The 67,288-nt window shown below is 43.1% G+C and overlaps 2 protein-coding genes across 9 annotated transcripts in view; both read right to left on the reverse strand.

The window, feature by feature from the left end:
- Positions 1-15,745, reverse strand: part of LOC311038504 (rho GTPase-activating protein 12-like) — an 83,922-nt gene extending 68,177 nt beyond the window's left edge. For all 8 annotated transcript variants that reach the window (XM_084048075.1, XM_084048072.1, XM_084048074.1 and 5 more), the window contains exons 1-2: positions 15,570-15,745; positions 7,607-8,389 (exon numbers count right to left, since the gene is read on the reverse strand). In XM_084048075.1, the coding sequence (XP_083904201.1) occupies positions 7,607-8,290 (684 nt within the window). In that variant the 5' untranslated portion in view covers positions 8,291-8,389; positions 15,570-15,745. The remainder of the gene's footprint in view (positions 1-7,606; positions 8,390-15,569) is intronic.
- A 6,708-nt stretch (positions 15,746-22,453) lies between these two features.
- Positions 22,454-53,564, reverse strand: LOC311038872 (kinesin-1 heavy chain-like). The gene is made up of 26 exons (XM_084048491.1): positions 53,410-53,564; positions 49,113-49,200; positions 48,152-48,225; positions 47,959-48,063; positions 47,803-47,851; positions 47,553-47,608; positions 46,667-46,754; positions 45,296-45,420; positions 44,902-45,006; positions 44,063-44,208; positions 43,232-43,380; positions 39,821-40,032; positions 39,014-39,082; positions 38,215-38,421; positions 32,907-33,050; positions 32,283-32,471; positions 30,911-31,028; positions 29,854-29,909; positions 29,237-29,346; positions 28,900-29,001; positions 27,348-27,408; positions 26,577-26,648; positions 25,212-25,316; positions 24,557-24,773; positions 24,029-24,161; positions 22,454-23,252 (listed from the first exon to the last, which is right to left on the reverse strand). The coding sequence occupies exons 1-25, from the start codon at positions 53,545-53,547 to the stop codon at positions 24,034-24,036; spliced, it is 2,913 nt and encodes a 970-aa protein (XP_083904617.1). The 5' UTR covers positions 53,548-53,564; the 3' UTR covers positions 22,454-23,252; positions 24,029-24,033.
- Between the last annotated feature and the right edge of the window lie 13,724 nt (positions 53,565-67,288).

The following is a 67,288-nucleotide window of genomic DNA, read 5'->3' on the forward strand; positions in this document are numbered from 1 at the left end:
CAGTTACAGTGTGTGTGGTCATACAGGTGGTGAAAGGCCAAAGTGAAGCCATTACAGGGTGGATATGAGATAGGAGTTCTGCACTTTACATTCCCTTTGATGATTTCTTCTTTATTCCATCATTAAATTATTACAGATAGATAGAGGAAGGTTGAAAGTTTGCAGGACCACAAATGCTAAAGAATAAGAATATTTAGAATAGATATAGCATGTTGTTTAGACATACCCTTGGTTTGATGTTTACTTGGTGTACTACAGTACTACATTGCTTCTCTTTGCACTCTTATTTACGTGACTAATTTATCCTATCGTTTGTCGACTGTATTCATGCTATTTACTCGGTATTTGCAGTTGTGTAAGTCACTCTGGATAAGAGTGTCTGCTAAATGCCTGAATTGTAAATGGCAAAGATATCTCGGCTTGTTTGGTTAATTTGTCTTCATCAATGTGCCAGACACTGACGAATGCCTAACTAGCTGAGACGACCTTCAATCTTCCTCCACTTAAGATGCAACCATTTAATAATGGAATCAAGAAATTCACATGCATCGTGTGAATTTCTGAGTCTCTTATCCATTGAATACTGCCTTGCAGTACTGCACCAGTAGCTCTGTACACACTACACAGTGTGGATTCAATAATACACGCTATTGCAGGGGCGACGACGCAGTAGATGGGGAGAGAGAGAAAGAGAGAGCGAGAGATAACAAGAATGTTGGGATGAAATAGATAAGCAGACAGCCCAGACACTCATACAGGCACAGAGTCAGGGAAAAGGAGAGACTTCAGAAGAGCTATTTGCTCAGGTCAGTATTAAATTATGGCTGGCTCCAAATGCTTCATATTTAAGGGGAAAGCAGTCCTTCATTGAATTAGCCGGCCGGCTGACTCATGGGCCTGGTCCGTACTGTAAGTGTGTGTGTGTGTGCTGTGCGCATGTGCGCGCGCGAACTGTAGCAGGAATGACAAGTATGCCGTGGAAAACATGCAGGGGCCTCATTTTCAACGTCTATGGAAGTAAAGACTCTCGGCACGGTTCCAGATTACGGGGCACCGCAGACAGGAGGAGGCTATGCTTTACTTAACAGGAACATTTGCGCCCAGATTCACTGGTATTTACAAGCTCATTATGTAATAACAAAGTGTACTCTGTTCATACTTACATCAAAAAGAGTTCCAACTAAATTTGGTAATTGAGTCTTATAAAAATTCACTTTGAGGCCCGGTTGACATTTAGACTCAACTGTGACGAAATCTATTTAGGAAAGTGTAATTAGTAGCTTGTTGTAGCGCTACACCACTTTATTTGGTGTCTAGGAAGGAAGAAGACATTTTTGTACAGGAAATTGAAGAGCTCTGCAGCGAGGAAAACACTCGGGGACATAAACAAGAGCCATGCTTTCTATGAACAATACATAAATCCTGCTGCATCCAGGACACCACTTACATCACTGCACATTAATGAGCCAATTCACAGCACCAGAAACCGAAGGTGCAAATGTAGTACTAGTGAATAGTCCAAACACTTCTATGGGTAACATCTTTGTGAAGTACACTACTGACAGGGCTTTTCCCTGTGCACAACCCCCACCCCAAAACCAAAACGCACACAAAGAAACGCCATTTCAATAAGCTGCTAAGCCCATGGTGCTCATTCGCAACCTTTGCTCCGTTGCAAAAGTCTGTAAACATACAACTTAGCGGAAGCGAGTGAGAGTGCATACACATGCACAAGTCACTCATGACTGAACAGCATGGTGAACAATGGATGTAATTTAATGTCACTTAGCAGCTGATGCTCAGACGCCTGTAAAGCAACATTTCAGTGACAATGTTTTCAAACATCTTTAATGGTGATGTTGCAACGTTTTCACTTAAACTTTCATGCCATTTATCTGAACGCAGAAGCCATGCCTGGCGTTCACAGCCCACAGACTGCTCCAGATTGTGTGCCTGGTCCGCTGGCCCTGGGTTCTAGTCCGGCTGCATTGCCTGTCATCCCACAGCGACAACAGTATCTCTGTCACAGCCGGGGGTCTCTCATTTTGTCCCCCCCCCCCCCCCCCCACACACACACACACACACACACACACACACACACACACACACACACACACACACACACACACACACACACACACACACACACACACACACACACACACACACACACACACACACACACACACACACACACACACACAGAAGATTAGCCAAGACCTTACAGTGGGGCTAAAATCAGACACAAGGAATGTAGACTTCGGACAAGCTCAGCTGTTCTCTGCCTCTTTCTACATCAAATTAGTCCGGATGCATTTACGATCCAGTTATGTCAGAGCAACTGTAAGCGTCTTCAAAGCAGACCTACAGCGTCGTCGGGACAAGACATGCAACAGAAATACATACAGTTTATTTTAGGTGGTGACTGATATAGCCCCTAATCTCACTGACATACCAGCTACATAAGGTGGTACAGTGACCGCTGCACACGGCACATGTTGAGATACTATTCTTTTATCGAGTGACTAAACAGCTAAATGTGTTTGTGTGGAGGGAAGGGGGGGGGCGGGGGAGCCCGGCAGGGGTGGTTCACACCACGTTCGTGGCTGTATTGTCTGGCAGTATGAAGGCAGTCCGTGAAGGGCTTCTGAAGGTCACGTATGATCATATAATGGGAGTGTTGAGCGAGAGCAGGCCAGGCCGCTGGCACCGCAACGCAAAAACCACACACACAAACAGATCCAGGGGCCACCTCAGTGTGTCGTCTGTGACTCACCATGGAGAGAGAACACAACAATCTGGCTTCTCACACACACACACACACACACACACACACACACACACACACACACACACACACCAAGGTTTTTTAGCATCAAAAGCTGAAAAGGTTACGTGTAAAACTGGTTTGAATTTGAAAAGGAGATATTGTGTGAAGACCAAGGGTACATGATCAGATTTGAATTCATATATCTATCCTCCTATAATTCTACAAAGCTCTGTAACGGTGAGCCCAAAATCTCTTCTGCCCGGTTCTCCTCAGTGGCTGGAGCAATTGCTCTGCATTTGCACACAGCCATTGACCATTACCATGTGCACGGAACAGCGAAGCCCGTTTTTCGCTTTCCCCAAATGTCAGCTGTTTATTAGCGTTTTTGTGTTCGCTGGCTCCCGGGTTGCCCAATCATGTGCGTGAAACAAGCGTGGGTGCTCATATCCCCCCGACGGGTATGGTCTAGTATGTATAATGTGTAAGTCTCTCTGGATAAGAGCGTCTGATAAATGCCAAAATTTACTTGGGGTGGGGTTTAAAATGGGGTGAGAAGCTGTGCCAGAAAACTCAGTGGACCCTCACTCTGTCAGGAGGTGAAGGAAAGTGAACCATCACCTGCTGTTGCCAAGGCTCCAGAGATAAGCAAATTACACAGCCAAAGAATGGAAGGACAAGTCAAGGGAGGCGTTAACCATCAATCAGTGGTGAAATCTAATCAATTACAAGCAACCAGCTGGCACTCCAGCAAAGGACCGTCACAGACAAATCCCTCATACACATCCATCCGTCCGTTTGTCCATCCATCCCGTCACCCACAGACAGAGCCCTTTTAAGAAAGTAGTGGTGAAAGAGTGTGGAATGGACAGTGGAATGAAAAACAAACTAGTACGAAGAGACAGCAAGCAGTGTTACTAGTGCTCCGAATTATGTGAGGAAAGCGCCACTGCATTGATTTGTCAGAGTGATACCATGATGTGTGTGTATGTCTGGCTTTGTCATGTCCCTCTGAATGTGTATGTCTCTTTCACACACACACACACACACACACACACACACACACACACACACACACACACTTTGCCTGCACCCACGCAATGGCAGGAAGGAGTGGAAGTGGGGGAGTAGCTTTAGCGCAGGGTCCAATCACTCGCCTGGCAACAGGCCAGACATGGAAGACGAAAGGCTAATTCATGCTTCATCGCATGTAGGTTTTGCTCTAAAAAAGAAAAACGACTGACTATCGCGTTTTTCAATTGATAGTTATTTTCGGTGAGCAACAATGTTTAAATTAACGGTAGGGTATGGTATATTTAATAGTTACATATTCTGATAGTAATCATTATACAGAGTGTTTGTTCAGTAACAGGGGAGTCCCTGTCTCTCCAGCTCTTTAGTGAACATTAAATGCATTTCAGGCCGGGATACCAATTTCATCCTATCAGGAGAGAGAACTCATACTGGATACAGTATAAACAAATGTAATTGGAAGTGATGGCTCAGAGAAATGAGCAGACAGAATTGGAACTGGAACACAGTAAAATTGAAACTGATTAATGGGTACTCTCTCCTCCTGAGAGAGAGAGAGATAAAAGAATGGCTGAAACTGGCAACCCACCTGAAAATGTGTTTTCTGTCTATTAAAGAGCTAGAAAGATGGGGAGACCCCTTTACTGAACAAACATTCTACAGCAATGATTACCATCAGAATATAGAGCTTTAAACTTCTAACAAAAAATATTTTAACCAAAATATCACTTACACTACCTTTAACCACTTAAGCCTTAATTGATATACTTACATACATTGTACGGATGATAGCGAAATAGCCAATCTACAAGATCACAACGCATCGGACCATGGTGCATTGTGAGGTTGTAGATCTTTGAAATTTGTTTTGAAAGTTTGGTTAACTTTTCATCTATAATGAAATGCCCCAAATAGGGATGCCAGGTTGAAAGTGGTTAGGCTTACCATGAGACCACAAACAAAGAAAAAAAAACAGAAGGAGTGGGGTTCCACCTGCCTCTCTAGACCACCGCTCGTCTCTGACTGCTGTCCATCCGCCACTACTGTAGCTCATCATAAACACTTCCAAAACCCAACCATGCAAATGTCCCAGACCAGAAAACGTGTGTACTTTGGCCCGCGCAAATTGACAGGCGTGAAATTAATTCCAAAAAACCTTGTTGAACGCAGACAGACAGGCAGCAGAGCAGAACCAGCCAATGGGGACTTTTTTTCCCCCTTCTTGTGTTCAAATAAAGGCTCTGGAGACATTTCAATAGCAACCCAGAGAATATGCAGCCAGGTTTTGAACCACTTTCAACCTGGCGTTCCTATTTTGGGCTACCATTATAGGTAAACATTTTCTGAAATAGCTAATATAGCATATCTATAACGCATTATGAGTTCAATAGATGTTCTATTTTCACTATTTGTCATATCATATGACAAAGTGTATAGGGTTTAAGTGGTTAATGTGACATCTAAAAAATATCATATACACTGTGGGCTACCATTCTCACTTCCCTTTATGGCGCACTGCACATTCACACGTATATATGTACACACACACACACACGTTGATCCCCACGGTAGGGCGACTGGGGGCTACAGACTGATCCTCGGCAGATATGACCTAGTTTCTATTCAACACCCCCCCCCCCCCCTCTCTCTTTGTTAAACTCAGTGGTGGAAGAGACCTCCACTGCCAGGGGAACAAAGAACTCATGCTGTACATGGAGCCTTCGAACAGGCTGACCCTGCCTGGATACAACCACCACCCCTCCAAAAAAATACTGCTGTGCTCATCTTCCACAACAGCCTCCGTAACACTGAGAAATCCCTCTTATTCACAGTTTCTAGGTCTCCCCTCTGCACAATTGCAGATAGGAGTGGGTAGACTTTCCCTTACGGTGCGTTTTAACAGCGGGCAACTCTGGGCGATGCCGGGCGACATCGCCCAAAAAGATAAAGAAAATCTATCTTTCATCGCCCCCCCGCCCACTTCGCCCGATCGCCGGCTCTCATAGACTTTCATTATATTTTTGGGCGATGTCGCCCAGTATTGCCCGCTGTTAAAACGCAGGGTTAGAGTTGTCAAACGGATGGATGGACGGGCGGACGGACAGAGGTTAATTTCACTCTACCTAACCCGTCAAGGGATGTCGGCGGATTGGGGTGGATTTTCTCTGTCCTACATGCTGATGCTGTCTGTGAGGGTTCAATATATTATTTCTATGAATGGCTTTGTCCCCAATGGGTACTGTACTCTTCTGTACTAACACCAAGCTAACACCCACTTACAGGCAAGATAGCTAACAGGTCTCGCTTCAGAGCACTGGTAACCTTACACACAGTCCTGACAAGACAAGGACATCAGGAAGTGTGAACAGCCAAATCGGTGTGGATAGCAGTTCTCCGGTTCTAAATCGAACGAAAATAGCCACGCCCTAAAGCATAACCACCTTTTTTACAGGCGGAAGTCGTGGCCGAGACAATGTTTTTGCCCCCTGTCCGTCCGTCCGTCTGTCCGTCCGTCTGTGTACAGCTAATTTCCGGCACCGTTGGACCGATTGGCGTGAAACGGTGCACGCACACTCCCTGGATGTCAGAGCAGAACCTCTGGGCCACATTTTTCACAATGCCCTGTTATAGCGCCACCAGGAGGCCGAATTTTGCTAAACACTTTTTGATATTACTCCTACAGATTTTGTCCAAACATCACGCAAATCGGTACACATTATCTCTATAGTCATGTCATCAAGACAGACCTGTCTGTCTGCTCCGAGGAGAAAATGTTTCTAGCTCTAAATGGGACTATAATTTACTATATGAAAATCATGTTCAATTGAAGAAGACTTCAAACTACTGAAGCTCATTAAGAAAATAATTACTGAAGTAATAAACCAAGTGAGAAATAGCGGCATTTTCCCATTGACTTCCATAGGATCAAACTTATTTTGCAACCAGTAAAATTGTTCAAAACACTTTTTATGTCTTCTCCTACAACTTTGGCGCTGTCCTCCGCACATTTGGTGCACATGATTAGATCATTGGAAGCCCGTTGTCTTTATGAAAAAATATAATCTTCCGCTCTGATCCATTCCTAAACTATAGAAAAGAGCACCAATCCTGTGCTTTTAAGTTAATGAGGACTGCACAAAAGCCCAATTCATGGACGCAAGGATTTAACCACTTAAACCCTATATACTTAACCCCCAGCGCTCCATACTAGGCCACCTCCTTTTTTCCATTACCCCAAATCCCTTTGCTTAAAATAGCTGATCTAAAAGCTCCCATGGTATTGTGTTTGTGAGCTTGTAGATCTGCTATAGAGTACAGAAGTCCTGACGTCACTCGTTCAACCCCTGGTTCGTAAAGTAATTTCTCTATGGAGATTAACATTGGGTCATCTTAGAATCGTCTCATATAAGAATTGGGGTCCAAAAATAAAGAAACTGTCTCGGCGATATTGTCAGGGAGGAGGTTCTGTATCGTTTATGATAGTCAGTCACTTATATTTGATACAGTCTGTTTCTGCCGAAAATGTAACTAATTCGGCAGAAGTAACATTATCATTTTCTCACCGTCAGTTGATGCTTCATATGCATAAGAGTCAAACCGCCGGGGTCATTTGTTTATTTTTGGAACACAGTTCTTATTTGACGCAATATTAAAGACGTCTATGGGAATTCAGAACGGGGGTGGAAAACCGCGAACCACGTAGGATGTGTAAATTACGTTAGACTTCGGTGCTCTATATTCACCGAGTGTTCGCCCCAGAATAGGGTTCATGTGGTTAAGAGAAAGTGAACCAGCTCCATGCCCTACCTGCATGTGTTCCGTGGAGCTGCTGCTAAGGTCGTCCCCAGACTCGGAGTCGTTCCGGAGCTTGTCAGACCCCTCCCCCGTCAGGTCACCTGAAGAGGGGGTCTTGTCGCTGTCTGGACTCCTGTTGTTGTGCTCGCTTGCGGGTTTGGGCGGAGGCGAGTCTGCGCGCGTTCGCGGCAGCGTGGAATTGTTACCGTGATGGTGGTTGTTATTGTTGTGTAGGAGGACCAGTTCGGCCACCACCTTGCAGTGCTGAGGACTCCCTACGTTCTGGTTAGCGTCCCTGGCCAGAACGGGCGGTGTGACACGGTCCGAGGAAGGCGACGGCGTGGAGGAGGGTGGCGGGCGGCCGAAGCTGGACATCTCCTGCTGCGGCCTGTTGAGGTTCTCGTCGGACGCCCGGCAGATCTCCAGAACCGTGGGTTTGGCCCTCGGCGTGGGCTTCTGAGGGGGCAAGAGCGCCCGGCGTACCTCCTTGACGTACTGGGCCGGCACGTAGAATGCCTTGTTGCCCTCCTCCTTCCTCACCTGCCACCAGTCTTCGTTGGTCTTCCTGACCAGCATGTAGCATTCTCCCTGACGGATGGTCACCATCTTGTCCTTGGCCTTGTACTCGTAGTCGTACTCCACCTCGATGTAGACCTGGCCCGGGGCGATGGCAGGCAGACCCTCCCTGTCCACCATGATGGCTCCAACAATCGTTCCAACTCGGACCTCGGAATGTTCAGCAACTGAGCACTGGAGGGATCCTCATCTCCAATTAGAGAACCGGTGGACTATTAACTGCAGGAGATGGAAGAGAGAGACAAGAAATGTTTCAGTAACACAAACACATTTTTTCCCACAACACAGTAATAAGGCAGAAGCCCTTGAGCACAAATTCTGAGACATGAACGTGAACACACACATACCAGACCACTCTAAACACACCGCCATTCCATGTGACTCAACACACAGGTTAACCTCTCAGTCTCTCAATCCCACCTTCTATTACTCAACTAATTGCTGCTTAACCACAACCTGCCACAGCCACAATGCAGACAGCCTAGGTCACGCTATGACCCGACCCACCGCCAGACATAGGAACAGCCCTGGGGCACCGCCTCCCTCTCCTCACCACAAACCACAACAGAGCGTCAACACAGATTGCTGTGGTAACCTATGTGACCGCACAGGATATCCAGGACAGTAATCTGACCCTTAACTGCAAAGCCACCAGTGGCAATGGCAACGCAGGCCCACGGACCGCTCCGACGTGGGACTCCAATAACACTGGACTCTGTCAAACGTACTATCTTTTACAGATCACATCCTAATATTACTTCTGGTTACCCTTACAGTCCTGCATTGCAGAATCACATTATTATTCATTGAAACAGCTACGCTGTAAAGTCAGAGTGTTCAAAACTGGAGCAGGGACTTTAAACTCCCTTCCCAATAAGTGCATTTTTCTCTGACAAATAGCCTGACCTCTGTGAAGGACCCCGAGGCCCCTCTCCCTTGTCCCTGATGGTTGTGTTTTGGGTATGAGTGGCTGGCCTGTCATTGATTTATCTGTCAGAGAGAATCCCCTTGACATTTAATCTACAACCCCCCCCCCCTGCCCCCTCATACAGGGTACACCCCACCACACACCACCACCACTGAAGAGGAGCTGCCGCCAGGCCGCAACTCTCCTCATATCAAATTCTCTTTCTTCTTGCCTTAAATAGCAGTCGGCCGTCGCACTGACATCCTGGCAGCATGGGGCGGTAAGAGCAGGTGCTTTTAGCGAGGCGTGAGAACACACAATCTATAAGGGGCTCCCTCCCCTCCTCGTGCTTAACGAATATGTACACACACATACACATGCTAAGCCTCGGAGCGAGACAGACAGTCACGACACCCAGAATAGATCCGAGTTGGTTGGAGAAGTCTGGCCCAAAGTGAGAGTGAGAGACCAAGAGAGAACATGACAAATGTAAATGAGGCGCGTGTAAATGGTCTAAAGTGGTTTCTATTTTATCTGTTCCAAGACCATGACACACACTGACAGAGAGACACACACTGTGCATTATGTAATGCCTGGGCTTTGTGTGTGTGTGTGTGTGTGGGGGGGGGGGGGGTGTGTGGTACTGTCTGACAGTACGCTGGGCCTGTCCCAGCAGAACTACTGTGATGTCAAATTGAAACCAAATATCCAGGAATCTCACTCTCTCTGTGCGTGTTAGAGGACACAATGAAAGAACACTGATTTATCAGTCACAATCACGTGAAGTGAGTCCTGAGTCGTGTGTGTGTGTGTGTGTGTGTGTGTGAGAGTAGTCTCGCGTAGCCAGACCCCACAGAAAATGAAAAACAGCGACCTCTGCTTTTCTGATATTCTGTGGAGTCTGGCAGGAGTATAATGTTAGACTAGAGCGCAGGGAAACACCGGTTTCATGTCTGCCTATAGCGCATCACTTCCGGTTGGTGCGACCATGTTTTCATTCCCACTAACAATATTTCTACACGGAACACTAACACCACTTCTCCCAGAGAACATGGATGGTTTTGGTTATAAGCCCACTTGTTTCTATGATGAAAGAGTAATTTAAAATGTGAATATCTTTCCGTGGTTTTGTCCGCTCCGAGGACGCTATTGTTAAATTAGTTTCGGCTAGTTTCGAGGGGGGGAGGGTGGATCATGGTGGATGGACACGTGAATCCCGCCCACTACATTTGATTGGGTAAAGCGCGGCCCACTTCCTGATCTGAAGGCACGCCCACTTTTAGCCAATGCGCACTGGTTAGGACGAACCGCTCCGACAGATTCCACCGCAGGTCGGAATCTGTTCTTGAGAGATTAGTGTGAGAGAGAATCAATCACACATGTCACTCTCCAGTCTCCAATACAGTAAATCCCCCCCTCCCTCCAACACAGTTCACACTCCCACCAGGTGTGAATTCTGCAGACCGGTTGTCTCCAAAAGGTTCTGTCAGGCACCTGCCGACTGTGATGACTAGTGTCGTGGTACACGATAAACAGCCTCAACCTGCTGCTGATGTCACAGCAACCATCATCACAATGAATTTATGATGGCAGAGTAGAGCGAAGTTACACATCTGTGTGACTGTATGACTACTGTGTGTTCGCATAAAGGACAAAGCCTATTAAGAGTGACATCATGGTGCCAGTGCGTTGCACTGTCCCTGTGATAGGAGCGTGAGAGTGTCACCCAGAAAACACTCCGGACTAATCTGCTCATTAGATAGGCCTATCTGTTGAGTCTAGCCTGGACTGGGTGCCATTTTCACACCAGTTGGAATCTGAAAGTGGAGGCACTTGTGTCTAAGATTAAAGTTCCAAGAAAGAATAGCCAGAAACTGTTCAGCCCAACAAGGAAGCATAGTCAGAGACCTTGGTTGTTAAAATGGTACCTCTGGCAAAGAGTAGTGGCTGATTTATGATAGAAATTAACAGTATAACTGTAATTATTTGAAGGTCAATATTAAACTGCTAAACTGGCTCAATTTTTCATAATGAGGAACACGTTGATGCCAAGTCATGTTTATACAGGGAAATAGCTTCAAAATCTACATTTAAAAATGGAACATTATGACATATTCATTTAGATAGTACACAGTACTTTAGACTTTACACCGGAGACAAGGTTAAGAGCGGGTCAAGATGCTGAGGTTTGTTGGAGGCATTTCAACTTTATTTTAGGAACTCTTTATGGGAATTTTACACAAACATCCTTCTAATCTGTCTATATCAGTCATCCGTCCATATCTGTAAAATCCAAGAACGTTTTCAGAACGCAGACAGAGGCAGTTAGGTGGCTGAAGATCAAACGTTACATCATCGAACTTGGCGGAGGCCTTGCGCTTGAGTCACCGGCTATTTGGCATTAACTACCATTAACAATAAATTCAGATCGACTTCTCAGACACAGTACAGTTCAGAGTTACAACTCAAAATCTCCAGCTTTTATTTGTGTGTTTTGTTTCCTCTCTCTAATCTGGCACCGTGTATTTATATATTTCTGTGGAAGGCTGACAGAGGACCACCAGACACAGTGAATTCCATTGTAAACGAATCCCCCTCTCTCTGCATGTAGCCAGAACAAAGTGAATTCTCAGAGGAGCCCTCAGCCAACTTGTTGCTCTGTGAAAACCATAAGTGTGCCACACAGTGGCTGCTCACAACAGGTTGACGACGTTACCCCGGATTGTAAAGGCAACTGGAAAAAGATCTGTCATTGTAGTCAGTTTTGATTTATTTTACACTCCTTATTCTCACTGTACTTCGACAGCTGTCATTTTTAAATGTAATACAACTAAAACAAAGCTTGTGATTGTGGTTTTAAAGAATAACGGTATTTGGGTGGTATTTGGGTCTCAATAAAGTCTCTAGTGTTTTAGTCTGTAGTCAGCCTTTATTAAACCTGGTACCATTCCATGTGACTGACAATAATATTCATACCATGAGATAATACACTACACAGAATAATCATTCTACCACTAATCAGCGTCTAATTGCAAATGAGACAAGTATTAACTAGCATAGAAAGTACTAGATAATCCCATCTTCTAGGACAGTGGTTCTCAACCTTTTCGGGCTGTGACATCCCAAAATAAATCATATCTGAACTGGGGACCCGGCCCCCACCCTGTCAAGCACTTGGAATGTAGGAGTTGAGGCATTCAATTTTGTTTGACTGGGTTCCACAGATAAGTATTGTGAAAATAGCCGATCTACAAGCTCACAACGCCTCACTTCCGAGGTGTTGTGAGCTTGTAGATCGGATATTTTCACAATTTTAGCTTCTTTCTTATATCATTTGACACTTTGGCCAATGTTTGACCAGTTTCTAGTATGGTTTGTTGATTACTTTTGATGCAGTAATGGTCTTTTTCTTTTCGAGGTATTGAAAAGGTCTTAAAAACTCCTTAAATAGGCTCTATTCACAGCAGCCATATTATGAAGACATTCACAGGTGTTACCAATGATACTAATGAAGGCTCTGTTCCATTTAGTGTAGCACAGTGGTTTCCACGACCCCCATAACTCTGAGTGTACAAATGGAACCTAAGGGGCCATTTGGAAGCCCATGAGGGTCCCTGGACCCCAACTGTAGACTGTAGACTGTTTCCAGTGAGCCAACATGCACAATATTAGCACCCTGACTCTGTTTGACCAGAATGGAACAGAGCCTTCATTAGTATCATTGGTAAAACCTGTGAATGTCTTCATAATATGGCTGCTGTGAATAGAGCCTATTTGGCCAGTGTTTGACCAGTTTCTATAGTATGGTTTGTTGATTACTTTTGATGCAGTAATGGTCTTTTTCTTTTCGAGGTATTGAAAAGGTCTTAAAAAGTCCTTAAAAGGTAGGGTAAGGGATATTTTTGGGTTAAAACAAAAAGTATTTTGTTAAAAGGTTAAAATACTATATTCTGATAGTAATCATTGCTATAGAGTGTTTGTTCAGTAACAGAAGTCTCCCTGTCTCTCCAGCTCTTTAATACAGAAAATACATTTTTCGGTAGGTGTCAAAATCTCAGCCAATCAGGAGAAAGTACCCATTTTTAAGCTTAATTTGTATAGTGTTCCAGTTCCAATTTTGTCTGCTCATTTCTTAGTGTCATCACTTCCAATTTCACTTGTTTAATCTATATCCTGATTGATTTCTCTGTCCTGGTTGGATAAAATTGGAAATGAAACTGAAACGAAAATGCATATTTTGTTTAATAAAGAGGTGGAGAGACAAGGAGACTCCTAATACTGAACAAACACTATATAGCAATGAGTACTATCAGAATATAGAGCTATTTAACACTTATTTTAACCAAAGCAAATCACTTACCCTACCTTTAAATTCTCACTTCACTGTCATCTGGGGGGACCCCGAACCCCCCCAAAAAAAACATGTGGGGACGCCCTTTGGGGTCCCGACCCACAGGTTGAGAACCACTGTTCTAGGATCACGACCTGTGCTTTTTGTCTCCAACCACTGAAACACCGTGAGATTGTGAAGTGCCTTTGTCCCCAGTGGTTCATTCAAAACACATGTCGCCATGGCTGCACGCCAAGCATGAGCATCCATCCATTCCAACATGTGTCGTTTCGTTGCTGCATTTCCACTTATCTCTGCGTCTGTCTTATCTGCTGGTTACATTAAATATGGAGGCTGGTCTACTGTAATGATGGGAGGCAGACAGAGGGAATAATACGGTCCTGCCGAAATTATGCAATGCAGAAAAAAGTATGACAGCAAAAATAAGCAGTGTTGCCATATTCTGCGAGAGAAGCAAGCAACCTGGTCTATGAAAACAATCCCAAAAGAAGCGACTAGGCTATGACTATTTTCCCCAAAAGAAAATAATAATCTTGGGGGGGGAAACAGGTACTTTTGGTCATTCATCCAAACAGAAAAGTCCTATCTGATTGTATTAAACAACGTTAAACTCACCAAAATTGCAGCTGTACAGAAAGCTTGAATTGTCCTCTTTCTATCTGCAAAGTTTTTGTTTCATAAAAATCCACCATACATGTTATGAGCTACTTTCTGTCAAGAAATTGTGTGTTGGAGTTTGGAAGCACTCGTTTCCAATAACACGAGCTGCTGCCTCCTGCATTATGTGCAATTTAGAAACAGGTGGTACGAAGGACCGAGGAGTGATTTCCAACGAGCGCTTCCAAACATAAACACAGAAAAATAATCAACGCACAGAATTTCTTGACAGAGAGTAGCTCATAATCATAACAATAACATGTCTACGGTGGATTTTTATGAAACAAAACGTTTCAGATAGAAAGAGGATAATTCAAGCTTTCCATACAGCTGCAATGTCATTTAATACAATCAGATTTTTCAGACTTTTGTTTGGATGAATGGGCTGTCATGGTATTGCAGAATTTGCAACTCCAGATTCCAGATATTAAAAATAGGATCTAAGAGTTGCTTGCGTCTATGAGGGGTCCCTCCCTGGCACATATTTTCAAATGGGGAGGTGATGTAGACAAATACATATTAATTGGGGGTCCTTGACATGAAAATGTTTAAGAAACATTCAGGAAACAAGCCCAAAAAAGCAAGCCTAAAGGAGCATATAATAAGCAGACATGGCAACCCCTGCAAATAAGCAGCGTGCCTCACGAACCGTGGGCTGAGCGGCCGAGGAATGCCCGGGGCAGGGGGGCTGTCTTTCAGGGGAGAGGGGGGGTAACTAAGGTGGGGGCAGGGTCTCGACTCTCGAGGATAAGACCCCCCAAGACAAGTAGAGGACTGCCTAAACATAACAAAAGAGAGTTAAAATCCATATTCAGGAGTCTTGATTCGACAGACATCACCAAATATTCCCAGGACTGACTGACAAAGGCAGGATGATTGTGATTGTATTGATGAATAAACCCTGGCTGTTTAACATACAGAAACGTAGGCTTTTTGCACTGCAGCCCTTGTTCACAGTTAAAACACACACACACACACACACACACACACACACACACACACACACACACACACACACACACACACACACACACACACACACACACACACACACACACAAAAAGATTTTGTTTTTTGAGAGAGATTAGAAACAGACTAAAAACAAACCTAAAACAAAACAGAGATAATTAACACAGTCAGAACACACATTATCGATCCCATCACGTGGGGCACTAAGCACTTCAATATGTACATAACATGAGAACAAATTGCTGAACATTTAAAATCTGCTAGACAACATTGCACCAGGAATAACCTAATGCAGAGCTTCGCTTGCCTTGGTACTGCACTACTGCAGGTTCATTTAGAGAGATTCCAAAAGCAGAATGGCTCCTGTCCAGCAGCAGCAATAATAGCTCAACCACAAAGTAGCTCTCGGGTCTTGCAAAGCGTGCATGGCAACAACAAAGTAACGAAACCAATAGCCTTCCAGTGACCAAAAATGACACAAAATACATCCATTCCACAAACACACACACACCAACCTTTAATAACTGGGGATAGCCGCAATCTCTCGTCACACTCTTGCCGCCCAGTGAGGTAAGACAAGTTTTTCCCCAAGTCTTTTTTAATAGATCGGCTGGCTTTCAGAATAGTCTGCGACCCGATCAGAGAGCTTGTGTTTCAGCCAGCCAGGCAGTCACATAGTCGCAATCCCCCGCCTCGCCTCGTCTCTCCCGGCAGACATACAGACAGACAGACAGACGTGGTCGTGCTGCTGTCGCTGTGCGCGCTGCGCTGCGCTCAGTGTTGCCAGGTTTTGTGGGAGAAATAAGCAACCAGGGGTCTAGGAAAACAAAAGCCCAAAAGAAGAAACTTTTAGGCCACATGATGAGCACTTTAAACCTATTATGCATCGGCTATTTGAAAAAGCCGATCACAGCGCGCCGCATAGAGCTTGTAGATATATCTGCTATTTAAAAAAACATATATTGAAGAAAATGTGAAAAATGTTAATAAAAAAAAATTAAAAAAAACATTTTAACAACAAAAATCTTGTATCGGGGTCCCTGGTATAAAATATTTTCATTTGGGGGTCTACAGTCTGCAGACAAATACATATCAATTTGGGGGATCCTTGACATGAAAATGTTTGAGAACCACTGGTTTTTAAACAACATTTATGAAGCAAGCCCAGAATAAGCCACAACTACACTTTAGAAACAAGCCCAAAAAAACGCAACCCACAACTACCAATATTTACAACTTTAAAGGAAAAACAAGCCCAAAGTCGCTTATAATAAGCAGACATGGCAACAGTGGCTCCCACCCCGCCCGTCTGACTGTCAACGCTGATAGATTGCTGCTGCATCCACGCACAGCCCACTCCCGGCACACGCCCCCTTGTGGTTCCATTCAAAACCTCACTATTATTTTCCTGAGACACTAATGCAGGGGTCTTCAACGTTTTTCAGGCCAAGCACCCCTTAGTGCTTAGGCTAAGCCTTAGCTGAGAGAGAGAGATGAAGCAGGGAGTACATGACATTGTATAACATTATGTTGCAAATGCAAATAAAGTTTTTCATAGATTTCATAGATAGCTTCATAGACTTGTTTGACAGTGCTATCAGGGCTTGGCAATGTATGTTTTCTCATGCCAATATAGCCCTTTGAATTGAATTGAAATTGCTATCATCAGTGTTGTGTCAATTCATGTTTTGTTTGTTCATCTTTTCTATGAATATGTTGTTTTATTCATGTTAATGTGTATTTTCTGAAATGTACCCTTTTAAATCCTCAATATTTAGTCCAACTTGAATGTTGGTTCTGTACTTGGTATGCTCTTTTTCCTTCTACACCAACTTTCGGCTAATGTTCCCCTTTACTCAAAGATTTGGCCCTTAGTTACTCTGTATGTATGTATGTATGTATGTATGTATGTATGTATGTATGTATGTATGTATGTATGTATGTATGTATGTATGTATGTATGTATGTATGTATGTGATAATTCTTTCATTCATTTATTTATTTCATTGTAGTTTTTTTATTTAGGCGTATTTCTTTTTTTTTAACATGCCGTGTTTAATGTTACTGTAAATAAACACAAAGCAAATGTTCTGTTGTCAGTGAATTTAAATAATCATAATATTACACAATAATCCTTCTGGAGCCGTAAACATTTTTTGTCTACCATTATTGCCTAGTTCTACTTGGAACAGATATGATTTATAGAAGAGCTGGATTCACTTAGTAGGCAATAATACAACTATGTCTTCAGTATATTTCAGAAGTATATCTGCACTCTGACATTATCTTAATCACATCAATTCTCAATTTGCGTTGGCATTTGTTCAAAGGCCTGTTGGTTTAATGAAGGAAATCAAAACTGGAAAGGTGCACTCCATAGTGCTCAGATCTCTGCCAGCTTTGCTTTTAAAACAGGCTTGTAAGGTTAAGACTTAGACAGGGGCCATTTTCGAATTGCAGCCTCCTGGGTGTATCTTTAGGGCAGTTTTGAAAGTGAGTAGGGTTTTACACTCCTTTACTCCTTTTGGAAGGGCATTCCACATTTTTGTTGAATAGCATGAGAATGAGTTCATTCCCTTTGTTGAGCCAAATCTGGGTTGAACATGATTCGTGGAGCTGCCTCTGGTGTTATGATCGTGGACTTTTAACGTTTTGGAAGTATTTTGACAAATACAGGCAGGGGGATACCAGCGTTGTGGTGTATCTTGAAGACCAGGCCCATTTTAAGTTGCTGTACTCTGTCCTCAACCCTAAGCCATCCAATCCTAGCAAAATGAGCAGGGGTTAGATGGGTTTTGTGATTGAGGCCAAGAAGTAGCCTTACTAGTTTGTTTTGGGATGTTTGGAGCCTTGTTTTTAGGCCCGGGTGGTGTTGTGATACCATGAGGAGCATGCCCACATGTCCCACCTATAGATACAGGAATTTTGACAAGATTACATTTATCCGCTGAGCAAGCAAGCACAAGCAGGCTCTATTTAGCTCAATGGTAATAATGTCAGCACTTGCACAGGAAACCGGGTTCAAATTCAGCGTAGAAGAGGAAAGTTACATAGTGCAGCTTTAACTGTGTGTTCTTCCTTGATTCAGTGTTTGAACTTATATTTCTTGTTGGAATTGGCAAGGGCGTTCTTTTTGTTACAGAGGTTACACAGTTACATGGTATGTACTAAGGATCATGCGCAGTATTGAAATGATGGCTTGATACTGATATTGCAATACAAATATCCAGTAGGGTTTACCTTATATCTGTTATGGCCTACAGTTAACTGCGATTCTGGGTGCAGATGCAGAATTCTAATAAACAGTGCATTCTTATTACCTCATCTTTAAAGCCCACTGATGCACATATTAGTTCAAACAATGTAAATGTTCCAACTTCCAAAACACTCATTGAATCTGCAGCCTTCATCATCAGAAAAGACAGTTTCAGCTTCACATTCAAACATAACTATTTTAATATAAAATATCTGCTAAACCCGATATATAATTTAGTTATCAGTTGATACCGATATCGCATTTTTAAGGCTGATATCGCCGATACCGATATGATGACCGATCATCGATAATCCGATAATCATGCATCCCTACTATGTACAGCTGTAGTTCACCTTCACTTATTTCACTTCTGTTGAGATCTCTCTCTATCTGGGCACTGATTGGTCCAGCGGTTTGCGCGATTCACTCTGGACTCTCTCTCTCACACACACACACACACACACACACACACACACACACACACACACACACACACACACACACACACACACACACACACACACACACACACACACACACACACACACACACACACACACACACACACACACACACACACAGGAGCTTTTTAAATCAATTATATCAGGTTGTTTCCACACAGGAAAATTGACTTACGCCTATGAAATTGAAGGTTACCAAAACAGCTGAGTAATAGAGAAATATAGATGGCAAGCAAATAACAGCTAGGCTGGAGCAGATGTGGAACAAGGCTGTTCAGGTGCAATGGTACAGAAGGGTGACACGTTCCAGTGTCAACTTTAAATAGACATAAATTAGACAGCACGCCAAGCCAGCCACCATGTGTCAGAATATCATCCCTATTTTGAGCACATTTTTAAACATTAAAACTTTTTTTCTACTAGCAAAAGCCTGTAGATCTGCTATTTTCGCTATTTGCCATACGACAAAGTACAGTATGTAGGGCTTAAGTGGTTAATATTGTGTCTTCATGAGAACTCGTACTGTATCACAATGTGTTCCTTCTTGTCCTACTTCCTCTCCCCAAGAAGGAAATTGCCTAAAGGATAATACCACCCTCAGCACTACCAACACGGCAGGGGGCCATGACACTGAACAATTGTGCCGATGGCAGAACAATGGTGACAAATAAGAACCACAGCAAGGTTTCTCTTTGAGACTTTATTGGTATAGTAGTGCAATAAAAACTTGAGGAACCAAGGCTGCAGCAAGCATTTGAGGAAATACACTGCAATACATTGTTGTCCACTGGGCTATTATTTAGCATAATACTGTATGTATATATATATATATATATATATATGAACAGTGCTGTCACAACCTGGAAACCAACTGGAAAAACTGCATAAATGCTAAGACAATCCATCTCATTTGAGTTTAAATCATTCCAGTGACGTTTCTTTTTTTTCTCTTATCAGACATCACAATCATTATTTGAGAGGTTATTAAGGCATACATTTCAAAGTGCTGTAGGGTAAAGGGATTGCAGGTTATTTACTGTACATGTTTTTGCTAAAATAAGTGTTTAATAGCTCTATATTCTGATATTGCTATATAGTGTTTGTTCATTAACAGGGGTCTCCATGTGTCTGCAGCTCTTTAGTAAACAGAAAATACATTCTGAGCTTGGGATACCAGTATTATCAAATCAGGAGAGAGAACTGGAACTGGAATACTATTAATTTGAAGCTGATAAATTATCTTTGAGGGGTTCTCTCACCTGATTGGATGAAATTGGTATCCTAACATGAAAATGACACACAAAAGAGGTGGACAGACGGGGAAACACATTACTGAACAAACATTCTATAGCAATGATTACTATGCGAATATACAACTAAAACCTTTTAACCAAAAAAAAAAAATCCCAAAACACATCGCATTTAACTACAAATAATGAAAAAAAGAAAACGAGTTCCCAGTTACAGGATGCTTCCCCTTCACTTGTTTTAAAAGTAAGTTCCACAGCATGATTTATGTTAATCTTTGCCATTAGCGGTCAATATTGCACTTGTTTTGTTTTTGGTTTTACAGTACACATGGCCTGACCTACACAGCCAGGGTCACTAATGTCATTGCAGTAGATACAAACACATCCAACAGAACAGCAACGATAAACTTTAAACAAAACAAAACTCGATCTATTAAGTTAAAAGATAAACAATTTTAAGTACAGCTCCCACCCACAGTCCAACAATAATAGCTATAACACCAATGGAGGTAGTGCCTGCTTCTTTTGATCATTGCTTAGAAGAATCTGAGACAAGAGCTCAGTCAAAAAAATCAGCAATCTTTAGGCAGCTGAGGAGTTAATTAAATAAAAATACAATCACTCACAACTAATAAAGTAACTAACAATAATGAAAAAAGAAGGGGGGAAAATGAATGTCCACACAATTAAAGAAAGAAAAAAAAGCCAAGTCCTGGTCGATGGAGGTTTATGAATTAATACCAAAGCTAATGAAATATGTTCACTTTTTGGGGTGCTGGGTTACAAATGATCATAGAGAAAAAGAATAGAACCCGCACACTCTCATATGATCCAATTCGACTTATTCTACGCTGTTTCGAGCCTGGGCTCTTCGTCAGGTCAAAATTTATTTTTGACGTGTCGAGGAGCCCAAGCCCCTCCAATGGTCTCTGCACGGCCCTGGATTTGAGCAACGTTGGCAACGTTTACCTTTAATAATGGGTGTGTTGTAGTAGATGTAGGTGTGCCAATGAGCAAGCACTGAAAATATTACTATAAAATATAATATTAATATTATTATTGATAAACAATGGGCATTTGGCATGATCACTTTGGCATACCTAAATCTAATCTCTCCCATTATTAATGCAATTAATTGCAGCTATGTTGCTTACTGTACATCACAATGTACAAAGTTCAGTCAATCCCTCAAGATGATTTTTAACCTTCAGATAGCAACAAACCCACAAATGTAGCCCAAAGGGTTAGGACCCCTTTAACTATTACTCACTAAACGGAAACCCTGCTTAGAGGGATCACTGCAATCATCCTTCCATAACAAATAGGTAGGTCTCATAGACAGGTCCCCATAACTAAATGAGCCTTGTCATTTCCATTTGTCTATTGTCACGACTCACGAGAGACGTGCAGAGATAGTGTCACTTCCCGGTGGGAAAGGTGTAACAGCTGTTGCAGTCCCGCTGTGTGATTTGCATATCATAGTCAGTACAAATGGGTAGTTTACGAATAAGTCCAACCAAGACCGATGCTCTAATACAGGACAAGAATATCTCTGATATGATGTGACATGAAGCTGCTTACAGTAAGTGTCATATCCCCCCCCCCCAAAAAAAAGTATTTTTACTCACTTTTGTTTTGCAATTCTTAGCCAAAATAATGTGCTGTATGTAATCAACCTATCGAACTGGAAGGAAAAATAGTTTACAGACACAACACCTTTTTAGTTTGTTTTACGCAATTCCTAACCCCCACCGTGGCGACTGGGGTTCGAAACCTCCACGGTGCCTCTGGCTTTAGGCTCTTGCACAGCAGCCATATTGGACAGACATTGGGCCCCTTCCTTGCTTCCTTCACAGGTGTTACCAATGATACTAATGAAGGCTCTGTTCCATTCTGGTCAGGGTGCTGATATCGTACCTGTTGGCTCACTAGAAACACTCCACTTTGGTTCCCAAATGGCCCCTTATGGTGGGTGTGTAACTCTGAGAGTGTACAAATGGAACCAAATGGACCCGTAAGGGTCCATTTGGTTCCATTTGTACACTCTCAGAGCTATGGGGGTCCTTGAAAATAAGACAACCACTATGCCACACTAAATGGAACAGAGCCTTAATTAGTATCATTGGTAACACCTGTGAAGGAAGTAAGGCAGGGGCTCAATTCATTCCCAATATGGCTGCTGTGCATAGAGCCTATGTCAAGGACCCCCATAACTCTGAGAGTGTACAAATGGAACCAAATGGACCCGTAAGGGTACATTTGTACACTCTCAGAGTTATACACCCACCATAAGGGGCCATTTGGGAACCAAAATGTAGTGTTTCTAGTGAGAGCCAACATGCAGATATCATATCAGCACCCTGACCAGAATGGAACAGAGCCTTCATTAGTATAATTGGTAACACCTGTGAAGGAAGTAAGAAGAGGCCCAATTTCTTTCCAATATGGCTGCTGTGCATAGAGCCTATTGGCCGCGTTTGTGGGTGGGAAGCTGGCAGGGGATCTCTGTTGCTGCGCTAGCGACTCCTACAAGTTGTTTGAAGTGCCTGTTCAGCATGGGAACGAAACCGGCGAGGACATGCGTTACGCCCTTCTGGCGAAACTCCTCACTGTCAGGTAAAAAGAAGCGGCTGGCAACTTCATGTGTATCAGAGGAGATACATGGTTGCCTACCCCCTGCCACAGAACTGCAGGGGTTTGCGCCGGTGACAGGGACTATATACATAGGGGAAAATTGGAAAGTGGCATAATGACTAAATTGGGAGGAAAAGGAGGGAAAACATATCATTGCAGACTCTTAACTGTACAACAGAGCAGTAATAATGTTTATGCTTTTCACCAGTAAAAACATGTCAAGTGAGCTGGGAATTGAAGAGTACACTTTGTGAATTAATTGGACAAGGGTGTTTCCATCGAGATTTCCACTCCTTTTAGTGAGTTTATCCTATGAGTTTTTATTATTATGAAATAATTACATAGACATTCAACTTGCCTCAACTTGCCACTGACATTTGTACGTGGAAAACAAACAGAGCAATGCATTGATTTGTGTTAATATTAGTTTCTTTCTTTTGTCTGCAAGATACAGGAAAACCCATACTGGAGTATGTGTACCTCTCATATTTATACTTGACATTGGAACCATCGTCCCCTGCTATGATTCACTGCTGTGAAATGTAGCAATTCGCCGTGGTAATCTTCCTTTGAAGGTGCATGCTCCATCTACAGCAGCTGTGTTAGGGGAAACAGATAAGAAATGGAGTCAAACTAAGAAAAGTCTATCTAATCACACTATACAAACAAGGGATTGAGCATTTCCAGTAGCTTATATACAACCATACATTTGTTACAATAAAACCAGGCATGTTAAACACAAATTAGCTCTTTGTTAATATCCATAGAATGTTATACTATAACAGGATTTCGATTGGAAACCCTTTCTCTGATCTTTTGAGCTTATCTACCACCTATTTTGTTAACCACTTAAACCTTATATGCCAGTGGTTCTCAATCCAGTGACCCCCAGGGGCCCTTGAGGAGATTCCAGGGTGTCCCCAGCTTAATTTGTTAATACAGATGCCTGAGGTAGGTTCACACGGACTGAAACATTGCTTCAATGCTCAGCTCAGCTCAGGGAAGTCACTGCAGTATTATTGTCACACGAGAGCCACCCTAGTGTTGTGAAAGTAGCTTTTGCTGAAATCACGTTTGAAATCTCGTCTTGCGAGACTCCCGGAAGAGCCGGGGGAGACTCTCTTCCGGAAATCTCGCGAGACATTATGAATTTGAGCTCCTGGACTACTCTTATGGGGAGTTAACAACCTCATATGAAGGTAAGAAAAGGCCTAGTCCGAAATTCTCCTTTAAGTGTAGAAGTTAACACAAATCTTCTCTTCTGAGGGTCTCTGGCACGAAATCTTTTCAGATGGGGGTCCGTGGCCAAATTTGGGGGTCCTTGACTGGAAAATGTTTGAGAACCAGTGCATTAGAGAAACTGTAAATAGTACCCTGTCTACTCCTGTTTGATGACACCTCCTCCCCTGATGACTGCAGGCTGGTTGTTTTGGAGGCTGTTGACCCGGTTCACGTTGATGCTTGTGGGAGAGGCCATTGGCTGCTGACCCGGCCGGATGGGCTTGGCTGGAGACAGACACACACGCACGCGCACGCACGCACGCACGCACGCACGCACGCACGCACGCACGCACGCACGCACGCACGCACGCACGCACGCACGCACGCACGCACGCACGCACGCACGCACGCACGCACACACACACACACACACACACACACACACACACACACACACACACACACACACACACACACACACACATCGAATTTTAATCACATCACATGTTCACGTGAAAAGTGTATGATGAGTGATGACTATATATAGATTTGCTCAGTGGAATGACTTTGGTTGAAGGATGAGTGTGTGTGTGTGTGTGTGTGTGTGTGTGTGTGTGTGTGTGTGTGTGTGTGTGTGTGTGTGTGAGTGAGTGTGTTTTCTTTCTCTTCTTTCTACTGACCGATCTGAGCAGAGTGTCCTCTGCGAGCCATGTTTTTAGCCCGGACGGCTTCCTTGATCCTGTCCACCTCCTGCTGGTAGCGCTTGCGGTCCCTGGACGCGTTCTCCTTGGCCTCCTTCAGGGCCGCCTCCAGAGCTTTGACCCGCTCCGCTGTGGCCCGCAGCCGCTTCTCCAGCTTGGGAAGCTCGCAGCGCAGGTCAGCGTTGTCACGCACCAGCTAGGTAGACGGATAGACAATATAATACTTACCACTTAAAACCATATATACTCTGTTGACCGGGTTCCCCCTATCCCTTTCCCCCTCTACACCAAATCTCTAAGCTGAAAATAGCAGATCCTGCAGAAGTTGTAGAAGTGATATTTTCACCAAATGCTTGCCTATTATAACATGTCCAAAATGTGCATGCTAGGGTTCATGTGGCTAAAGGGAAACTTTGCTGATTTTGAACCTAAATCCATTGTGCTGTATACTGTATATATAGTGTGGGAAAAAATACCCAATGTCTTCTGTGTATTTAGGTAGAAGTACTGTATATGCCCGTGATGTCAATCGTGCCGTTTCGTGTCATCATAATCGTCCAGGGACGCAAAACAACGTGCCCTGAAACAACACTTTTTGACATCATGGGCAACATGGTGACTTTTAATAATTTACCTGTTTGTGGACCTTGGTGAGCTGCTCCAGGTTGTTTTCCAGAAAGGAGATCTTCTGCTTCTGGGCAGCACTGCCTCCTGTATTCTCAGAGTCCATCTCTGCACTCTGTTCAGACACAACACTCAGAATTATACAGGGTTTACATTCCTTTTCTTTTTTTTTCCTAAAGGTTGTTTTTGCTGCACGCAAGGGCTGGCCAACATGTCACACAGTCTTTGTTCAGACTGCAGGCAAATACGATTTTGTTTCTCAAAAATGATCTTTAGGACTGACTGTCCACACTGTTATTTGCAAGAGATCAAATCGGATTTGTCTATTCAGATGTGGTCGAAAATAGCTGATCTAACACACAACATGTAGCATCGCAATATAAAATATCCCATTTGTAAATCAAAACAGAGGCAGTAGGCAGGGAATTTTAGTGGGTATGACTCAATATAATGTCAGTGCACGTTTGCAGTGGTGGACAGTTTTTGCAAGCACATTTCAGTACAATGTTTCAGATAGAAACATTGTACTTTTGACTCCACAACATTTTAGGAAGGGACTGTTGGGACCCAAACGTACGAAAATATATTGTGAATTAACCACTTGAGCCCTATTTCAAATGTAGTGAAAACAGCCGGTCTACAAGCTCATTGATCTGCTATTTTCACTGTTTTCTTTACATTTGGGGGAAATGTTCCAAATTTCAATACAGCAATGCATTGATTGATTGAAAATGTATTTCGTGATATGTACTTTTGAATGCTTGAGTATTTGCTTCAGTATTTACTGTACTTGTATGTACACCACTGCACGTTTGACTGTAGCTTGTCTGAATGAGCCTCAGCCTGGAGGCTGGAGCCCAGTCAGTGATCTGTAGAGAAACTGAATCCCTTATTTACACATGTTACCTTTGAAGAATCCCATGACCTACTTATCACAGACACTCTTTTTTGTCTTCCCCGGGCTCATTAAAATTTAAACACAGGGAAATTTTAATTGGGGTGCGGCTGCAGGATTAAAGATGCATGGCTGGGGCGCTCGCGCGCGTGTGTGTGTGTGTGTGAGCGAGCTTTAGCATCACCAATAGTTCCATATAGAATCTAAACAGGTTCCATATGGGACCATTTGAATTAATAAAGAACCATATAAAATGGTACAATATATAATCCTTCTAGCGGTCATCAATGAAGCAAACCAACTATCAACTCTTTTCCAAAAATGTTGACAATAATGTGTTCTAGTAAACAAGGAAAATAAAAGAACAATTCACTGTAAAAAGGCTAGCATAAGATCTTTAACTTTTAAAGATGATACACAGAGGCTTCCAGACTTTCGTGTGTTGATTTACAGTTAAACACTGAAACGCTGTACCTTTACCTTTTTGACTCTTTGAGTCAAATCCTGAACGAACAGCCTCCTCAGGTTGTGGAGGGTTTGAAGCTCCCTAACCTGTATGAGTCATCAGAGAGAACCAGGTCACAGAAGACATGAGAAAATACTGTACATTGCATGGGCATTATTTTCCCCGATACCTGGTCAGAATGGAGGTTTCCACTTACAAAATATAGAAACACAAGTAGAGTTTTTTTATTCATATTTTGGGCCAATACACTCTTTAACCCATTAAGGCCGGGAAAGCCTATACGGTCCTCAGGTCTAAATGGGTTACGTATAAACTTTGCGTTGACACATACTATGTTCGTCAACCTTGAAATTAACCTAGTTAATTACTACTTCAGGAGAAGCTGTAGTCAGGTGAAATCTTTTACCATAATATCAACATATGTTTTACAAATGTTCCCCCAAAAGATTACAAGTTATATCTAAATCCATTGTTGTCCACCCAGTTGTTTTTAAGAATAGTTTGTAGCCAATGCTAGATAAAATAAACCGTTAACAAACTACAGTGTATACCATGCATATTGGAATGGTGATAAGAGTGCAGACAAGCAAATATGAAAATAATAATCCGCACCCTCCAACCAATCTCTCGTGTGTGTGTGTGTGTGTGTGTGTGTGTGTGTGTGTGTGTGTGTGTGTGTGTGTGTGTGTGTGTGTGTGTGTGTGTGTGTGTGTGTGTGTGTGTGTGTGTGTGTGTGTGTGTGTGTAAACAGCATACAAATCCACATGCACACATTAAGAACTCACTACTGTCTCCTCCAGTCCCTTCAGGTCCTGTCTTGCCTGCTCTCTTCTGTCCTGCATCACCCTGTACAAAAACAAAGCCAGACAATCACTCCACTTACATGGATGAAAGCAAAATAAAATGTTTGTAGTCTTTGCGATTTGTGAAACAGTGAGAAAGGAGCCCCCCCATACAAGTGCTGTTTCCTAAACAATTAATAACGCAATTATGTAGAATTATGATGTTTTAATAACATTGTTCCTGCTGTTCTACATACTGCAGTGCAAACCAGGTGAAGAAATTGCAGATTGAGGCATTAACCTTTGCTTTTATATGAAATCTTCTAGATAAGATTTTATGAAAGACACTTCTGAACATATTGCGAGTTTGACCACTTCAAATGCTCTAATCTTAAAATAATAACCGAAAATTTAGCCGCATTGGGAGCTTGCAGATCGGCTATTTTCGCTGTGCAACATGCTTCCATAGAAGACATGCTGTGTTCTATGAAATTCAAATGACAGAAATCAGTCCAGAACTTTAATACATGCAGTTAATACATGCACTTCTAATTGTCTCTATTGGGAATCATTATTGAACGTAATTGTCCAAGTGTGGACTGAAAAGTGCTTTGCGGTAGCATGAACGTGCGCTATAAATAATCAAATCAATAATCAAATTAAACAGATGCAAAGTAACAGCAGCTATGGATCTATACCAGGGGGCGTCGTAGGGGGGCGCGAAGAGACGTGAGGTGAAAAGGACAGCCGGTCAGAATGAACAACATTTAGTTACAGTAGTTATGCTACAGATTCAAGCAACAAAGATTGCAACATTTGGAAGGATCCATATTAGTTTGCCTAAATCCAGCATACAAATAGTGAAACACAGTAATTAACACTTCTTAATTTCAGTTTCTGTTTATTATTAATATTTTACTTTATCTACCATGGTTTGGTTCTTGACACTACTCTCACCCTAACCCTGTGTTTCACTCTTACTGCTGTTGGCTGCTATATGACACCTGCATTTCCCCACAGGGGTAAAGGTTTCTCTTACTTTCAATTTCTACCGTAGTTTATATTTTTTACTTTATTTTGTTTGGTTCTTGACACTATTGTTTACCTGTACTTATCCAATGTTTCACTCTTACCGCTGTTGGCTGCTATATGACACCTGAATTTCCCCACAGGGATAAAGATTTATCTTACTTTCAGTTTCAATATTAGTTTGTACTAAACCAGAATACAAATAGTGAAATGAGGAATGTTTCTTACTTTCTTACAAAGTGCACTCTGTCACTAATTCTTAATGGCGTGCGTGCGTACTTAACTAGAGCCCAACCGATGCCAAAATGTTGGGTTCGACACCGATCCCGCTATTTGAGGCCTACGCGACAGATTAACTGATATTTTGTCCAAAAGTGCAAAGTCTAATCAATTTGAAAAACTTGAGATTTGATTAAAGTTTCTATTTGAGAACATTGAATTTATAAGCAAACAAAAGGATCGACCAGGCTCTAGAACAAACTTGGCAGCTGTGCAACTCATTCAGTGAATTAGCGTTAGCACGTACGTGAGCTCGTGGAGCTGGCGGCTTTTCTCCTGGTCGGCAGTCTTGAGCTTGTCATGCTCCGCCTTCAGTCTGTCCTGCTCCAACATGATCTCCTGGTTCACACTGAACACACACACACACACACACACACACACACACACACACACACACACACACACACACACACACACACACACACACACACACACACACACACACACACACACACACACACACGATAAAGAGTCAGTCAGTGTGTCTATGCATTGGTTCTGTATCTGTGTGTATGGGTGTTTTAGGTGTGAAGTGAATGTGCTCTTGTATGTGTAGGTATATGCATATATGAGTGGTTTCTAACTCTTGCAGGTCGGTCATCATTTTCTCCTTCTCATCCAGTTCATCTCTCAGGCTGCTGATCTGTTTCAAATGACCTTCTCTGTGAGACTGGATCTGTCTCTCCACTGCCTCCTGACCACAGCCAAACATAGGACTTATTATAAAACACACAATATATATATAGAGAGAACATAATATAATATACAATAACAATTATACACACACGCGCGCGCATGCACGCACACGCACACACACACACACACACACACACACACACACACACACACACACACACACACACACACACAGTATGTATATAACAATGCCAAATGTTTAGTGTGTGCATTCTTTTTTCTTTTCTTTTGCACTCACACACTGGACTTGCTTCACTCACCCTCATTCTCTCTCCCTCTCTCGCTATCTCTCTCTGTCGTGGGCACGCACGCACACACACACACACACACACACACACACACACACACACACACACACACACACACACACACACACACACACACACACACACACACACACACACACACACACACACACACACACACACACAGTATGTATATTGTTTGGGAACACGACATAATGCAGTGTGTGCAAAGCTGACGTGTTTAAGATGTGTGCATATACCTTAACTTCATTAGCAGATTGTCGCTCATTCTCTTTCTCCATCGTGTGGACCTTCTCTGGATGGGGAAATACCAGAAACATTTTAACACCAGGGACACTGTATGTGGTGCAATGATTAATAAAATGATCCATTATCATCCAACAGAAAATATATCAGCTTTTTCAATTTCAAAATGTCTATTTGGGCTCAGGTAACTTGGGATGAGCATTTATTTATTTCATAAATAATTACCTTATTTTACCGTAATCTTATTGTTTTAATTACTTACATTGATTAATTGAATAATCAGAAGGGGGGAAAAAATCAACAGATTAATTGATTATGGTTATAATTCTATAGTCGCAGCCCCACTGTTAAAGATAGTTCATACAAGAATATGTATATATATGTTTTTGTGTGTGCAGCTGTGGCAACACAATTCCTAACACAGCACATGACTACCAACAAAATACATAGTCATACAGTTCTCATGGTGCAACAGGACACTGCATACACATCATACACCACCAGGTGGTGCTAACAGATAATCTAAGCCACTGCAAACCCTTAAATAAATCCTCAATTAGATGACTAAAGGTCAATTCCTTAGGTTGCATACCTAGCATGGAAAGCTTAGGAATTTCAATCCACATTACTTTACTGGCATAAACCAGTAATATTTACCCAGGGTAGGTATGCTAAGCATGAGAGCTCTTTTTCAGCCACACCCCTGCACAATGACACGCGCACAAATAAAAACCTGGGAACTGCCCAGTACAACCTCAGTCTTAAGACTGTTCGCCACTGAGCAGATCCATTGGAGCGGTGGGGGTTCAGTGGCTTGCTCAAGGGCACTTAAGCGGTGTTGAGGGAGGGGTGAGTGGTGGTCATCATTCACTTCCCCACCCAGAGTTTTCTTGTCGGTCAGAGGGGGGGGGTGTCGAACCGGGAACCTTTAGGCCATTGCTGCCCCAATTAGTTTAACTCTGGGTGTAAAAATGGACCTATACGGTTTCATATTGTTACACATGGACTTAGGACATGGACCTGTGTTGTGTTCCAGACAGCTCTCCTCACCCTGGGCACTGAGCTGGACCAGCTCCTCGTGCAGCGAGTCTATTTTCTCCTCCAACTGCCTCTTCTTCTGCTCCACATTGTGGAGATACTCCGTCAGGGACTTGATCTTAGCTTCATGCTAAACACAGCCGAGAACCAAGGGACAGAGAAAAAAAAAACATTGAAGTAATCGCTTATGAAAAAGTAATCAGAGTAAAATGACAGGAGGTAGGATTTCGATTAACAAAAACTCCATGACTAGACCGAGTAGGCAGGATCTTAACACACTTCGGTCACACACATAAATTATGTATTTTCCATCCAAAGTGTTGGTCAGTCGACAATGATTTCAGTTGAAATCATGTCATTAGAGCAAATCATTTGAAAATATGCCTTTTTGTCCAGCATCATGGTTGTGTGACTGTGACCATAAATATATGTGAGCATTTCTAAAATACTCTGTATACTGCGACCTCAAGTGGCTTAATGCTTAATAAGTGATCTTTTTTGGTTAAAACAAAAAGGTTTGTTGTGTTTGTTCAGTAACAGGGGTCTCCCCATCTCACTTTAACAAACAAAAAAGACATTTTCAGGTGGGTTCTAAATTTCTGCCAATCAGGAGAGCCCCACAAGGATCATTTATCAGCTTGTATTCCAGTTCCAATTTTGTCTGCTTAAGTGTTTCATCACTTCCAATTCCCCTGTATCCTGAGTTCTCTCTCCTGAATGGATGAAATTGGTATCCTGACGTGGAAAATGTATTTTCTGTTTACTAAAGAGCTGTTTCCCAAACAGTGGGTTGGGACCCATGTGTGGGTCGTGGAACCATCAAAGAATTTCCATCAATTAATTCTTTGTTTCAATAGACTTTCATCAATAAATAAATGGAAACAAATCTAAGACATTCCATAAACAAATAAAGACTTTTAAGAAGTAGATCTACAAGCTTGTAGATCGGCTATTTTCACCAGTTTGGGTCCCAGGGAGACATCAAATTTCTCTTTTGGTTCTCGAGCTAAAAAGTTTGGGAAGCTCTGCTGTATAGTAATCATTGCTATCAGATTTTTTTATTTTTAAATAAGACTGTAATGATCCTGGAGGGGTATTCACATTTCTTTGCTAGTCTTGCACGATGACCGCAGGGTCAGGCCAAAGAGCCTCTGTCTCACCCATACCCATAAATTCAGCGAATTTTAGCAAGGACTTGAATCCACATAGTCTTTCTGGAGTACCACCCCCTGTGGCCCTATTTAAACTGCCTTTTGACTCACAGCCCACACAAATCCTCTAACAATAACCACATCTGACACTACAGTGGTCTCCTTGACAGCAGCAGCAGCTGTCATGACAACAGGCGGTGGTGGTGGTGGTTGGGGGGGGGGGGGGGGGTTACCTGGGAGATGCGCAATTGGCAAGCAGCCAGCTCCTTGTCGTTTTCCTCCAGCCTCTGGGCGCTCTCGGTCTGGGTGCTCTCCAGCTGTTTACTGCGCTTCACCATGTTCTTCACCTCGGATTTCATCTTGCTGATGTAGAGGCGGGCCACCGTGAACTCCTCGTCAATCAGGCCACTGCTCTCCTGTTGCTGGAGGACACAGAGGGGAGACGAAGGCATGACGAGACCCAAGACGATGTACATTTGATGTTGAGGCCATAGTGGTCAGGTCTGGTACTGTAAAGGCGGGGCTTTGGCTAAAAAGCAGCCAACAGAAGGCACTTGTTATAGAACAGACATATTTTTTGTGCCCGACATAGGGCATGATATGGCATGAATTGTAAGACTTTCAAAATGGATTAATTGCTGTCATTAACTGTATTTAGCTGCAATGAGGGGCTCTCTCTTAATGCAATCCTATGGTTTAAATAAAGGTTGAATGAATGAATAAGCAACAAGTCTTAGTCAAACATTTACAAGAGAAAAGGAATCTGTTCATACAAGTGGGAGACATGAGTTCAAAGTAGATTGGACATTAGTACATCCTGATTATACTCGTGTGTGGAAAGGCTTTAGACTTGCAACCTTGATGTCCTTGCTGCCCACAGCGATGCCGATCTCAGCCAGGTCTTTAAGCAGCGATGACATCATCTCCATGACCCTCTTCTTCTGATGGTTTGTAATCTCCTTCAGCTTCTGAAGCTCGGAGTCGATGGAGGCCAGTGAATTCTGGTTGGAGAGGGTAAGGAGGTTAGAAATGAAGATGTTTACCTACGGCAGGAATAATGGCTGCAGCATACTCCAACCGAGCACAAACTTTGTTCAGCTAAGTTAGGTAATTAAAGGAATATTTCACTTAAAAAAAAGATTGGGTCATTTCATCGTCTATTCAGGCTTTAGTGAGCACCCCAGACAGTTTTTAAGTTGCTTGATTCAGTACTTAGATATTTGATATTATTTTTCCCTTCCTATACAAACCCATTGTAACTTCAAACTCTATTTTAACAATGATAGATTCATCAAGAACACCCGTCCTTGGTTCTGGTCACTGTTTTTCCAATTACTTTTTAAATGTATTTTTAATATTTGTTTGGGAAGATGGAAAATAATTAATACAATAAAAAAAAAAAAAAAAAAAAATGTAATGTGCCCTCACGTATTAGGAGGGCGGTAAGTCACCAGAACCAAGGACGGGTGTTCTTGATGAATCTATCATGGTTAAACTGGAGTTTGAAGTTATAATGGGTTTTATATAAGGAAGGGGAGCGTCTGATGGAATGAATATCAAATATCTAAATACTGAAGTGAGCAACTTCAGTGCTCACAAAAGCCTGAGTAGACGATAAAATAACCCATTTAAAAAAAAAAGTGAAATATCCCTTTAAGAACTGTAAAAAAACGTTTCAGAGCATACTTGCTAGCATTAGTCATAAGTGGATACCACAGCGATGTAGACCGTGTTCAGTATGCCTGGACACCCATATATGGAGATAACTGACTTATTCCATCCCGACATCCCGATATATGGAGATAACTGACATAACCAAGTTTGACATCATAGACTCGCCACTGGAACTCCATATATGGAGATATCTGATGTACCCAGGTCTGACATCATAGACCCCCTCCTGGAAGCTCCATACATGGGGCTAACCGAAATATCCAGGCCTGACATCATAGACCCTATCTTTGGGCATGACCGACATCAAGGCTCCTTATATGGATATGAATGGGGCACAGCGACATCACCGCAATGACACCAGCAGCGCAGCCAACGACATAAAAGGCAAAGGGTTATTTCTGATCCATCGGCGATATGCAAAGACATCTACTCTAAGACACGAAGCATCAATACAGACCCCACTGAGACATCGACCAGTTCGGCTCCAACTACAAGAGAACTCGTTGTCCTCCGAACAAACCCGGGTAGCTGGCCTTTACAACCCAGATAGTCACGTCCCACAGATTTGTTCCCACTGATTCTCCCTCTCCCTCTACTGCCAAGGGGCATCTCGGTTTAATTCCTGCTTGGATACCATCACAGCGGGTCTTGACTCAGGTTTAGACAACCAGTCGAACCTTTGGTCTTTTATACCCATGATTTATTCTTTTTGCGCAGTTTTAAGTTTTTTCCGTTTTAGAATAATCCACTGTTTAGTGTCAATTTAGTGGCAAGGGTTGTTGTAGCAATAATTCAAGACAACATTGGGATATTGACAGATTTTGCAGATTACAACAAAGTGTAGCTGTCCCACTTAATGTCCCATACGTATCTTCCTAAATTTAAATTGGCTTAACGGACGACCGGCTGACCGGCGGACCTCTGACGTCACCATACAGTGACATCACCGGGATGACATTAGCACTGTAGCCAACGATATATAAAGGCGATGTAATCCCCAATTTAAGTAGTATTGTTCAGTAGTTTGTTTAGCTTGTTTAGTTTGTTTAGTACAATGTTTAGCTGGGCGGCGCAGGTGAAAGGAGGGCCTGAGAGAGACGATCATGCCACTGCGGCAGTGGGACACAAGGTGTACTGCTTTGGAGGCCGCCGTTACGGAGAGGAATCCATTTCGGGCCGTGATCAGATTGAGGCCTATGACTTCGACATAGTGTCTTTGCGCTGGACGAAGTTGCCCCCAGTGACAACTGAGGACCACAATTGGGTTCCCTCCAGGCGCTTTCACCACACAGCTGTGCCGATAGGCGAGATCATCTACCTCTGGGGTGGGCATACAGGGGACAGGTACTGCAACACACTTTATGCATTCGATGTTGACACTCTCAGATGGTCTACGCCTCTGGTTTCTGGGACTGTTCCAGAGGCGAGGGGCAGTCACTCAGCCTGTGTCTTGGGGAACGTCATGTATATCTTCTCAGGATACGGCACGCGGTCGTTGCTATGGACTAACGACATCTACAAGTTGGACACCGCCACAATGGTCTGGTCTTTCATTAACACCAGTGGCACTCCACCTGCATGTAAACTAAACACTTTACTACCTCATTCTGCGACCATCATCGGGACAAAGATGTTTGTATGTTGGGGCCGACAGCACCAATACAGCAAGATCAGAGTGTTTGACACAGAGACCAACTGCTGGCTAAGCACGGGTTCTCCAAAACTCAGTCCAAAAGGACATGAGTATCATTCAGCCTTTGCCTACAATGGAGAGCTGTACATATATGGCGGGATTCATAAAGACAACAATGATCTGTTTAAATTCAGCCCAGAGACCTTCTCCTGGACGAAGGTTGAGCTCAGGGGGAAAGGCCCATGTTTCCCTGACTGGCCAACACAATTATGGAAACAGATTGCTATAAAGTGCTGTGGCATGGTGGGAGATCGTATCGTCTTCTTTGGAGGGTGGAAACAATACATGGTCAACAATTTCGCCGTCAAAAATGATAACCAATCTTTTTTGATGATCTATGCTAAAGTGAATGACCTGTACATCTTAGACTTAAACCCTAGTCTGAAGACGTTATGCAAGATAGCCGTTATTCAGACAGGTCTGGAGCAGTCTGGACTCCCACACAACATCAGGTGGGAATTGGCAAACATCACTACCAACAGCAAAAGAAAAAACGAGCCTACAGGGGAAAACAAGGCAGCGAGTCCCCCCTACAAGAAGGAAAAAATAATACAGTGAGCCCACTAAGAAAAAAGAGAAGTGCGCTCCCCTGGGCGCAGATCTCAGCCAGGCCGGGTTGCATACCTAGCGCAGTGTCCGTTGTGAGATGCAGCCACCAGGACACAAGAAAGCTGCTGGGGGAAACAGAGTTTGTATGACAGGCGGGGCAACTTTTCGGCAGCCCCTATGAGCAGAAGTGAAAGCGCATTTGGAGGTGCGCTCTATAGAGGCACGCTCTATGGAGGCCCCTCAACATGCGATTCCAGTTTGGCTATATGATTGATGTTGTCTTCATGGTATACACAGTATGCCGTTTTTTTGTAAGGGGAAGAAAAAGACCGTTCTTATTTTAACGATGATGTCACTGGTAGTCGGGTTTCTGAACTGTCCACAGCCCTCCTCTGAGACACAGAGTGAGTAGACACCTTTTTTTTACCATATTATCATGAGCATTACTGAGTACTGATTATATGAAGATAGGTTGATATTGAAAATGGGTGAAGTCGTCCTTTAATACTTTTCATTACATATTTCATAATATTTTGACACAGTTAACCACTTTCACTTTTTTGAAAATAGCAAAAACAGCACTCTACAAGCTCACAACACGTCGCGATTTTGTGAGCTTGTAGATAGGCTATTTGCGCTACTTTTGAGTGACACCGTTGTACAATGAAGCAGGGTGTTGATTTACATAATAAATTGAAATACGCAGATACAAGGTTTCTGCCCGACAGCAAAGAAATGCAATTCACAAGCTCTCGCACTGTGACACCCCTTCCTGTCATCACAGTTTACATGACAGAGGAAATAAGTGTGATCGTGTACAGTATGTCAGTAGAAAATGTTGCCCTATCCTGCCCTCTAGTGGATGAAATGGTTGAACCTCATTACACATGTTTTTGTTTTTTACTTTATTTAAAATGTTCTATCACCAATATAGATCGTATCAGGAACAGCATACACATACAGTACTGTCTACTCTATACTACCTTCCCAACATGTTCACATATACAGGACCAACCACCAATCCCAAAACAACAACAGCCACAACAAAGAAAACAAACAAACACAACATACGGTAGGGGTAAAATATGTAAATAGCAAAAATGCTTGAGGGGTATGAGACCCCAGTCCAACTCTGCAACCTGCTCAGGTCAAGAACCGCAGAGATGCACACCACACCGCAAGCACCACACCCGCAACCAGCAAGATCACTGATGGCTGTGTCAGACCCCGGCACTTCAGTGCACACACGCATCAACATCCCCGCCAACTACTGTCGATCAGTGTTGATTTTGACAGCAAATTTTGATTTAGTTTTAGTCATAGTCTTTTGAATATAATAATGTTTTGTATAGTTTTAGTCGACTACAGTTATTATTATTGTCTACAGTTAATTTAGTCGAGTAAAATGTATTTTGGCGGGCCTTGATGGCGTCATAATGGCTGATTTTACACTTGGTTGCATGCTGAAAATAGCCGATCTACAATCTCACAACGTGTCGCAGAGCAACGCGTTGTGAGCTTGTACATCTGCAATTTTCAGAGCGCAACACCTGAGCGCAACCAAACATAAAATGACTTGTCTTTTAGTTCTACTGTCTGGATCTCTTCTCCACTCGTCCCTCACTAACATTTTAGTCTAGTTTTTATTTGTTGACGAAATTGTCAATATATTTAGTCTTGGTTTTTAGTCATCATAGCTTAGTTTTTATTTCGTTTTCGTCAGTGAAAAAAGGTAGTTAGTAGTTTTCGTCATAGTTTTAGTTGACGAAATCAACACTGCTGTCATTGCCTGCCCACCGGCACAGCCAAGTTCACCACCCCTCATCACCAACCACCACAAGCACAGCGCTCCCCCCACAGCACACCACACGGTTACCCCGCCCCGCCTCCCCAATCCATACAGGGCACCCAAGCAGAATGATTTTATCCAACTTGGGGACCATACATGGACTATTGGTTTCACCTACAGTATATTCTAAATAAAAGAAACTAAATAATGTATTTTCTTGTTTATGTTTTCTTTTAGTAGTAATTCACCCAAAAAATTACTTATTTTCTATCGATTACACTACTCCTTTAAGTTTGATAGCTGTGAGTGCAAAGGTATGTAGGTATGTGAGTGTATGTGTATATGTATGTATTATGTATATGTGAGTGTATGCGTGTAACGTATGTAATGTATGCCATAAATGAAAATTGTTAATAAAGATACTACTGGGTACTGCACAAGTGTTATTAAATCCGCTCACCGACTTTTCGTTGAGCTCCTGGCTGAGCGCCTCAAACTCCTTGGTCTTGTCCTCCACCTCCTGGCTCTTCTGGTCGTAGTTGACGGCCAGCTCCTCCAGGGCCTGCAGCACCTCCTTCACCTCCTCCTTGGACGCCTCGTTCTCCCCCAGGAGCCGGTTCAGCTCCGTCTGCAGGTTGTCGTGGTCGCGGCGCGACGAGGCCAGGAGCTGCACGGGACAGAGGAGGACGGACAGGGAGGGCGTCTCAAGATGAGGAAGACTTTTCTTTTATTATTGTTTTACCCCACATGATCCCTTTCTCAGCGTGTGGTCTGGGGACCACCAGGGGTCCGAATCTACACTCACAGGTCTGTAACTTGTGAGCGGTCCATTTGGTTCCATTTGGTTCCATTTGTACCAGTGTTGATTTTGACAGCAAATTTTGATTTCGTTTTAGTCATAGTCTTTTGAATAAAATTCCATTTAGTTTTAGTCCTATTTTAGTCATCTGAAATGTTTTCGTTTTAGTCGACTAAATATCATAAGATTTTAGTCGACTAAATCTATGGTTGATTTAGTCGACTAAAATGTAGTTGCATGCTGAAAATAGCCGATCTACAAGCTTCTACTTTTCAGTGTCATTAACCTCAGTTAACCTTCTCAAACTGAGGTCCGGGAACCCCTAGGGGTCCTTGAGGGGGTTCCAGGGGGTCCCCACAGCGAAACGATTGATTATTAGGAGTCCCGTGAAATTAAAACAGTTGAGAACCACTTGGCTAATGGTCAGCTAACTAGCAGGAGGAGCTGGGGCTCTGCTCACCTCCTCCTGGTCCAACATCTGCTGAGTCAGCTTCTCCACCATCTGGCTCTGTTGGTTGATCTCTTCATCCTGGAGGAAGAGATGGAGGATATATATGAGAGAGAGAGAGAGAGAGAGAGAGAGAGAGAGAGAGAGAGAACCTTTGGCGTTCAATCTAAATGCCAGCAAGACTGTCAATTGTGTGCCATCAGTGTAGGATAGTAGAAGTAATTTACAAAATCACACAACCCTGACTTTTTGGCAATTGTTGCCATGCTTTCTCTTGAATTTATAGAAATGCTGCCCCTACCACTCTTTTACCCCTAGACACAGTTTATCACTCAGCACTTAGATTCATTACTGGTGAAAGCTACAGCACCCACCATTGTATCCTCTACAACAGGGTAGGTTGGTCCTCCCTCTCTGAGATGAGAAATAGGCACTGGTATCAGTTTATTTTTAAGGCTATTGATGGGAAGTGACCACCATACCTCACATTGCTATTAGAGAAGCACTTACCAGACCCGCTCAGGCTTACACTTGAGGTTCCACCTGTTCAGTGGGAAAATCTGCTTTCTGCTTTGATGCTCCTATTTCATGGAACACTCTACAACTCACGCTAAAAATGTATGCCCCAATATCCTATGGACAATTTAATCACCTGCTCTTAAATCTCCCTACCTCACCATTTAATTGTTTTTAACTTACAAATGTTCTGTTATGGTTGATTTTTGTGTATGTAATCTCGCCAGCATTGCAAATGAGGGTAAACCTCAATGCTCTTTTGGAGAATAAATAAAGGTTTCAATCAATTTCAGAGTAAAAAACCTTGTCATCCAGCTCTTTGTAAAGCTTGGCCACCTCCGCCTCACACTTGTCCTTCTCAGCGTCAGTCAGCCTAACCCCAGGGATGGCACTGAGAGCGGGCGTGGACGCCATCTTGTCATTGTTGATGACATTGTCTAGAGCTTGGACCTCCTCTTTAGCTTCCTCTTTAGCCTTCTCCTTGTCGAACTGTTCCTCCACTGGCACTTTCTCGCCTGCAGGGGGGAGCATAGAGCACAGAGCAGATCAGAAAGAGAGGCACTGAGGCAGGACTTGAATATTATCTGCACACTGCAATTCAAGCTCCCTGTATTTACTGATCTGTTTTGATCAGAATGTCACAAATAGAAATTAAGCTTGAATTCCAGTGTTCAGTCCAGTGTTTTTTTTATTATCTTTTCATGGGCCCAATTGTTTTATCCAGCACATGGTCTACTTGCTGTAGGTTTTGGATGAGCAACATGATGGAATACTCACAGAATACCACAAAACGATGGAGCGTGCACGAAAAAAAGGATTTCACCCACTGCTTCACACCTTGAAGACTGTGATGTGACAAATAAAACTCATTCTGACTGTTCCTTGGATTCTAGGAACATGGAATATGAATATTCTCATAAATACTCTCGCTACCCTGATTAGAGCTCCGGCAAATGAGCATGGTTTGTGATAGTTTAGAGATGGAGATGGACAAAGGCTGGACAGCACACTGTACAGGCACCCACCCAACCTGTATAAGTCACTGGTTCAGCAACAGAGATCAGATCACCCTCCCCTACCAGCTTCCCTCCGTCAAACACAGCCAGTTGAGTTTGTTGGAGCGCCCTGCAGCCAAGCCGCATGGGGACTCCCTCTTCCTTTGTTGTGGCGCCCAGGTGGCGCCTAAACCCTAACCTTTAACTTCACAAAAACTATGCCTAAACCTCACCTCAAAACCAGAAAAAGAGAAAGTCCGAAGCCGGATGCAACACAGAGTATTCAAACCCATACTCTCTGTAGTGGTGGGTAGGAATTGTCCCCTGCACCACCCGAGTGCCATGCCAAGTTTAATAATGTTTGTATGCTGGTCAAACTTTTATAGTTAATAACACCAAACATTACAAACATCGTTGCACAAATCTGTGGGCCAAACTCAGTGGTGGAAAGTAACTAAGAACATGTACTCAAGTACTGTACTAATTTTGAGGTATTTGTACTTTACTTGAGTATTTCCAATTTCCAATACTTTTACTTCTACTCCACTACATCTCGGAGGAAGATATTGTACTTTTACTCCACAACAATTATATGAAAACTTTAGTTACTAGTTACTTTGTAGATTTTGATTATTATTACAAAACACACTAACCACTTCAGTCCTATATATATTTTGGCCATTTGAAAATGCTAAATAGCATAACTACAAGCTCACAATGCATCGTGATGCGATGCATTTTGAGCTTGTAGATCGACACAACGCTATGACGCCTCCCTGGGATGTTACGCCTCACACTTTAAAAACCCCTGGCTGGTGTAGAACATTACATCACCTCACTGTTAATGAGGGAACAACAACACCATGTATGTTTGCAATGTCGGAGAACAGTCCCATGACAAGCTCTAAACTCTAAAAATCGCATCCAAGCGTGACAATTTTAAGTGTCTGAACTAGGGAACAAAGGCAATATTCTTTATTGCGTGGCCAATATGGACCTTAAAAACAAAGGGGTCTTTCTCTGGCTTTCAAGCATCAAGTCAACCATATCCTACTAAAGTTTCAATTGGAACTGGTGTGATGCAGCTGTAATGCACCATGAAATGCAGCACAAAAACCTGTTTGAATCAGAGATGGCACTTCTCTGCACAAGAGTTCTAATGTACGGTAATTGTTTGGGACTGTTAGAAGACACCACGAGCAGAGAGGAGGGATGAGATGAAACACAGGTCTCCAGCTAAAATCAAACCCGGGGACAATGCCTGTGATTATGTGGTCGAAACACCAGCCGCTCATCTACCAGTGCAGCCTGAGCTTTGGCAAGTCTTAAAAAGGTCTTTGGTCGTAGTACATTTAGTGGCGAAAATACATCTTCGAAAATAGCAAATATATCAGATCTAAACTCTTTCAACACGCCGCGATGTTCAGCTTGTAGATCGGCTGTTTTCGCCATTTGTTGGACATCAAAATATAGAGCTTAAGTGGTTAAAGTTAGTTTGCACGGACAGTGGGCGGGCGGACGGTGAACGTCACAAACGTAAGGCGCACCGTTGCTCGGATCCGCACCAAATTTGGCACCAACACTGGTCATGGGTCTGCCATCAGAATAGCTACACCAGGGACCACATGTGGCACCCACAGGTACACCTATGCTCCGCCCCCTCTGTGTTCCTATTGGCTGGGGTTTAAACAGCCATAACTACAGTTCCCAGCATGCTAACCGCCCCAAACTTGGTCGGTGCGCTTACAGTAAATCCAGTTCCCAGCCTGCTAAAGGCCCCAAACTTGGTAGGTGCTATTAGACGGCTAATAGGGACAGGCTGTAATTGCTTAAGCCCCGCCCCCTCTGTGTTCCTATTGGCTGCGCTTTAAACAGCCATAACTCCAGTTACCAGCATACTACAACCTCCAAACTTGGTGGGTGGTCCCACACACTTCCTACTTCTGGTTAGTTGGATTGCCTAGAAACTTCACCCACACACTCTCTGACGGGTGCAGAGTTCAATGGTGAAACCCTGGAAGTGGATCTGTTCACTTCCGGTTTTACCAGGAAGTCTTAGACCCTTAGCTCCCTAACACAAGGTCGCACAAGTATGACAGTGGACATGGGTGCTGCAAGTGCATCGCTGCTCGGCAGTAGTGTTATAGCAGTGTTTAACACTTCAAATGGCCATACTTCGGTGACCATTGCTCTTATCAGTGCAACATAGGACAAGGTTTGAAAATCTAGTTCTATATCAAAATTGGCTACTGGGAGGTCTGGCCGGTAGACAACGGCCACGTCAATCTGACTCAGACATAACCATAAACAAACCCCATACGACCATATATAGGCAGGACCACGGCGACGTCACTCTGACTCAGACATAACCATAAACAAACCCGATACGCCCATATATAGGCATGACACTATGACTCAGACATATTGGTCGGATCGGCGCTGCGATGCGAAAAAAAAAAAATCATTATTCATCAACGTAATTTCTGTGTATATTGAAGTTATTTGTCATATCTGCTCTGTGCATTTTTTGTTTACAATGCCTAAAAGCCAAACAGAAATGTAATTTTCATTCATATGTCCCAAAGTGCAACACCAAAAACACAATTAAATCGTTAATCGCTTATTATCTGTACGACAATTAATAGTCAAGTAGAATGTCCTGATAGTGACAACCCTAGCAGTGAGGGGCTTGAGGAGCGAGGAGGGCGGTCTGTCTCACCGTTCCTCCAGCGGTTCAGTTCATTCTCCAGCCAGGTCACTGTGCCCCTCAACGTCTTGTTCTTCTCCCTCTCCTTCTCCCACTTCTTCTTCCACTGCTCTGCAGTCAGCTCCACGTTCAGAACGCACGAGTTCTTGATGGTCTTCGCCCTGACGTAGGAGGAAAGAGAAAAAGAGAGAGAGAGAGAGAGAGAGAGAGAGAGAGACAGAGAGAGAGAGAGAGAGAGAGAGAGAGAGAGAGAGAGAGAGAGAGAGAGAGAGAGTTTAAACTGTAACGTAATACCTGTCCTGCAGCTCTCTTTCAAGGATATACAAGGATAATGTTCTCTGATGTGTTCTTTACCATTCTCTCTTTAGGGAATTCACCCTGACTGAATGATGAGAGAGAACGAGACACAGAGAGAGAGAGAGAGAGAGAGAGAGAGAGAGAGAGAGAGAGAGAGAGAGAGAGACAGAGAGAGAGAGAGAGAGAGAGAGAGAGAGAGAGAGAGAGAGACAGAGACAGAGACAGAGACAGAGACAGAGACAGAGACAGAGACAGAGACAGAGAGAGAGAGGGAGAGGGAGAGGGAGAGGGAGAGAGAGAGAGAGAGAGAGAGAAAGAGACTGTAATGTAACACCTGCTGCTCTCTCTCTCTCTGTATACAAGGTTAATGTTCTTTTAATGTGTTCTCTGTTGAGTTGTTGAATTGACTCCAACAGAATGAGGAGAGAGGGGGGAGAGGGACGGAGAGAGAGAGAGAGAGAGAGAGAGAGAGAGAGAGAGAGAGAGAGAGAGAGAGGGAGGGAGAGGGTGAGTGAGCGAGTGACCGAGTGTGTGTGCGTGCAGCACCTTTGTCCAAACATTAGCGTGGACCGGGTCTCAGCCTCGTTGTTATCGGAGGGTGAGCAGCAGATGACCATGGTGGTCCGACAGTTACCCCCCAGCGAGTCTTGAAGGATACGGGTCATCTTGCTGTCTCTGTATGGTACATAGGGCTGACAGAAGACAAGACCTGATTTGTACTTGGCTACCAAGTCACTTACTCCAATCTTGCACTTTTTAAGTTCCTCTGTATAGGAGTCTCCTACAGTAAATGCCTAAATCAGGGCTCTTCAACGTTTTCAGCCCAAGGACCCCCTCACTGAGAGAGAGATGAAGCAGAGACCCCCTCTATATTGTATAACATTTTGTTTTGGATTCAACTTTTTTTGTTTACATTTACTGTTCTTTTTCCCCTCTACCCCTATACCTCTTTGCCAAAAATTGCCGATCTACAAGCTCACAATGCCTCGCGCTGCGAGGCATTGTGAGCTTGTAGATCCGCTATTTTTGGCTAAAGTTCTCCTCAGAAAAGGGATGCTAGGGTTCAAGTGGTTAAGGTAAACAAAAAAATCATATCACACAAAGATTTGGCGGACCCCCTGTAGTAACTCTGAGGACCCCCTAGGGGTCCCGGACCCCCTGTTAAAGACCCCTGGCCTAAATTGTACATTGTTTGTACATTGTTAACGTGCCCTGGGGGTATCTGGACTCCATGTTGAAAACCGTTGGGATAATCACTTTGTTGCTAACATGTACAGTACAGTATGTGGGCTTACATCCTATATCCTGCATTGTCAATGTTCAACGTAACAAACAGGTGGTCCGACCTACAGCTCAGGTTGGACAAACACCCTACACTCCCTCACCGAGCCTTCAGCCAGGGCTGAGATGACGTTTCCTAACGATGACAGGGACTTGTTGATCATCTTGGCTTCGTCCAACACCGTGCCCTCTGCTCCGGTTTTACCCAACTATAAACACGCACGCACACGCACACGCACAAACACGCGCGCGCACACACACACACACACACACACACACACACACACACACACACACACACACACACACACACACACACACACACACACACACACACACACACACACACCCCAGATGAAAACAAACCAAACACATACCTATTACAGTGATAAAATCAGGACTAAAACCCTATCATTTTAAAACAATGATGTGATTGCACAACTTGATGTTACAACAACAAAGTCAAGAGTCAGGACAGATGGAGGAATAGTGATGTACTTTTTCACTCCCGGCCAGATCAACCAGGTACAGCTTGCCAGTGAGTTTCTGTCCCGTCTGGGCGTTTTCCTGCTTTATGTTAATGAGGAAGATGCTATGACTTCTGGAGCTTTGCTCGTTCATGTCTAAGATGGAGACACACACACACACACACACACACACACACACACACACACACACACACACACACACACACACACACACACACACACACACACACACACACACACACACACACACACACACACACACACACACACACACACACACACAATTAACCGTCAATTTAATTACACAACATAGGAAACATTGCACGTCGCTACTGTACCAAGATCAATTAAATTCCATTATCTTTTTTACTTCATGACATTTAGCAATGAATATTTTGAAACGTAAGTATTTGTTGTCTGAGAGGCAGCGACACATTTTCTAGTAGTAAACTTGGGACTGCACAACAAATAAAATTCACATGAGATTGCAGTACAGTATGCACTACAATAAAGCTGACGTTAAGGTTTTTCAGCAGTTGTAAATGTGGAGGTATGGAGATGATAATGCATGTTTAGTTACTTTGAATAAACCTCAAGACCCGAGAACATCATTTCGGCGGCTGCCTCAAATATCTCATCATTTGATGAAACAGAAGTATCTTGCGATTTGGAAATTGCAGCAATTGAAATTACACAAATTGTTTAAAAACAAAATTGTGCAGCCCTACTTAAACACATTTCAAACAATATAAGCTGCAATTATGTTTTCTTATGTAATCAGGTGTCAAACTAAAATGAAGGCCTTGTAAAACTTCCAAGGAAACAAAATATCCAGTGGTTATTCTAAATATTTAATTACAGGAAGTGACACAGCCCGCTAACCAGCAGTCATAAAGGCGCACGCAAGCCCCCAGAACCACGGTAGAACAGTAAAGCGGCCAAGCCTGGTGGTCAAATCTGAGAATGCACTTAAAATGCTACTGCGCGTGCACCTCCCGTTTGTGCGCATGCTCATAACTCTATGGCTGCTCTATGGCCGCTCTAATCGACTCAATATCGACCCAATATTTCTACTTCCGGCAGACTTACGGGTGCTTCAAAACACCACTGAGCACTTTCATAGAAATGAATAGCTGGGGGCGGGGCAATCCGCCCTCTAGATATATTATAACTCTATGGGCGCATGGCTATTTTTACATTACTGCTGAGTAAGTCATCCTTTGCAGAGAGGTGTTTTAGCATGGGCAAAAGGTAATTTGTCACCAGGGCCTGTGAAGCTGAGAGGGCTGCATGGTGTGAGCCTGGTCACAGTCAGGAGGTCCAGGTTGAACCCATGACAGGCATCGGGGACTGAAGGAGCTCAGTGTTGAAAGAAACTTACTTGTGAAAGCCACGTGTCTGTTGTTCTTGCCTTCATCCACGGCGTCCATGACCTCCTCAGGGCTGCACACAAAACGCTCAGTACTCCCCTGGGGACCACACACAAACACACACTTACTGAGAACCGCTGTTTCGAACGAAGACACCAGCAGGCTGTCTTTACAAAGGAACAACTATGTTCAAATGAACCATGTTACTTTGTGCGTTCAAGGCCTGGGGGCATCGATGATGGGAGCGTTCTCTTAACTCGACTGTCTTTGCATTGATCTAGAAAGATAACATGTATTGAAAGTCGTAGAGAAATTGTGCAGCACTACAGTATGTTACAGTGAAACTTTACATCTAATGGACAATAGACAATATTAGGTCACTTAACCACTTAAGTACTATTTTATACTTTGTACGTTGTCACATGACAAAATAGGCATTTACATTCTGAGCTTTCAGGGTCAGACATTTTTAGCAATTTTTGACCATTTTAGCCTATGCCCAAAGTAGGGATGACAGGTAGAAAGCGGTTAAGTCTGTCAATATTTAAGCCAGTTTGTCGGTAAGTACGTACATAACTCCTGCATAAAGTCCTGCAGTCATTTGAAGTATAGCATACTAGCATAAAATAACATAAAATCTCAAACATCATAGATAGACACATTTTCTACTGCTTCACAGGCAGACAATAACTCTCTTCTGAGACGCACAGCTCCACAACATCAAATAAACCTACATAACGCAAGACTGGATTGGGCCTTTAATAGAACAGATATTATAGTGTCACTAAGATTTGACTGTGACTGCGGTGGCTATTCTGTCAACAGAATGGTGCTGAACTATTCGTTGTCCAGTGTCACAGCAGTCTTTAAGTTCTCTATGGTTTCCATGTGTCTCACCTTGACATACGGCACCCTGTTTTTGTCCTCATGCACAGACAGGTTGGTTTTTGTAGCTGTGAAGGAATAGAGCGGGTTAGACAACTGACAGTACCTAGTCAGGATAAAGTCCTATTCGATAGGTGATGCCTGGGTGTGGGTTAGCGACAGCGTATGCTGTATTTGAAATAACATAAATACTAGTACCTCAGAGAATGATATAAAGCACAGGAAAGACAATCGTAAAATAGTCACTGTATACTGTACATACCATCTAATAGGTCCTTGATCTTGTCCAAATAGATTTCAAAATACGAAACCTGTAAAGCAGTGGCCCCTCAGTTAAACCTTTATTTACAATTAACAGCCCAAAACAGTTGAGCATGAACGTAGAAGGTCACAGAAGGTTATGAAATGATTGACATACTTTGATATGGAACTCCAGGTTTTCATCCATGGAATAGATGTAGTTGAAGATGTCTTGAACTATTCTGGGAATAATCCCCATCATGTCTGGGTCATGGAGATTCCCCTTTATGAAGCATAGAACCCAAAACATCAGTACAGATGTCAAGCTAGTACAAGACGTCACTCACACATAACATTCTAGCTCATCTTACCTCCATGGTGTGTGTTTTGCCTGAGGAGGTTTGCCCGTAGGCAAATATTGTCCCGTTATAGCCGCCCAGGACATCTGCAGATAAGAGTTATCAAGAAAAAAGTCAGACACATGTGGAGAGAGAAATGTTGTGCATAGTCATGCCTTTGTTTTTTGGTATTTTTCACCTGTTTTCATGTGTCTTTGTGCTTTAACTACAAAATATATAACTTGATTAATTTTGTTTCTTATGAAGAATATTGCCTAGCAAGCATTACTTTTATAATTATTAACTTATATCCGGTCGCTCCACCCTTCCCATGAATAAACAATTTGAAATCAAAATATTAGCAGACACAAATGTAGACCTAACTAAACAAAGTATAAATATAGGCTATACCATTTTTTGTGTTAAGATAAAAGAGAGAAAGCACAGCTCCCAGCACAATTCTTGTGCACAGCTCTTATCGGGTGTAACAAAACAAACAGACCACCAGCACTCACGGATCCAACACATTTCAGCTACTGTATAAGTCATTGTCAATATGGAGAATGCCTGCTTGATGGCAAATGGCAAGTGAAAGTGTGAGAATTCCTTCTTGGAAATTATTTTGAAACTCACTTTTCAGCTGTGAGAATATTTCTTCTTTCCATGTAATTATTCTCATGAATAATTACATGTTATGTATCTGCTGTGTACAGAATACATTAATAAATAAATGGTTGTAAGCTTTTTTTTCTTCTTCCCAAAATCAACTCAAGGGTTGGATTGGACCCCTTCACAGGCTGTTTGTGACACCCTAACCTCGCGTCATCAGCCTTTCCACAGCGGAGGAAAGCCTTGTATTTGTTCTAAACTGGTCCATGTGATCCTGTTTAGAAAAAAGGGAAAAAGGAATCTTGTTCCGGTGGTTGGTTCCGGTTGGCATTGCATTGTTTTTGTTCAGCCAGGCCCAGTTTGACAACCTTGATCTACAGCCTACCTTTGACAATCTTCTGTGCAACAGCATTGTAGAACTGCTCCTGAGTAGTATTGGACTGGAAGACACGGTCAAAGTAGAACGGTTTATCCTGTGAAAGAGAGGGGAAAGGAATGGTTACCATTCTGTTTAGGCCTATATCAAAACCTAGTCACAGTGTGGAGTTGGAAATAATACATGCTATGCCAATACATGCTATCTGTTAGTTTACGTGAACTACATAAGCTGTCACGTGGACTATTCACAACATGGTGCAAAGATGTGACATTATCTAGTAAAAACAGAAGAAGCACCGTCTTGCCCATTGCCAGGCCACCTATTGCCTACTCAGCTCAAATCACTGTGCAAGGATAATTGGGTTTGTCCATTACTGGATTCTAAGGCTTCTATTGGAAGGTGGTGTGCTGTCTCACTCTTCGACAATGAGATTGTAATATACTGAAACTGCTAGAAGTCTGGCCCGAGAACTCTGATATGTCTGTATCTATACAATTGCCTCAGATGATTCAGAGGGTGTATGTATTATTATGATCATTTGTCGTCATTTTTCATTGTTATTAAATTATTTATTTTCTACATTATGTTGCAAGCAACAAATTAACTGTCATCTAACTTCTCAAAATATTGTTGCACTACAGGCCATTCAGGGGGCATTTTCCTGGTCATGTGGCAGTGCTCTGTCATGTGCCTCACTAGGCCAATAACGGCATAGCAAAAACCGTGTTTGGAGAACTAAAGAAAAGCCTTATTTATCAAGACCCAATATCAACCACTACCGTCTTAATCAGATGCATCATCATGGTCCGCCATTTAGCAGGCTATATTTGGAGATTAATAGAATGTTACATCAACCTCTTGAAGAACATAATGCAGTCTGTTATTTAACCCTGGAGCCCAAAAGTCAGCCAGACAATTCAGAGCCAGAAGATGAGACTACAGTGTGACTTGTGAAACATGCTGCAATCAGACTTTCATTCAGTGCCATTTCACCTGACTGTTCACATAATATCAGTGTAAAATGACAGACTGTCAGTCCACCTGGCTAGATATCACTCAACTGCCATGTTTCCTATGCCTTCACAAGCCTCTCAGAGATTCCTACAGGTGCCAAAGACGCAGCTGTGCATAACTGGCATGGGATTTGGTTGTATCAAGTGTGTTTCCATAGCACAGAGGGATACAGCACAAGACCAGACCAGCTATTAAACACGGGCAGCAGTGTTAAAAGGTTTCTCCTAAGCATACTTGGACTCAATTCAGTTTGTTTTAGTCCAGCAGTGTCTCCTCTTAATATCTCCTCTACTTCTTCTGGCAGTCTGAACACTGACCTCTTAACAATCCACCTCATCTCATAGCAACTACTAATATCTTTGTGTCCGCACTTTTTGATTTGAAGTGCTTCCTGTGCTGACTATTTAGACTAGTAGAGAGATGCTATTTATGTTGTGTAGATAGCTGCGTATACCGGTAGTATGTTATGTTATTTCATCATCATCATCATCATCTATCCTACATTAAAATTGTCTCAACCGGCCGGCGGGCGGACCTCTGACGTCACACTCACGTCACCATGACTCAGCCAAAACCATATAAGGAGTTCCCAATTCCATGGGCATAAAGGGGACACGGAATGACAGATACAGACAAATATGGGCATAAAAGGGGCATAAAAGGGACAAGGACTGACAGATACAGATGTGATCTAGATCTAGATGTGAGGGCCTAGTAGTAACCCGAACCTCTAGTTTATTTAAAACCTTGTAAAACACAATGAGGGCAAACCCTCATTTTCAGTGGTGCAGGTACAATACAAGCCATGCAGACAGAGAAAACACAAAATAAATTACTGTATCAAATAAAACAGTTAAATATAACAACAGTCATTTAAAATTAGATGTCAATACACTACAATCACCAAAAAATACAATAAAGTAAGATTAAATAAATGAATAAAACATCAAGAGGTCTAAACATAATGACAGTTCAAATCAACAGAATCTGCAATTAATCCACGGAACTGACTCAGTCCAGGGTATCTCATGTAGATCAAAACTAGGTTTTGCTCAACCATTTACCCTGTTGATGGTCCAGGCCTTTACTGTGACAGTGCACTTTGTAAGTCGCTGTGGATAAAGTGTCTGCTAAATGCCCAAATTGTACTTCAGAATAAAAGCCAATGAAATAGTGCCTGCTTGCCATACAAATTAGGTAACTATAACTTTGTCAACAGAGGGAGACGGAATTCATAAAGCTCCTACCATATGGTTGAGGGAAAACAACATACTTGGTGCAACCAGGCGACATGGTTTGTCACGCTAAAGGGAAAGGGCAATTTGGCATTGTATACAACATTTCAAAAGACTCCCATAATAATGGATGATATTGCATAGCCATTCTTCAGAGTCACTGTAATGGCTTGATGCCAGAAATAAGCCAGAGAGAAATGACAACGGTAATCAGTTAAGGTGAAAAGTTATTTCCTTACTCAAAGTGCTGAGTGATGAACCCAGTTACCTCACTCATTCTGTTCTATTTAAGCTACATCTTACTCACGTACTGAGTCATCACATTGTGTCTTCTGTATCACTGAGTCAGAACAACAGTCCCATTTTTTTTTTAAACAGCTGATACAAAACAAAAACATTAAAACTACAGGCTCCTTTAAATTTTCACTGCAGCTTTTTCCCCCTCCTATAAACCGGTTAGAATCAGACCTTCCATTGCCGTCCTCGTGGAAATCAGGCTGTTTTGATTTGAAGCAGATAGCCTACTGCCGTCCATCTACATTTCATATGTATAGCCTGTTACAGATTCAATTAAACAAGGGGAAAATCACTCGTAAAACCACGCCAAATATCATGGCCATGAAGTGGTTGAATTGCTGTGCAGGCATGGTGTGACAAGGCTGCTATTATTCTGCAAGGTGTGCTATGGTCTGCTCACTCCACTTGATTGCCTCTCTACATAATAAAGATCATGTCGGCAAAGATACGAAATGCCACGCAACTAAATTAAGTCCTTCATCAATCTCATCTCGGTGGGGCCTTTCTGGAGGGCAAGATACATCGACAATCCAAAACAGTCAACAACATATCGCCCAGTTTCCTACATGTATGTATATACTGTACATACATACAGACCGACACCGTTATAGACGGTAAAATAAATTGTCTGTCATTGACTACACATGATGGTTTCGTTTCATTTGAGGGAAGGATGGAGGGGGAAAACTTTACTTTTCTACTGAGAGGTAGGTTGAGATTCACAGATATTCCCAAGAGAGCAAAAACATCCTCTAGTTGCCACTTAGGAGCAGTACATCCTCCATAGTATGTTGGCAATTTTAACCTACAAGCAGAGAAAGGCTTCACATGGCAAATAACCTATGATTCATGGATAAATGCATGTAGTGGTGGTGGGGGTGTGAGCTATTGCAGCATTTTTGCAAAAGCAATAGCCCACGTTTAGATGTAGGCCTAATTGTTAACGTCCTAACCTTTATACTGTACTCGTATTGATTTGATGACAATATGCAACATTTTTATTTAAAAGTACAAAAGGTACCATACCAAACTACATTATTCCAGCCACACAAACGTTACTGTTGCAAATGATTAGGCCTACATGAAGGGTAACTTCGAGATAAGAGATAAATTAGGCCACACACAGCTAGACGTTAAGACAGAGACTCATTTAACTAAACACTTAATAGAACCCTAGATCATTCTCACAAAACAACTATTTAGAATTGAAAGTGTCCTACTTTAAGCTCAAGTTGCCACACTGCAGTGGTGGAAAAAGTACTCACATTTTTTTTTACTTAAGTAGAAGTACCAATACTGTACTGCAATGTAGAAATACTCTGTTACAAGTAAATTAGTAAAAGTACAAAAGTATTGGTATCAAAATGTACTTAAAGTACCACAAGCGGAAAGTACTCATTATGCAGAATGTCCCATTTCACTCCTTTGAAAATAGCAGATCTATAAGCTCAATTTAATTTCAAATGGCAGAAATGTATATAGGGCTGAAGTGGTTAATGTATGTTTCTGAATCCAAATCTACAAAGTATCTAGTAACTAAAGCTTTCAAATAATTGTAGTGGAGTAAAAGTACAATATTTGCCTCTGAGATGTAGTGGAGTAGAAGTAAAAGTACTTAAAATTGGAAATACTCAAGTAAAGTAAAAAAAAAATACAAAATTGTACTTAAGTACAGCACTTGAGTAAATGTACTTAGTTACTTTACACACCACTGCGCACACTGTGTGAATTATAAATAGGCGTCGCAATAAACCTACCCCTATCTGCACACAATCGTCCCCTTTGAACTTCGGGATGTTCTTGTCTTTCCTGGCCAGCTCCATGCTGTTGAGGGGCCTGAAACGGCACATCACTTTGATGGTGGTCGACTCCGCCATCTCCTCTGCGCTGGGCATGATGATGGCTGTGTGTAAAGGATGCGAGGATGATGGGATGTATGGAGGAGAGAGTCAGTCCGGATCCCTGTCAGAGAGGAGGAGAGCAGATAACGTTACAAGAAGAGAAACCGGAGCATCAGCTGCGTCATGTCAGGATGGGGAGGGATGGGGAGGGGAGCCGCACCCCTGATCTGACTGTGGTCCAGTTTGTGCACGGCAGCGGCAACATGCGCCCCCTACAGGTCTGGTTAATGGGATGTTTCTGTAGTAGGGGACAGCTCCGTTCCGAGCTCCGTTCCGTGAGCAGAAATTGGACTTCCGGTTTTCGAGCTAGCAGAAATAAGGTTTCCGGTTGCCTTCAAAATAAGATCGTGAATTTTTTATGTTTTTTAAAAGACACAAATCTAATTTAAAAATACATTTATGATGTATGCCTTTTAAATGGCTTATACTAAAACACTTCTAAGTGGCAAGTTTAAAAAAAAAAGACACAATTGTATTTAAAAAATAAATTTATGATGTACAGTATGTCTTTTTAAATGGCTTATACTAGATCACTTCTAAGTGCCAGGTTGTTCCAGTTTGAAATTGTCTATTGACCCCCATTAAATGTGCACTTAGCACTGTTTTGCACTTTAACTGGATATTGATTTGTGTGTGTTACATATATGTATTGTTTTTGTATTGTTTGTCCATTGTTGTAACAATGCTCTAGGCCAGGTCACTCTTGGAAAATGATGATGATATAATATTGTTTATTGCAGAAGCAAATAAAGAATGATAAAAGAGACCACAAAATATGCTACAAATAATAATAGTATATAGTGCAGGTGAGAAAAAAAAAGAAGAAGAATTTGGGGTTTATAAAGTTGATCTCACCTATTTAAAAAGTAAAATACAATACAAATACAAATGTAATCAGAAAAAAAACATTAAAAATGTATATTATTTAACAACATATATACAACATGGAAACACTGCATAAAAAAAGATAGAGGACAGAAATATTAGTAAATTTGTAGTTTGTGTGTGTGTGTGTGTGTGTGTGTGTGTGTGTGTGTGTGTGTGTGTGTGTGTGTGTGTGTGTGTGTGTGTGTATGTACTTCTCCATAACTAAGCGCCCCTAAACTTGATAGAAAATGGATACAGACCAGTACAGAATGTTGGTGAACATTTGAGAGATAATTTGTTTTAAAAAAAAGAAAGTGGCAGGCCGCCCAGTGCGGCCTGAGGTAAGAAAAGTGCCATTTTCAGACAATACTGGACTCCAAATACACCTGTCTGGCTTAGCGGAGAGTGTGGCGTTGTAGAGGGGGTCTCCCTGAACGCGTGCGTATGTCACACGTGCCCCCGCAAATAGCTGTCTCGTGTCCAGCGCCCAATTTGTGAAGTCTATGCACTGAAAATGGCTGTTTTCTGACCCCTGACCTCACTGGACGGCCCGCCACTTTTCCAAATACACCTGTCTGGCTTAGCGGAGAGTGTGGCGTTGTAGAGGGGGTCTCCCTGAACGCGTGCGTATGTCACACGTTCCCCCGCAAATAGCTGTCTCGTGTCCAGCGTCCAATTTGTGAAGTCTATGCACTCCAGTGAACAGCATTTATCCATTTAGATACATTTTTAATGTTATTAAAACAGTTAAAAACTTTTTTTATTACAAATATACATAATATGTGTTTTCTAGCTTCGTTTAAATGCTTAATTTATAGTTTTAATGTGCAAATGAACCGTTTTTCAATGGTTTTCAATGGTTTCTTTTTACTCTAGAGGATACTCTTATTCTGAAGAGATCGTCAACCGGAAGTCTTATTTCTGCTCCGTTATTTCTGCTCACGGAACACAGCTGTAGGGAGCTCAGTGGAGTAACTAAAACATTTTTTTCCTTCCGGTGAAATATTTTCTTTTCTGGCCAGTGTATTTTAGACGTGAGGTGGGGGCTCAGACTGTCCCCACAAGGAAAGTAGGCTTTCAACATCTTAAAACAGTCTTTTCTTTTGGTGGGTATAGCGAAAGTATGTTTTTATTTTTTACTAGAGACGAGAGAGGCTACCGCGGGTGTGCGGGCAAAGGCTCGAAAGTAGACTACCATTACCATAGCGTTAAGGAGAACTCCTTCTAACGCTATGGACCAGATCTACAGCAGCAGCAGGTGCTGTTCTATTACTTTGGTTGGGCTAATGTCGTAGTTGTATCGTAGTTTAAAAGGCAACGGATCAATTGTACAACGTTGCTTGCACACCACACATGTTTAAAAAGTCAGGTTGGTGCACCTGCTGTTGTTGTTGTTGCACCAATGCACCCCAGCCCTGAGGAGAGTCCACTCACTGTCCTGTCGGTCCAGCACACAGTCACACCATCATCAGTGTTCAGTCGGTCTCTCTCCTATGGTCTCTCTCTATTCACATGCATGTGACTTCACCGGTTGGTGGACTTCAAAATAATTGCGCAGCCGACCAGTGGTGGAAAAAAGTACTCAAATATTTTACTTAAGTAAAAGTATAAATTCTGCAATGTAGAAATACTCTGTTACTGAGAAAGAACAGTGCAAATATGTGCAGGGAGTTTTCATTTGATTGTTACTACAGTGTAGCGTAAACTGTAATCAGTTAACTTCTGCTAACTAACAGCTGAGTGAGTCCCTTATAGCCGATCTACAAGCTAACGATGCATCTTTAATTTTGCTTTATTGGATTGGGAGGGGTGCATTTCTCCTTTCCGACATGTCTCCTTTCCGACACTAGTCGGAGTGGTGAGATGTCGGAATGGAGAGTGAACACCGATTGGGAGAGCCAACAGCAGCTAATGTATGTTAGCCTATCTATTTAGAAGGAGTGACTGAGATTGTCACTAAATGAGAATTGCTGGTTCACCCAAAGGTCAGTCCACCTTATGGCCAGGTTAGCTCATTGTAATAGCCACAAGGCTGGGATAAGCAATATGTTTAAAACAGATACCAGCAATGTGATGGTGGCTCCCTCTCTCTGCTGGGACAGACTTGTTGTGCTAGGTATGAATATCAATAATTATCAATATCTATAATCATTTGCCTGATGAAGACCTACATGGTTGAAACTGATGGTCCATTGTGGAACCTTGGGCCGTCAACCTTTACTTTATAGAGTGTGGAGCACAAAGGCCTTGATAGCCACAGCTTTGATATACTGAATGTAATAGATAAGAACTTCAGAATTCTCCAGGCGCTCAACCGAACGCTTGTTTGCATGCAGACTTAGATGTGGAGCGAATTGCCTTCGTGATATATCAGGTCGTATTGTTTTAATATAATTAATTTGCTGTTCTTTTATTCACATAGTATAAAGGGAATCTCCCTTGTTTGTCAATAAAGATGCAGACCTACATGGTTGAAACGTTGCACCCATTAATACAGTTGCTTGAGCATAACACAGTGTGCGAGTTTTTTTTAATCTTTTGCTTGATTTCTGCCTTCCAGCACCTGGCCCAGTATTGTACATGTGACAAGGGTGAAATGAGGGGTTCTTAAAACTTTTGTAATTTGTTTTTATTGGTGCTTAATGTGTATAATTGCCTCATTTAACCCCACCATCTTATTATTTTTGTACCAATTATTATTACGCACTGTATTGTTTATAATTGTTTTCCCCATGATCCCCTGGTCACATGTATTGAGAGACATTGAGTGGCAGAGCGGCAGTCACGCGGTCACGCCCAAGGCCACGGTCATGGCCAATGTCCCCAGACAGACTGTCACCACGGACAAATGAAAGAAGAGGGAGGTGTGGTTTGGCAGGTACAAAAGCGGAGGCGGGACCGTTTGAAAGAGAGAACAGAGCACCCAAGTGACAGAGGCGTCAGTGAGGAGAAGGACAGCAGAGGGGAAGGTTGTGCCGAGACACGGAGTAGAGGAGTGCATAGATGAAGTAGACATACCAGCCACCTAGGAGTTTGGAAGCCGAGGTGTGCCTACATTCAAAGGAGAAACCAAGAGGAGAAAGCGATCGAACCGAAGGGGAGGAAGAGGCGAGTGAGACCAGACCATATGAGAGACGAGTGAGACCAGACCATATAAGGAGCGCTGAGACTGGAAAGTGGCGATAACGTTGCATACGCAACCAACTCAGCGCCAGGTGTAAAAACCTGGCTGGCGAGTGAGTATTCGAACAAGCAACGTTGAATCCCTGTATAACCACTGCCTGAGACAACGCAAATGTATCGTGTAAATGCACAGTGAACTGGTCTAGATCTCTATAATTGCAGGCGGAGAGAAAGAAGAGAGAAGACGAAGACGACTGGCCTCAAACCCTTTCCCATCTTACCCCCATATATGGACATGCAGCATTACCCCTGAACAAACCGTGTTGAGTATCTTGAAGCACTTTATTGGCACAGCACTTTACTTGAAAAGTATTTGTTGCACAGAAACCCCCCATGCTAAGGAACCCTTGTGATTAAGCCCCGCGTAATTTGCACAACTTTATAATTTATTTTATAGTTGTTGTGTAGATTAATTGTGTTTTGTATGTTTATATAGGTTTTATTAGTATAGTGTTTATTTGATTGTTTTTAAGGCACAGAAGCCAATGTATTAGGGACCCAATAAATATGACTTACCTTTTTTGATACACTGTATTCGTGTCCAGTTTCTTAAAGGGATATTCTCATGCCAGTGTTGTATTCTCAAAACCAAAAGTATTGAAACTTACCAGTTAACCTCGAACCTGTGAAAGCCTGAAGAAGAAGTTAAAGTGTATTCAAAGGGGACTTCCCTCTATAACAAAAGTGGCGTAGTCGACAAACAATTAGTTCAGATAGGACTCACAGTAATTACGCACCCAGCACTTTATTGTGCATTTATATTTTATTGTTGTGAGTTTTATTCTGGATTATTTATTAAAGGAGAAGAGTGCAATAGTACAAACAAATTGCAAGTCAAATGTGATACAATTTCGGCCCTGTTCACATATTTGGCGTTGGCGGCAGGACTGGTTGAGAACAAACACATGAGAATACCCTTAAGAGAAACTGTACTGTTTTGTTGTTTTTGTTGCTTTTTGTTTTTTGCTTTACGGATTCAGAATGATGATGATGGCGGTGTATCCCGGTGCCCCATGGTTACCCATCTTTGGTGGAACAGAAGGCGAGAGTAAATATAGGGAATGGAAAGACCAGATTAGAGGATTATTAAGTACCCAGGAACTACCAGAAATCAGGAAAGTTGCTATTATAATTAAAACGCTAACCAACGAAGCTAAACGGCAGATTAGTGTGGTTGAGGAGGGCGAACGCGACACAGTGGCAAAAGTTTTTAAATACTTAGATGCTTTATATAAAGAAACTGTCTCTGTCGCAGAAATGCGCTCACTATTCTATCGGTGCGCACAGCGCGCAGGAGAGAATGTACAAACTTACACCCTGAGACTTAGAGAGCTGTTTTGTGGGCTGCGGCAGCACGACCCAAGCACCGCTCCCTCCGAAGCCATTCTTCGTGATCAGTTTGTTATGGGTTTAGCTGAGGGCCCCCTGGGCCAAGCCTTAAAAATATATGCTCGACGACACCCAGATGAAGATTTTGCTGCTTTACGCGAAGAAGCCTACCTGTTAGCTGCTGAACATGGAACTACTGAAATAACGTGCCACGCTGTTAATCCTATTTCTGTCCCCTACCCTTCTCAGGACCCTGCTTGGAGAGAAAAATTAAAACAGGAAATCATGGACGACGTAAAAACTCAAATGCAAGGATTCACGCAGGAACTCATGAAAGAAATCAGACCGCTCCTCCGCACTGGCACCAATGACGCACGAGCGCGCACTCCACCGCCACCTGAGCGACGGTATACGGCCTCTCAGCGCTACGAATGGGATGAAGGAGGTAGGCCGATATGTAGCCAGTGTAGACAGGCGGGTCATATAGCGAGATTCTGTAGATCCGACCGAAGTCAGTTAAACTAGTACGCCCTGTCGCCGAGGTCCGGGGGGCAGAGGTGCAACGTTCACAAAAAAAGTTAAGGGCCAATGAAGTGTTTGTGGGGGAATGTCCGACAATTGGGATAACAATGGGGGGAGTCCAAATGAGGGGTTTATTAGATACGGGGTCTCAAGTCACATTGATGCAGCAGAGTTTGTTTAACGAAAAGTTCTCGCAAGATAAAATGGAAAATGGGCCTCTGGTGTTTAGCCTACGGGCAGCAAACGGCCTTGATCTACCCTATTCTGGCTATGCCATATTCGATTTAGAATTAGAAGGACTGAAAATACCGGGAAGAGGAATCGTAATTGTAAAAGATGAACATTGTATTGAGCCGCTGATCATTGGGATGAACGTAGTCCACGCAGTGTGGCATGCATTATTTAAACTCTCTGGGAGGTCTGTGTTTCCATGCCAACAGGAGAGGACACCATGGAAAAAAGCATTCGCCGCCTGTAGGAGAGTGGAGGCAGTGACCCACGAAGACGGAGCATTGGGCTATGTGTGGCCTGTCGGCCGACGGAGAATCCGAGTCCCCGCCCGCAGTGAGTTAGTAGTATGGGGCCGTGCCTGGAAAGGTCCAAATGGAGCCGAATACGAGGCCCTGATGGAGGCCATGCCGGAAGGAACTGATCTGGGAGTGGCCCGAGCGTTGGTCACCGTGCGTAATGGCCGAGTCCCCGTGCGCATCTGCAACCCCCACGCGTATAGCGTGACCGTGGGCAGACATCAAAAGTTAGGGAAGCTATATCCAGTGGAGGAGGCCGACGTCCGTGGACGACGAGACCTGAACCTGTCCCTAGGAACCGACGGAGCCGTGGAAGTGTCCCTGGTGAGCATCGAAGACGAGGGACCCGTGAAGACCTTACCTGAGGAGATGGAGGCGTTGACCCGGCGAGATGACCTACCTGACCAGCAGAGAGAAGAGCTGCATGCGATGATGTGTAAATGGAAGAAGGTGTTTGCAGTCCATAATGAAGATTTTGGGCAGACGGACGTGGTGCAACACCAAATACCAACTGGAGACGCGGCACCCATCCGCGAGAGGCACCGACCGCTGCCGCCCTCCATGTATAGAGAAATGAAGACCTTATTGAGTGACATGCTGGACAAGGGAGTGATAAAAGAGAGTTGCAGTCCCTGGGCAGCGCCCATTGTCCTGGTGAAGAAGAAAGATGGCAGCTGGCGTTTCTGTGTCGACTACCGTAAACTGAATGCCGTGACGCACAAAGATGCCTTCCCTTTACCTCGGATTGAAGAGACTTTAACAAGCCTGACCAAGGCTCAGTGGTTCTCCACACTCGACCTGGCCAGCGGTTATTGGCAGGTGGGTATGGACCCTCGGGATCGAGAAAAGACAGCGTTTACCACCCCTTTAGGACTGTTCGAGTTCCAACGTATGCCGTTCGGTTTATGTAACGCCCCCGCGACCTTCCAAAGATTAATGCAGCGATGCTTGAGTGGCCAGGTGACAGAGTCATTATTAGTGTACCTCGATGACATTATTGTATATTCACCTGACTTTTCCTCTCACATGCAGCACCTTGACCAGGTTTTCGAGCGGCTGTGGAGACACGGATTGAAACTGCGCCTCGATAAATGCAAGCTTCTCCAACCGGAGGTAAAGTTCTTGGGCCACGTTGTAGACAAAGAGGGAGTGCGCCCGGACCCTGAAAAGTTGGCTGCGGTAAGAGACTGGAACCCACCCTCGACTGTCCGCGAGGTCCGCGCTTTTCTAGGTCTGGCTGGTTATTATCGCCGCTTCGTGTCCTCATTTGCTGCCATAGCTAGGCCGTTAAATAGTTTGTTGATCGGAGTCCCGAATGATGTGAAGTCCCATCAGTGTAAAATAGAGTGGTCCCCTGAATGCCAAAACTCGTTTGATGCTCTTAAAACTGCCCTTACGCAGGCTCCAATACTGGCTTATGCAGATTATGACCGACCGTTTGTAGTGTATACTGATGCGAGTGGCCGCGGGCTCGGCGCCGTTCTGGCACAGGTCCAAGATGGCCAGGAGCGAGTAATCGCCTACGCCAGCCGAAGTCTACACCCTACCGAACAAAATGATGCAAATTATAGCTCCTTTAAATTAGAACTCTTGGCACTTAAATGGGCAGTGACCGAAAAATTTAAAGATTACTTAACTGGCGCTCATTTTACGATTTATACAGATAACAATCCTGTTGCGCATCTTCAAACAGCTCGACTAGGCGCGGTGGAACAGCGCTGGGCAGCCCAGCTAGCATCATTCACCTATGATATAAAGTACCGACCTGGAAAAAGCAATGCGAACGCAGATGCCCTGTCTAGGTTCCCTGTTCAACCTGTAGGAGTGGCCGTAGTGGAGTTGGCACCGGTGGAGAGAGAGGACGGGTGGGCTGGAGCTGAGTGGCGGGGAACACAGGATCGAGATCCGGACATCCAGATGGTGAAGAGTTGCGTAGAGCGGAGGAAACTGCCTACCCTTATGGAGAAGAGGAGTTGGTCACGGGAAGCCAGGCAAATGTTACGACAGTGGGACCGGTTGCGCATCAGAGACAATGTGTTGTATAGGCAAGTGATTGATCAGCATACACAAGAATGTTACTTACAGCTTGTTTGTCCAGGGGCGCGACGAGAGGAGGTGTGGAAAGGACTCCATGAGGCCTCGGCACACGCCGGAGTGGACCGGACTTTGGCGCAGCTTCGGCGCCGGTTCTACTGGCCGGGCATGGAGGGGGCGGTGCGACAGTTCCAGCGAGGTTGTGTTGCCTGCAGCCTACTGAAAGACAGGATAGAGCCCAGGGCCCCCTTACAGCCATTCGAAGTATCGTATCCTATGGAGGTAGTGGCTATTGATTTTCTCTCATTAGGTAGGCCGAATGACGCATGGCAGAATATTCTTGTAGCAACCGATTTATTCACCAGGTACAGTTGGGCTATTCCAACGCGTGACCAAACTGCGCCCACGACTGTCCGTGCGCTTTGGACACATATTATTCAGCCATTCGGTTGCCCGGCTCGTTTCCATTCGGACCGAGGCCCGAATTTTGAATCCGAATTAATGCAGCAATTGTGTCATACATACGGTATTACTAAGAGTCGCACCACCCCTTACCACCCAGCTGGTAATGGGGGGGTGGAGAGGTTTAATCAAACACTGTTAAACATGTTGCGCTCTCTAGATACTGATCGCCAAGGCAGATGGAATGAACACTTACCTGAGTTAGTACACGCTTATAACAATACTGAACATGGTGCGACAGGTTATGCGCCTGCGTACTTAATGTTTGGTCGCCACCTGAGGCGTCCGGTAGATGTAGCATTAGGAGTACCGTTGTCACAAAATCGAATGGGAGTGGGAGATTGGGTGCAAGATCACCAGAAACGAATGGCCACAGCGTATAGGACAGCCGAGAAAAAAATGGTGCATATAGCAGGACAGCGTAAACAGGTCTATGACCGCCGAGCCGGTATGCCACCATTGTTACCTGGAGAGAGGGTGTGGGTACGAAACCGGAACCGACAGGGACAAGGTAAACTGGGCCCATGGTGGGACCCAGAACCTTTTGTGGTATTGGAGAGGGTGGGGGATGCGGGCCTAGTATACAGGATCCGACCTGAAAAAGGAGGGCGAGATAGAACGATCCATAGGAATGCATTAAAAGTGTGTATAGCCCCCAGGTCACCGATGGAGAGCCCCGAACCTGCCCCAGTAGCCGAACCGGTGGGACCAATATGGCCGCCTTATGTAGGGTTTTTCCCCGGTCCTAGGGAACCTGAAGGTCCGCGGCGCTCTGGAAGAGCGAACCAAGGACAGCCACCTGAGAGGTACGGGCATGACGTTTAGAACCAGTTGCCAGGGACTGCCAACGAAAAAGTAGGGGGGAATGTGACAAGGGTGAAATGAGGGGTTCTTAAAACTTTTGTAATTTGTTTTTATTGGTGCTTAATGTGTATAATTGCCTCATTTAACCCCACCATCTTATTATTTTTGTACCAATTATTATTACGCACTGTATTGTTTATAATTGTTTTCCCCATGATCCCCTGGTCACATGTATTGAGAGACATTGAGTGGCAGAGCGGCAGTCACGCGGTCACGCCCAAGGCCACGGTCATGGCCAATGTCCCCAGACAGACTGTCACCACGGACAAATGAAAGAAGAGGGAGGTGTGGTTTGGCAGGTACAAAAGCGGAGGCGGGACCGTTTGAAAGAGAGAACAGAGCACCCAAGTGACAGAGGCGTCAGTGAGGAGAAGGACAGCAGAGGGGAAGGTTGTGCCGAGACACGGAGTAGAGGAGTGCATAGATGAAGTAGACATACCAGCCACCTAGGAGTTTGGAAGCCGAGGTGTGCCTACATTCAAAGGAGAAACCAAGAGGAGAAAGCGATCGAACCGAAGGGGAGGAAGAGGCGAGTGAGACCAGACCATATGAGAGACGAGTGAGACCAGACCATATAAGGAGCGCTGAGACTGGAAAGTGGCGATAACGTTGCATACGCAACCAACTCAGCGCCAGGTGTAAAAACCTGGCTGGCGAGTGAGTATTCGAACAAGCAACGTTGAATCCCTGTATAACCACTGCCTGAGACAACGCAAATGTATCGTGTAAATGCACAGTGAACTGGTCTAGATCTCTATAATTGCAGGCGGAGAGAAAGAAGAGAGAAGACGAAGACGACTGGCCTCAAACCCTTTCCCATCTTACCCCCATATATGGACATGCAGCATTACCCCTGAACAAACCGTGTTGAGTATCTTGAAGCACTTTATTGGCACAGCACTTTACTTGAAAAGTATTTGTTGCACAGAAACCCCCCATGCTAAGGAACCCTTGTGATTAAGCCCCGCGTAATTTGCACAACTTTATAATTTATTTTATAGTTGTTGTGTAGATTAATTGTGTTTTGTATGTTTATATAGGTTTTATTAGTATAGTGTTTATTTGATTGTTTTTAAGGCACAGAAGCCAATGTATTAGGGACCCAATAAATATGACTTACCTTTTTTGATACACTGTATTCGTGTCCAGTTTCTTAAAGGGATATTCTCATGCCAGTGTTGTATTCTCAAAACCAAAAGTATTGAAACTTACCAGTTAACCTCGAACCTGTGAAAGCCTGAAGAAGAAGTTAAAGTGTATTCAAAGGGGACTTCCCTCTATAACAAAAGTGGCGTAGTCGACAAACAATTAGTTCAGATAGGACTCACAGTAATTACGCACCCAGCACTTTATTGTGCATTTATATTTTATTGTTGTGAGTTTTATTCTGGATTATTTATTAAAGGAGAAGAGTGCAATAGTACAAACAAATTGCAAGTCAAATGTGATACAATTTCGGCCCTGTTCACATACAGGTACACCAGATGTGCACACTATCTCCTCATTGAAGATATAATAATTACCCATGATGATGACCCACCTGGGTCTATTGCAGACATTTACCCAATTACCCAAACAATAGACATTCAGTGGACAACTAGACAGACAGTCAGCATTACCAAAATGCTTCTTCAATAATCCACATATTGAGTATTCTATGATACACTTGATGTTTTTTTTCTCTCATACAGTGCATGTATATGGACGAAACCACATCATAATTGGCCTTCTATGTACATACACGTAATCAGTAAAACATATAATAGGCAAACGACAGCTGTTGAATATGTTTTTATTGGCAGGATGATAGGAGCATTATGGGGACCGACATCTCTTTACACCAGGGGTTCCCAAACTTTTTTCAGCTCGAGACACAAAAGAGCTGTTTGTTACAAAATTATAGTATGAATTAACCACTTAAGCCCTATAAAAAAAAGAGCAAAAACAGCAGATCTGCTATTGCACTTTATTGTTATTGTTTGAATTATTTGTTAGAATGTTTTCATATTTCGTTTAAAATGTGTAAAAGGTTTATTTTTGAAAACCTTTAAAAGATTCTTTCTTTCTTTTTTGGAAAGGTTAAATGGGCCCACAACCCATTTTGGGAAATACTGCTTTAAAGTAACAACAGGATATGCTACCATTGCAGTGTTACATAGGATAGACCAGAAAACCACTGAACATGTTGTAGTTACTTGAGTCATCATACAGCCTGTATCCACCAGGTAAACGCATGTAAACTATGTCCCCTACCTCCAGCTCTATGATGATTCCATTAGATGTGGATTCATATCCACCATGATTATTGTATCCACGGCTCAAAAAGAGTCGCTGGTCATTTTTATACATGGCGATAGCTACATACGTTCCTGAGGATAATTGAGATGCTGTAACTCTGAAGAGATATACTCCTTTCATTGGTGCTGTGAAAATGCCTATGCAAGAAAAAAAAGAAGAAGAAAAAAATATTATATATATATATATATAGTTTGATAGCCTGATAGATATACTGTACTTCATTGACATGACTTAATCTCCACCTACCTGTAAGTGGATGGTATGCGTTGCCGATGTTAGTGAAGACCTTGGTGTAGACCAGAGTGGTATCAGCACTAACTGGTCCAACTGTTACTGCTCCAGAATCAATCAAACCAACAGAGAAGGCCACCTTTGGTTTGTCTGTCAACACAGGAGCATTGTCAAATTGTTGATAATATTATTACGTTCAGTAATAGTGGGACAGGCATTCTGAGATACAGGAGGGGGGTAGAGCATTCAAAGCTGCATTCAAGGTTTTTAACCCTTTATGTCAGTGTAGTTTTGCTAAAAGTGGGGTCTGAACTTTATTTCTTGTTTTTTTAACCTCATGAACCCTAGCGTAATAGCGAAAAATAGATCTACAAGATCATTACTCGTCACAACGCGCCACATTGTGAGCTTGTACTGTAGATTGGCTTTTTTCAGTGATTTGGTATAGGGAAAAGAGGCACCTGGTCCTAGGGGACCTGGTTAACTATAGGTTTAATTGGTTAAACGTCTAGCTGAGTATTAATCTCTCAGTTGACATTATAGAGCATTAATTCTCAAACATTCTCATGTCAAGGACTTCTAAATTCATATGTATTTGGCCGCGGACCCCCATCTGAAAATATTTTGTGTCAGGGACATCCAGAAGAGAAGATTTGTGTCTTGATTTAATTTATTATACCCCCCCCCCCAAAAAAAAAAAGACATTAAATGAAAAAGGCCATTACTGCATGAAAAGTAATCAACAAACTATACTATGAGAACTGGTCAAACATTGTCCGAATTGTCAAATAATATACGGAAAGGCAAAAGTTTAGAAAATAGCTGATCCTGCGAGGCGTTGTGAGCTTGTAGATCTGCTATTTTCACAATATTTATCTGTGGAACAGAGCCGAACAAATTGTAATGCCTCAACTCCTACAAGTCCAAGTGCTTGTCAGGGTGGGGGGTCCCCAGTTCAAATATGATTATTTTGGGGGGTCGCTGAAAAGGTTGAGAACCAATGATCTACACAACGCTCACAACGCAATGCTTAGATCTGCTATTTTTTTTATATCCAAAGTACAGTATAGATAGGGTTGAAGTGAAGTGATTAAACTGTTTGTGATAGGCTACTATTTTAACAAATGTTGCTGGGGATCACCTGCAATCCTTTCAAGGGCCTCTGGGTTCCCTGGGCCCCACTTTGAGAACTTCGAGGACCAGTATAAAGATCACTGTAATAGTCCTATTTATAATCTACTTGTCATAATCTACTTGACATAAATACATTAATTTACAGTAACTTTCAAGAAAACTCAGTTGGAGCTTTCATTCACCTTTTTACTATTGACAATGATTACAAATTCACTTATTCACAAATTCACGATAATTGTTTTGTTTTCTATGCATACAGTATCTGGGGAACATGATATGCATGA

Source organism: Gymnoscopelus microlampas (genome assembly GCF_963454915.1).
Source record: "Gymnoscopelus microlampas genome assembly, chromosome: 22".
NCBI classification, from domain to species: domain Eukaryota; kingdom Metazoa; phylum Chordata; class Actinopteri; order Myctophiformes; family Myctophidae; genus Gymnoscopelus; species Gymnoscopelus microlampas.

What these genes read in the sequence shown, in the direction of transcription:
- LOC311038872 (XM_084048491.1), bottom strand. Translation starts at nt 53,547, where the DNA reads ATGCCCAGCGCAGAGGAGATGGCGGAGTCGACCACCATCAAAGTGATG. An exon ending in ACAGGGTGCCGTATGTCAAG is followed by an intron (nt 46,755 to 47,552) that starts GTGAGACACATG and finishes TGTGGTCCCCAG; the next exon opens with GGGAGTACTGAGCGTTTTGT. An exon ending in AGGGACTGGAGGAGACAGTA is followed by an intron (nt 26,649 to 27,347) that starts GTGAGTTCTTAA and finishes TGACTCATACAG; the next exon opens with GTTAGGGAGCTTCAAACCCT.